A 72089-nucleotide genomic window follows, 5' to 3' on the forward strand; every position below is an offset into this window, starting at 1 on the left:
AGTGAGAGCGATTGAAAAATAAACTTACTGTCCAGGGAGAACAAGGGAATCCGTGGCTGTTATGCAAAATTAAATTAAAATATAAAATAAAATTTAAAAAATGAAAAAGAAATATAAACCTACTGTCTAACTCTGGACTAAATCAGCATGCTTGCTTACAGGCATGTACATCGACACACACAAATACAAATGCACATACACTACACTCAGAAACACACACTCATATTCACACATGCACACACATACATACACATACAACACACACGGGTACTTCTATTCTTTGTTAATAAGCTGAAAATGTTTATTATTTGTGGACATGACATTTTGCACATCAGGCCCCCAAACCTCTTTTGCATTCATCCGGCTCCCATTTTAAACTGTGCCCTCACAGCTTCTCATGACACTGTTTGAAATGATGTTTCTTGATACAGGAAATAGAATAACAGGTCATGCTGAGAACCTACCCACTGCCCTTTGTTTCCACTAAGGAAATACTCACTGAGGTACAGTGTTATAGCCTTGCCTCTTTCTTTCTCCTTCTCCTTCACTTGGTTAAAATAGGAACTGTAAGTTCATTGTATTTAGTATTGAAAAGCATTTCTAAACTCTATTTTGGCTGTAACAAATAATTACATATTTTATGAATTATAGTAGTATAAGTTCTCACAGTTTGAGAAGGGAAAAAAACTGATATGTCTTCTCATGACTGCATGTCAAATGAAATTTCTAGGGGGAAAACTATTTCCTGTCTTTTTCTAGCCAATGAAGTCGAACTTTCTCTCTGCCAAGGCAATAGCTTCCCACCATGTCCATCACCACTACACTGTCTGCCTCTGTTTAATCAGATCCTTGCAAAAGCTTTAGGCTCTACTGTTCTACCATTCTGCTACAGTAATGTAGCAATATAATGACTCTTAGAGCTATTCTGCTACACTCATAGATCAGTGCCTTGCTCAACCATTAATAGAGAAGATTCCTCCTGCTGCAGATGGCAACAAATACAGAGACCACAAACAAGCAATGTGCAGAGAGTGAGGGATCTTAGAATACTCAGTCCTAAATGATATGTTCCCATCAAATACCTCCCCTCAGGGGTCAGGAAACTCCACAGAAGAGGAGACAGGAAGATCATAAGAGCCAGAGAGGATGAAGGACACCAAGAAAACATAGCCTTCTAACCAGAGCAGGACTGTCCCATGTATGAACTCATAATGACTGTGGCAGCATGTTCAAGGCCTGAACAGGTCAGTGCCAGATGGAGTCCCAGCATTGAGAGAAATAGACACAAGTACTGACCCCTAACCTAGAAGTTACCTCCAACTGATAGCCACTCACAAATGAAAAATTAGTTTTCTTCAACAGAGTCTCACTGTAGATACAAACCACTCTTAAGGGCAGGCCCCCATGACCAGCAACAGATGGCCAACACAAAACAATCTCAGTAGCATTCTTTGTCTCATGATTGTCTTCCCATGGATAGTGATTGTTTACACAAGTCTAATACTGCCAGAACTTCAGCGCTGATCCTAATAGAGCTCAGCATGCCTCTAGACTTAACAATTTCATCCACAATACTTTTATTTTTCCAACTGCAGAGAGTTATATGTCCTCCCCCACCCACAAAAAAAGAAAGAGCATCTGTTGATGGTAAAAGAATACGTACTGCAGTTAATAGCCAAGAGAGTTCCCATCTTGAAAGTCATGGACTCTATCCCTCTGGAACAGAAAGAATCAAATAAAAACTTACTTTTATAATAGACTTTGATTATGATATCTTAACAGAGTAATATAAATGTAGCTAAAACTTTTTTGATAACCCACTAAGAATAATTAGTGATACCCACGTACACATGCATGAGAGAGCACCCACTGGAGAATGGAAAATCGACCAATAGCCACATTAAGAACAATTCTCCTTCCATCAACATGTAGCAGTTACCAATGGTTCTTTGGTCAATGTGGGGCCAGAAAAACATCTCCTCATCTGTGAAGGAGTCTTGGATAGCTTGATCTTTTGTAGGTTTTGTGTGGGTAATCACAGCTAATATTAGCTCTTGAGTGCAAAAGACATATTTTGGCTAGGAGACAGCATTTCACAACACATTTCCACATCCCTTAGCTCTTGCCTTCTTTCCACATCCATGTCTATAAAGAAACCTAAGCTTTGCAATGGTGAGTTTGATAAAGATTGTTGAGTACTCAGTTTTATATTTATAGCACTTTGATCATCTCTCCATTAACTACCTACATTGCAAAAGAAATGTCCTTTAATAAAGATTGAAAATAGAGCAGTTGTGTGGGTATAAACATCAATAATTAGGAGGAAAATTGACAACAATAACCATTTAGCAAAATAATAATAGCAGGTTCTACCCTAGGGTCTATTATCTTTTGAAGGAATGGGCTTTTGAATAAGACCGCAATACCAAACATAAAATCCTCTTCCAGGTGGCAGGCCTTAGTCCAATCAAAAAGTAGTTAGTTATCCACAGCAGTCACACTGCTATTGCAAAAACCTAACCAAGAAAACAAAAGATTTCTACAAGGAAAGTGTTAAAAAAAAAAAAGAAAAGACTGAAGAAATTTAGGAAACTACTGGAAGACAGAAAGACATCTTATGCTCATGGATTTTGAAGAATCAGTTTGTGAAAAATGACCCTAGCAGAAGAATCTACAGATTCAATGAAATCCAATCAAAATTCCAAGGCCATTTTTCACTGATGAGAAAACAATCCAAAATTTATATGGATGCACAAAAGTTCAAGGATAAGCAAAGCAATGTTAAACAAAGGAACACTGAAAAATGCCAGCATACTTACTTTCAAATCATACCTACGAGCTATAATAATAATAAAAACAGCATGAGACTGCCACAAAATAAATACATAGGTCAATGGAATAAAGTAATAGGCTGAGATAAAAGTCCATGGAACTACAGTTATATGAATATTAACAAAGATGCCACAAAGACACATTTGATAAGAGACACTATCTTACATAAATGGTTTTGGGAAAACCGGATTTCAACATGCAGGGAAAAATGAACCTAGATCTCTATCTAGGTTCACTTATTTTCAGTCTGCACAAAATTCAGCTCCAAATGTATTAAGGATCTCAACATAAGACATCTAGCCTGAAACTGCTAGAGGAACATTTAGAGTGTCTCAAGATTACACAGGGTACCTTGGAGGAGGGAAACATGAGTTCTTTTAAATAGACATAATAAAAATATTTCATCCATATTAAGATAAGCCTTGTCTAGAAAACAAAGACAAGATTTAGTTTTTCTTACATAATATTGGAATCATCTGTACACATATTCATGATCCTTTGAAAGAAATAAATGCTTGGTATTCTCAAAATCATATTTTGTAATAATTGAATTAGCATGTCTTCAGCTATTTTTTCTTTTACACTAAACTGGATGAGTAAAAGTGAAAAGAGCTGTATGAAGGTGACAGTTTGGGCTCTCTTCTGAAAGCTCTTTTTATTGAAAATAGAGTAGTTTTTTTTTCAGACAATATATTCTGATTATGGCTTCCCCTCCTCCAACTTCCCCCACATCCTTGAAATTTTCCCACCCACGGAAATCCACACCTTTTCTTTCTATCTCTCATTGGAATACAAATAGGCATATAAAAATTAACATAAAATAAAAACAAATATATCAGAATAAGACAAAATAAGCAAACAAGAAAAGGAGCTAAAGAAAAGCACAATAGACACATTTAAATTCAGAGACACATATATTTTGCACACAGAGAAGTCCAAAATATAAGAACACAAAAACAGAACCATAATATATATGCAAATGACCTGGGATGTTAGAAAGAAGAAAAAAAGAAATCCTTGAAAAAGCACTATGAGACAAAGACCCTCCAAAATTGCCATTGAGTTTGCTTTGTGTTGGCCTTCTACTACTGGGCATGGGTCCTGTTCTTAAGAGCAATTTGTATACCCAGTGAGATTCCATTGGAGAATACTAATTTCTTCCTTATGAGTAGTTATCAACTAGACATAGCTCCTGGCTTATTGATAAAGACATTCTTGCCACTTTCCTCTTAGGACTAGAACCCCATCTGTCCCATTCCTGTTCAGACCCTTTGCAAGCTGCCACCATCTTTGTGAGTTCACATGTGCTATGGCCCAGATGTCTTTAGAAGGCCTTGTTTTCTTGGTGTCCTCCTTCCCTCTGTCTGTTACAATCTTTCTACATCTTTTTCTGCAGAGTTCCATGAGCTCTGACAGGAGGAATTCGATGGAGACATGTCATGTAGGACTGAGTGTTCCATGACCTTTCATCTCTGCACATCGTCCAGATGTGGGTCTCTATATTTGCTCCTATATGCTGCAGGAGGAAGCTTGTCCGCTGATGGCCAAGTGAGATATTGATCTATGGGTATGGCAAAAATGTCTTTAGGGGTGATTTTATTGCTATGTTCCTTAAGCACAACAGTAGTATTTAGTTTTCCCCTAATTCTTTGTCCCACCTTGTGTCATGTTCTTGGCCACCCAAGCCATGTCAGGGATGGGTTCCATCTCATGGGCCTTAATTCCAATCAGATATTGGTTGATTACTCCCACAAACTCTGTGCTGCTACTGCACTAACACCTGTTGCAGGTAGGTCTCCATTGTAGATGGAAGGGTTTGTAGCTGGGTTAGTGTTTACTTTAGTATTACGCAGAGTACCTTCTAGCACCATGAGTACTAGTCGGTAGGGGTCAAGGCTCTAGGGAGGCATGAGCTTAATTTCTCCATGTTCAATGAGTCATAGGTATTTTCTGCAGCAATGGTGCCCTGCCATCAGTTTGTGGAGAGGATCCAAAAGCCTTAGCAGAGCATGGCTTGTTTGGAGGTTTCCATGGGACCCTCTGGCCAACAAGTTGATTAGATCTAACTCATTCTAGAAACTACAGTCTTAATTTGGAGACAAGAGTGGACCAGCTGGGGGTTCCATGTCTTCCATTATTTGCTGTTTTCATTTACATCACCTTCATATATTTATATATTTAGGAAGCTTCTCTGTATTAGGTTTCCACATAACCTGTCAAGTAGCCCTTCTCCCCATTTGATCCTCCAGTTCCAGTCTTTCCCCAACCCCATCCATCCATAACTATCTAGTCTATAAGTTCTACTTCTTAAGGAGATCCGAGCCCAGCCCTTTACTCTATTCCTAACCTCTGTGGTTGATTGGATTGTAGTCCAATTATCTCTTACTCCTATAACTGCAAAATGTGACATTTGACTTATTGTCAAGTTTCCTTCATTCTCTTGGCCAATCAAGTTTTCGTTTTACCTTAGGTGAGGAATGGACAGCATATCTGCTTTATATACCTGTCATACCTGTCAGAAATATAGCAAGACACAATACAACTAATTTTGTATTAGAAAAACTGAAGGCATCAGACTGTTTAGGAAAAACAGGAGCAAAACAAAAGGAGAGTCAAGTTCAAGGCTTAAGTTGGGGCATTAGGACAGAAATCACAATTTTAGCTAAAAGAGCTCTACAACCAGATGTTGAAAATCTGTCTTCTCTTAGTCATAAACCAGAGCGGTAGATGACACTGACCCCAAGGAATAGGCTCTCAGTCCATACAACATACACACAAGGAGCTGTCTTTTACAGAGCACTTTTGCATGAAGTACCCTTCAGCTATGTTGCTTAGGTATCATTAATGGTACTAAACATGGTGAATTCTTTCTTTTAAACTTTTTATTGATTCTTTGTGAATTTCACATCATGCATCCCAATCCCATTCATCTCCATTTCCCTTTGTATTGTATTCTCCCTCTCCCCTTGCAAACTCCCCCTCCATATTAAATAAAATTAAATTAAGAGAAAAAAGTCTTGCCATGGAAGCTGTAGTGTGGCCCAGTGAGTCACACAGTATGCCCTTTGGTCTAGACATCTTTACTTGCAAGTGTTCAATGCAATGAGCCAGAGGTTCAAGGCCTCTGGGCTTCTATTACCCTATTGACACTGGGCCTTCACTGAGACTCCTCTTGGATATCCTGTTGTTGCCCTGTGTCATGGAGATCCTGCAGCCTTGGATCTGCAGGACTGGCCCCTGTACATGCTCCAGCAGTTCATGGATGGGGTGGATGTTGGGGTCGGTCAACTCATAGCCCTGGTTCTGGGCCTAGGTGGTCAGCCTGCCAACTCTCCCTCATCCTCACCCCCAGGGAAAACTCTCCAGCAGTGACCCGGCTAGCTCACCCAATGAGGGGCCAACAAGAGGCAGGGCCAGTTCTCCTGTTCTCATGCCCTTGGGGGCTCACCCACATCCACACTACTGAGGCCAGTTCCACTGTGCTGCCCAGGTGAGGTGCAGAGTCCATTGTCTTGAGTGTTGCAGCTAGTGAGAGGAAGGACCAGTTCTGCTCTCAGGTCCCTGAGGCCAGCTCTCCTGCCCACAACAGGTGGTGAGGGATCGGGAGAGCATCTTGCCCTTGCCCTTGCCTACACTGCCTGACAGATAGGGGGCAGGTTAGGTCTCCTGCCCTCAAGTCCTTGTGGCAGACTCACCTGCACCACTGCAAACAGGGTTGTCTCTACTGTGCGGCACAGTTAAGGTGCAGGGCTAGCTCTCCTGCTCTCATTACCTCAGGGCCAACTGTACCACCTGCCACAGGTGGCAAGAAGGGAAGAGGAAGGACATTTCTCCCTCCCTCACCCATGCCACCACAAAGTAGATGAGGGGTAGGACCAGCTCGCCCTCACTCAAGTTCTTGGGACAAGCTCACAACCCCCATCCCACCCACCTCACTCCCGTCAACAGGGTAAGCACTACTATTCTGGCCAGGCGAGTTGTAGGGCCCGTTGTCTCAAAAGCCAGATCTCCTGCCTTTGGCAGGTGCCAAGGGGTGAGGAGTGGAGGCCATCTTTCCTTTGCCTAAGTCACCACATGGTAGACAGGGCGAGTGGGGCAGGGCCAATACTCCCACTCTCACACCCTCAGTGCCAGCTCAGAGCCCCTGCCAATAGGGTCAGCTCTACTGTGCTGCCCAGAGGAGGTTCAGGTCCTGCTCTCCAGAGTGCTGCAGCTGGTGAGGGGCAGAGCCAGCACTCCTTAGGGCTTCAGCCATTGAGGGGTGGGGCCCTCTGGTGGTAAAAGAAGCCACAGACATCCAAACAGATGGAGGCTGCCATAGGACCAAGGACCCAGAAATGGCTCTGGGCAGCCAGCTGTCATGTTGGCCCCTGGTGGCAAGCAGGCCACCCACCTCAGTCTGCTCATCACCACCTTTGCCTATTCAGATCTACCTGCCTCTGAATGACTTGAACGATTCTGCCTCTCTCTCTCCCATACCCCACTATATATTTGTTCACCATAATGGTGTCTTCTGATTGCCTGGTGTTGCAAGGCATGGGGGTTGGGGTGAAGGGGAATGGTTTCTGGTACCTGCCCAGGTCAGGCTGTCCGAGGCAAGCATGTGGGTCTCCTTCACCTGTCTGGTCCTAATCTGAATTCTCAATGCCTTGTAGTATCCAATCATAAAAAAATACGTTTTGTGTAGGATAATTTTATTGGATTAAATATTATTTATAATGCATTGAAAATTGGTTATCATATTACATATGATATTTAAATCATTATTAAGATTTGAAAAACATAAATTGTCATTTTTTTAGAAAATATAGAGATATTTTTTCCATATAGTATAAAGGCAATTCTTCAAATCAACAAGAAGGTAAATTTAAACCTTGAAATAAAATATAATATCAAGTATGTTAACTTGGGTTAAGAACTATATAGTGACAACTAATCAATATAACTAAATGAATACTTATATTTTAAGACTTTTAAAATACTTTATTTATTGCTCCCTTGAAGGAAGCTAGACATTTCATTTAAAGGATCAATATACTGTTATGGGAATTGTAAGGTTTATGCTTTATACTTTAAAATCTTACTGTAATAAATAGCCATCATGTATTTATTGCTTGATGATTTACTCCTTTATTACTTTGCAAACCTCTTCCACTTTAAAAAAAATGGGCGATCTTAAATTATTGATTCCTTTGTGTTAGGGTACACAGACATTTTTTCAATGTAGAAAAGGAAATCTAGGATCATCTAGGAAAAGACTAGTGAAGCCAAGTACATCATACATTCTGAGCCAATGTGACAAAGAAACAGATCAGAACACGGCAGGCATGTAGTTCAAGGTTCTTTTACTTGACATTTAGTCTAATCTATTGTGTCCTTTGGTGCCATAACTTATTTGTAAATAACAGCTGTCATTCTTTCAGCCTTTAGAAGAATGTTATCTTTTATTACATTCTGCTCAGCATTGTAATACAGATTATTTATGTTCTTTACAGTTCTTAAGTATGTTGACAGTGATTGAAAGGAACCATTGTGTGGTGGATGTTTTCATATTATGCATAGAAGTAAAGTCAAGAACATCTAAGTCATTGGAATGAACGAGATGTTAATTTTCTCAATTAAATGAAGGGAAGGGGGTGGAAAGGAACAGCTGAGGGTGTTAAGAAACACTGGAATTCATAATGAGAATCTGAGGGAGACAGGGCTTGCCAGTGAGTAATCCTTTCCATTCACTTCTTGGGTGTTATGTAAACAGCCTGGGATGGTTTACATACAATCTTAACTCTCAGTTTGCAAAAGAATCATGATTTGGACAAATAAGAATGTTTTTATACTTATTACTCATGTTATTGTAGTTTATCTTTCATTGGAAAAGAAAATAAATTTTAAAAAACATCTTTAAAATGATAACAGACAAATGAATCTTTACCCTATTAATTTATTCCTGGTTTTCTTTTTTGGTTATTTATACATAAACCATTTTTTTCTAAAGTTTTATCTATAAAACATCCATTTTATCTTCTCAATTTTTTATTAATTAAAAGAAAAAAGATTAGACCCTATTCCATTGAGGTATATGCTTCAGTTTCTGCCTTTGAGTGCCCTGGCTTCACCTAATGATGGATTGTAAAATGTAAGAGTAAATAAACCTTTCTTCCCTGATTGCTTTTCTTCCTTCCTTCCTTCCTTCCTTCCTTCCTTCCTTCCTTCCTTCCTTCCTTCCTTCCTTCCTTCCTTCCTCCCTCCCTCCCTCCCTCCCTCCCTCCCTCCCTCCCTCCCTCCCTCCCTCTCTCTCTCTTTCTTTCTTTCTTTTTTTTACAATACAATTGAGTTCTACATATCAGCCACGGATTCCCTTGTTCTCCCCCCTCCCGCCGCCCTCCCCTTCCCCCCAGCCCACCCCTCATTCCCATCTCCTCCAAGCAAGGCAAAGCCTCCCTGAGGAGGACTGAGATCAACCTGGTAGACTCAGTCCAGGCAGGTCCAGTCCCCTCCTCTCAGGCCGAGCCTAGCCACCCTGCAAAAGCGCCAGGTTTCAAACAGCCAACTCATGCAATGAGCACAGGACCCAGTCCCACTGCCTGGATGCCTCCCAAACAGATCAAGCCAATCAACTGTCTCACCCATTCAGAGGGCTAGATCCAGTTGGGGGCCCCTCAGCCATTGGTTCATAGTTCATATGTTTCCATTTGTTTGGCTATTTGTCCCTGTGCTTTTTCCAACCTTGGTCTCAACAATTCTCACTCATATAAACCCTCCTCTTTCTCGCTAATTGGACTCCCTGAGCTCCACCCGGGGCCTAGTGGTGGATCTCTGCATCCAGATCCCTCAGTCATTGGATGGGGTTTCTAGCAGACAATTAGCGTGTTTGGCCATCCCCTCACCAGAGTAGGTCAGTTCAGTTCGGGCTGTCTCTCGACCATTGCCAGCAGTCTATTGTGGGGGTATCTTTGTGGATTTCTGTGGGCCTCTCTAGCACTTCGCTTCTTCCCCTGATTGCTTTTCATTGCCATGTTTATTACAGCGACAGAAAGAAAAATAGAACAGAGACAGGTGTCAGAGAACTGGCTGTAGCTGTGACAGACCTGAACATTTTGGGGGGAGGGTTGTAGAAATATTCGGTACTTGGTGCTGCAACCGCTATTAGTATTCAGGGTTGTTCTGTGGGGTCTGGGAAAGTTGAGAGACATTCGAAGGACTGAGGACTGCTAGTGAAGTATTATTAGGAAATGAGTGAGACTAAAGCCATTCACAGGACATTTTGAATTGAGAATCTGTGGTTTCTGGTCAAGGGGAGCTGAAAAGTCAGTTGAGATTCCATAAGAGACCATAAACCACAAAATGGATCCCCTACTTCATATCCAATCATTTACTGGGACAATCAACTCTAGTTAGCTCTGAAAAATTGGCTGTGATTGACATCAGAAAACATCACTGAGGTAAATTCTCCAGGGACATGTTTCTTCAAGGTTCACCACACACCAGTGGTCTATACACAAGTCCATACTGGGTCTCATGCTACCAGGCCTACTTGGTGGTGTTTAAGAAGTAGCCTACCCTGTCATCTCTGAATGATGAGTATAATCTGAAGTAAAAAGTGAAAAGTATAATCTGAAGTAAACAGTAAAAAAAAGCTTTCTTCCTCCAAGCTTTTTTTTTTTTTTCAGTGTTTTGTCATACCAACACAAATCTAACATATCTAATTCTGGTAGGCTCCAGGAAGAATGGCAATAGCCTGTGCTATTTGGCAGGACCCTAACCAACAGTTCCTACTAATGTGTTTTAAATGTATCACTGAGGCTTGTATTTAGTGTCCCATTGGATCTAGGGCTGAAATTATATAGCTATATAGAGTATGTCCCTTCAAACCTGTCTTATTGTTTTTTAACTGGATTATAAGAAAGTAGGTTCCCTTGTGGATTTATTAATTTCCCTTCATTTTGGCTCATATTTTCTCCCAACATTGTCTCCCATTTCAATATTCTAATCTTATGATTATTAAATGTTTGGATATATAATTCTGTAAAGAAATTCATGTGCTAACCACATGTACTGAGTTCAGAATCCACAGGCAAAATAAATAATACCTTCATAGCACTGCCTATGTTCAGGTGCTCGCTGATGGTTTGGAGTGGGTGTCTCCAGGAGCTTTATCTACTGCCTAAATTCTGTGGTCCGCTGAGGTGTGGTAATTCACCAAAAACACACAAAAGTCAGAAACTCACATACTTACTAAAATTTTTGTTATAAAATGTATAGATCATGTGTGCATGAAATGAAAAGATAGCTGATGATATTCTGAGAGTTAAAAATGAAAACCCCTGTGCCCTCTTCTCATAGAGGAATGATAGATTTTCAATATTCACAGATGGTTCAAACCTTTGATCCCTTTTCTTCCCTATTAGCCTACATAATACCCTAGTTTATAGGCATATAACTGATTCTGTGAAAAATTTGTATTAAAGTAGCTATTTCTTATGGATTGGGAATTTCTTACAACAGTCATTTAAAAATGAAACAGAAGACCCCTTTGTAATTTATATATGATATTATTTGTTGCTATAATTATCTTAATGGATATTTATTTCTTCACAGAGATGTAATATTTCATAAGGCCCTTTAGAAATGAAGATTGATGGAAGCTTTAACTTTCTCAACATTCAGCTTCTAGTATCTATTTGCATTGATACCCATCTGGTATATAAATTTAAGAGAAAGAGTAAAAGATTAAGAGTTATGGCTTTGTGTATGACACATTAAGTTTTCACCATCAAAATAAAGGAATAACAGTGGTTAAGGTCAAAGATCAGATATTTAGGAATGCAGTATAAGTAGTGTATAGGAGCAGACAAGGTAGATTTCTTGAACAACAAGATAATCCTGCTGATTAGTTTTCTATTGCATTAGGAAAATTTATTTCTACATTCAATAATTTAAAAATATAAAAATGGGTTATGTGTTCGAACAGCCTGAGACTATGTTCCCAAATTTGGCCGGTGGTATTTAACAAATAGACAGCCAGGAAGATACCATCAGGTGACAACAAGAAAAAGATGGTAGCTGGCCTGCCAATGATTGCATCTGACGCATAAGTAAACGTCTATCTATGTAGAGGTAGGAAACATAAATAAAAGTAATAACTCACCTGGTTCATTCATGTAAAATAAAACAAAATACAAAGAATAGAAGAAAGCAGGATTAAAAAAAACATATGGCTCTCATATCCCACAAAACACACCAACAAAACACACAAAAATGAGAAAATAGACTAATAGACTAGTACGACAGCTCTGGGTCTTCATAATTCTCCTGAAAGCAAAGATAATGAGGAAGTAGAATGAAGGAGAAGGATTTCAGTGTTACCCTGCTGGGAAGGATAGGCAACCACACACACCATCAGAGACGGTTGGAGTACGGGAATCCATTTAGGTCTGAGTGAGAAAGTTAGCAAAATGGGTGGTATGGCAGCCCAGTTGAAGGACAAAGACAAGAAAATGGAAGAAAAATTCATCAAGAAAATTGAAACTGAAAAGGAACAAAACAAAATTCTTCCACTGTAAAAGTCAATTTGTCAAGTAAAAAAAAAAAGTAGAAATTCAGGTAAGATGGCTTAAAGCTATAATTCAAGCATTCACAAGGCTGAGGTACAAGGATTACTTTGACTTTGAGGTCATCATAGATAAGAAAGTGAGGCCAAGGTCAGTCTGGGCTATAGAATGAGAGACTGTCAAAAATCAACAATAAAATCAGCAACAAAACTAAAATGCAACAGTGGTAAACACCCTCAACTGACCATAATATCAGATGAATTCAGTAAACAGCAGGCTGAGAATACATCCAGACAGACATACAGAAAAAATAGACATAAGAATGACAAATTTCTACTAAATTTAGAACAGTTGTAAGTCACTAAGAGTAAAGCTCCATGGCATAGAAGATGAGACAGGGCTAAATAAAAGCAGAGATAAGCATTTAAGAAAATTATAGAAGAAAGTTTCAAAATTTAAGAATATAGTAGAATTCTAGTACAGAAGCATCTCAGGATCCTAGAGGCATTTAGACATGACTAAAGCAAACCTATCTACAACATATCATAAAAGAAGGAAACACTATTAAAAAAAACTATTATGAAAAGTCCACAGCTGACTCACAAATAGAAATAGAAACATGAACAAGAAAGAGTAAAGCTTGGTTGTTATCTCATACCCTATATAAAACTCAATAACCTAATAATCTGAATATTATAGACAAGAGTAGGAAATGCACTTTAACTTAGAGCACAGGAAATGAATATCTGAACAGGTCCCTGGTAGCACATACACTACTAACAGCAGCTAGTAATTTGGGAATTCAATGACCAGAAATCTCTGTAAAGTAAAGAACACTGTGATTTCAGTGAAGAGAAAGCCTAAATAATGGAAAACATTCTTATCACCTATAAAGCTGACAGAATTTTAGTATCTAGAATATATAAGTAACTAAAAATAATATATGTCAAGACAAGGAACTGGAGAGATTGCTTAGCAGTTAAAAAGTACTCACTGTTTTCCCATAGGACCTGGGTACAATTCTTAGAACCCTCATAGTGCTGTAACTATAGTTCCAGGGGATCCAACACTATCCTCTGACCTCTTTGGGCACAAGCATGCATATGGTATATACTGATGCAGGCAAAACACCCATACACATGCACTAAAAGAAAAGTAAAGAAGCAAATAACTCGATTAAGAAATGGGACATGTAACTGGAAGGAGAGATCTCAAAAGATAAGATAAAGTACACACTGGTGAGAAACATTTAAATTATTTTTCATCATCAACCATAAGGAAAATGTAAATTAGAAGTTATTTGAGATTGCATTTTATCCAAGTCATAAGGACTAAAATCCTAACAACAAAGCAGAACAAATGTTGGTGTAGATGGGGGGCGAGGCAAGTGGGGCTTCAAATTGCTATTACCACAATGAAAATCAATATAGAGGTTCCCCAAACAATTAGAAATAAATATATCATGTGATCTAGTTACATTACTCTTAAAACTTGTTGCTCTATTCACAACATCAATGAAATGGAAAAGGTCTAGCCTGTCGGTGGTTTCACACACCTTTAATCTCAGCACTCGGGAGGCAGAGCCAGGCGGATCTCTATGAGTTCGAGGCCAGCCTGGGCTACAGAGTGAGTTCCAGGAAAGGCACAAAGCTACACAGAGAAACTCTTTCTCAGAAAACCAAAAAAAAAAAAAAAAAAAAAAAAGAAGGAAATGGAAAAGTTCTGGATGGCCACCAACTAATGAGTGCATATTAAATATGTAATATGCTTACATAGTAGGATATTATTCAGCTGTTAAGAAAAATGTTATTATAAAATTCAAATAGATGAATCTGTCAACAGTCATTCTAAGTGATTCAACTATTGTGACAAAGTGGATGGTGGAAAGACCATGGGACATCAACCCAACACGAAGAACTATAGGAAGCCAAGAAATACAGAGTGAGAGAACTAGTCTTCCCCAGGGAAGAACACACCAATTGGTTATCCAGTATCAAATGGTCAAACATGAAAATATGTATACAAGTAACATTATACAGATTGACCAGGTTATATTTGGGGATTAAATATATATATATATATATATATATATATATATATATATATATATATATATATATATATATTCCTATGAGTACATATATGCAACCTACATTCAGACAAGGAAGGCCCACAATTTCACAATTTTGTTATGTTTTTTCATTTGCCTTTAATAGCTTTGAATCTTCATTATGTATATCTTACCTGGAATACACATAGCAGTCAGAAATTAGTAAGTGTAACATGAATTTCTGAACTGTCTTATTAATAGAAAACCCAGAGCCAGATATTGGGGTGAAAGCCACTCCCTTTTGGTTGGCATGCACAGAGACAGTGTGCACCCACAAACGTGCAATAAATAAATAAGCAACTTTTAAAAAACTGCACTGAAAATAAAGTTTAATTATGTAGAGGTCTTAACTATACTTACCCTATTTACAAGTGAAGCAAAAGAAGGCATTATTTTATTTTCCAATATTAACCACAACATCTATCATTTATTTAACTGATCTTGTTAAGGTATTTGTGTCACTATTTATTTCAAGCTCAGCTGACAAATAATGAAATCTTGTAGGAAACACTGTCATTTCCTTGCTAAACATTGTAAAATGGAATAGTATGCTGAGTTGTAGAGTTGGCAAATCCCTGCAGTGGACAGATGGTTTTTCATTATCTGCTATACTGAAATACAAGGCTGGCAACTTGTTTGTTATGGATGCTTACTCATCTGTAAGACAGTAATGTCTCAGCAGCTTGGCCAGAGCACACCATAAATCTTCCCACCCATCTGGGCTAGCATCCACCTAAAGCAATGCGTGAATAGATTTTTTTTTTCTGGGAAAGTATGTTCCATCTTATGTCTTCCCAAAGGCAAATCACAGAAGAAAACAGTGGGATATTTATTATTATATTAAGGGTTACTCTCTAATCATGTTTATTTTTAAAACAAACAAAATTTTGTTTTGCTGACATATGCTTGCCTTGAAATAACAATTTTTCTTCGAAGCAGCCTCTAAATGGTAGAAATCAAAACATCCCCAAGTTATCTGAATATGTTGTGGATAGAAAAATCCTAAGTAACTAATAACATTACATAATACATATGTATAAAAAGATATCTGTGCTTACTGCTTATTTATGCACTTAATAAATATATATTGATAGACATCAATTAATAACAACATTACATTTAAATAAATTAATATCATTCAAATAAATAATATATTTAGAATTTTTTATGTGATGGACATTCATCACAGTTGAATATTTTATCCGTATATTCAATTTTTTTGTTTTTCTTCTGAAGTTATATTCCTTATTTTGATAACTAGTAATTATCAAAATGGCATGTTTATATAAAAATATTGAAGTATTTTTAATGATTTAACCATAATTTCCTCTGTTCTTTCTAAATCTAGATTGATTTATTTCTTTAGTTGTGTATTAGTTACACTGTTTTTTTAAAGATGATAATATTCTTTGCTTGAAGTCAGGAGTAGAACAGAGATTATTCCCCATGTTTATAGTCATATCCATTTTCTTGCCAAATAAAAATGTACCAAATCACTCAGAAAAATGCTGTGGATTGGTTATTCAGTGTTGTCAAGAGTTTATGCATTAAAAAAAAAAAAAACGGTATTGCGCTGGGTGGTCGTGGTGCATACCTTTAATCCCAGCACTCGGGAGGCAGAACCAGGCAGATCTCTGTTAGTTCGAGGCCAGCCTGGTCTACAGAGTGAGATCCATGACAGGCACCAAGAAACACAGAGAAACCCTGTCTCAAAAAAACAGAACAAAACAAAAAATAACATTGCTTATTTCTTGTTTGAAGTCACCAGTTAGACATTTAGCAAATAACAGAAGAAGGCAGCTTGAACGGCAATACTGTGTCACATTTCAATGCAGAAATCACCAGTCTGGTTATCAATTGCTTTTCCTCTTTCAATTACTTTCGATCATTATCAAATAACAAGTGCATAATATAAGATAGTGGCTAAGAGTGCCTCATCAGCAGAGGATGACAACTTACAAATGCATTCAATAGACTCATGCCTACTGGGATTCAGCAGTAAATGTCAAGAGCCATTAAATCTCTTTCCAAGAGTACATATAATTATGGTGATGCTGATATTAATAAAGAATTGATAGCTCAAAAAAGGTGGAAGTTCTCATTTTAAAAGTTTGCACAGTTTTTTCAACCTCCTAGCTTGCCTGACTTTGCCATTTGAAATAAACTATTCATATCCAAATTGTGTAATTGCTGGGGCATCAAAGATACAGATGCAAGCTAGGTCAGTGATGTTTTAATTAACTCTTATCAGGAAACAGTCAAGAGCCCTTCAACGGTGGGGTCTTTAGGTTATCATTTAATTCCCCTCATAAATCCATTCCTGTGGAAATCATGGTAGCAGGTGAATTTATACTTGTCCACATCTGGAGAAAGCTACTTGATGATTTTCAAATTAAAGAGTCATCAAAGTTTACTCAGGCATAATATTTCAAATGATTAAGAAGGGTGACCCTGCTCATGTAAGGTTTTTGGTTTCATTGAAATCAAGTCCACTAGGAAGTTTGTTCAGACAACCAGCACAGGATGTCCCTCCTTATAAGAGTTCTATCCATTATATTATGTCATAATGAAATTAATTTAATTGCACAAAAGACTGGATGGAAACCTATCATAAGCATGATGGGGTGTGTGTGAAGGAATACAAATCTAAAGGAAGAGAGAGCAGTGTTGTTTTCATTCATGGAGAATCAAATTACATCGTCAGACATTTTGCCACACTGTGCAGAACATAACAACTAATATTTCTCTTAGTTCTAAAATGTAAGTTGGAATGGATAGAGTGGCTTGCGGCAAACTTTAATTTTAAATTCTTTTTAAAAACTAGTTTTATGAGAGTACCTTCTAACATTACTAGGAAAGCAGGAGACACAGTCTTCCCCAGGGAAAAGTAGAAAAATTGGTCATCCATTACCAAATTGTCAGTCCTGAAAATGTACATGCAAGCAACATTATACAGACTGAACAGGTTATTTTGGGGAACATATATGTTTATACATTTATGTATATGTGTGCAATAACCATGGATTTGAAAGAGAGCAGGGAAAGAGTATATGGGAGGGTTTGGAAGGAGAAAAGAGAAAGGACAGATGGAATTATAATATCAAAAATTAAATAGAAATGAAAATAGTAACTGCTTTAAAGTATTTCACTTATTATGTGTATGTGTCTGTGTGTATGATCATGGTGTCTGCATGTAGAAGTCAGATGATAGATTCAGATGTCATGTGAATCCTTTTATAACAAGATCCAGGGACAGAACTCAGGGCATTAGACTTGTATGATATAGCTTCAGTGTCTTGCTGTGGTAAAATATATGATGAAAAGCAATACAGAGGAGAGAGGTTTTGTGTTAGGTTACTATTTGTGTTACAGCCCATTATTGAAGCAGTAGATTCTGAGAGAGCTGGTTACATAATATCCACAATGAAAAGAGAGAGACACAGAGAGGGAGACATAGAGAGAGACAGAAAAAGACAGAAAGAGGAACAGATGCATGCTTGCTTGTGCTTAAGCATGGTTTTGTCACTATTATAAAGTTTAGACCGTCCCTGCCTAAATCCTAGTGTTATCCACAGTGGGCTGTGCCTTCTCATAGCAATTAACTTAGTTAAGAAATCCAGGGACTCTCTCTGACTCTGTTACTTGTTTTTCAAACCCTTTCCTCCTATTGGGTTATCCAACCTTAAATGGAGAGGAGGTGCCCAGCTTCATGTACCTTGATATGCCATGCCTAACTGATATACTTGGGAGGCCTGCCCTTTTCAGAAGAGAAAGGAGGAGGAATGAATGGGTAGTGGAGGTTGGGACTAGGGACTTGGAGGAGAGGAAGGAGGGAGGGAAGAGAAAATGTGATCAGGCTGGTTAAAAAAATTAATTAATTAAAAAATTAAGAAAGAAAAAACTGCCCCATGGATTTGCCTGATAGCCAACTGAATATGAATAATCCTGCATTGAGATGCTCTTCCCAGGTGATTTTAGATTAGGTAATTTTGATAATGAAGGCTAACTGGAACATGTGGCAAGTGCTTCAGCCTGCTGAGCCATCTCACTAGCCTCTACTTATGAATTCTAATAGGCATCCACTCATGCTTTGCTAGTTCCTCAAATCACTTTCTTATTTTTAAGTTTTTTGTAGCTGACATGTAGTTACTGTATAGATTGGCTCAGATTTACATGACGTTTTTTGCAGATATATGCTATGTACTCTGATTAAATGAGGACAGATGCCTTAATCATTGCCTAGACCATTTGGCATTTTCTTAGTCTGGAACATTCAATATCCTCTGGTCTACCTGTTTAAAATGGACATTATTTTTAACTATAGCCTCTTCACAGGCAATAGGACACCAGACCCCATTCTTGCTATGTAATTGTAAGTCACCACCTTAATCAGCAGGTGTCCCTATAAAATGCCAGACACTAGCAAAAGGAAATCTAGTCCTAGGAGTGGGTTACTTCTTTTGATATTGTTGGACAATGAGGTCCCAAAGAACCCCAAATATGACAGGTTATTCCCCATTATCCTGTCTATTTACCAGAACTTGATGGTAAGATCCTATTGCTAAACACACCACATACTTCAGTGTAGACAAATTACTAAATGGTCTTATTAAATGAAAAACATAGAGCCAAATATAGGGGTGAAAGCCTTAGAGATCAGGGAAATAGTGAGAGACACCAAGATAGCCTTAACTCATCATGCCACCTTAGCTTCCCAAGAGAGAGCTTCTTCCTGTCTAACCTGCTCCTTTATTGCTTTGCAGTTCTGCCTTCTCGCTGGCTCTTGGCCCAGCCACCTCACTTTCTTGTCACTGCCTATCTGTACAGACCTCCAGGTTTCTATGGTTGGTACTGGGATTAAAGGCATGTGTCATCACACTTGGCTGTTCGCTATTGTGTCCTTGACCACACAGAGACTCTGCTTGCCATGTCATTGGATTAATGGCATTTGCTACCACTGCCTGACTTTTGTGTATGGCTGCCTATGTCCTCTGATCTCTAGGCAAACTTTATTTATTAACATACAAATAAAATATCACCACACTTTAGTCATAGAAAATGGAGAAACGAAACTGGTACAGACATGGAAACTTGACCCCTTTAATCTAGCTTTCACAGTGGTGGAAGATGCTACACACACTCCTGGATGAGCAAAAACAATCATCAGTCCTGCAAGGAAGTGAGGTAGCTGGGCTAAGAGCCAATGAGAGGGCAGAACAGTAAGGCAATAAAGGTAGACAGGAAGTAGATCAACTTGGAAGCTGCGGTGTGGTGAGGTAAGGTTAGCTGGTGGCTGTTCCTATTTCCCTGATCTCTAAGGCTTTTACCCCTATATTTGGCTCCATGTTAATTTATTAAGACTGCTTAGAAATTTTGATTTTTTAATTAACATACTGGTTGCTTTTGTTTCCTGATTAAAATCAAGTTCTTGCATTAAAGAGTAAAGGCTCAGAACTAGCTAATGCACTCTAATGTCTGTGGTCAACACACACACACACACACACACACACACACACACACAGAGAGAGAGAGAGAGAGACAGACAGACAGACAAAGAGATAGAGAGACAGAGAAAGAGACAGAGACAGAGAGACACAGACAGAAACAGTGACTTAGTGTGCTCAAAACTTGGCACCACAATGGAAGGTAGGTCTAAAATAGTCTTTTCCTGTAAAATACTAATGAAAATATGCTTGGAACACCTCAAATAAGGATTGCTAATATAACCATGACTCTTTACATTAAAATATTACATTTCTTGCCTGGTAAAATTTGACAAGGAAAATTTTCAAAATGTGAATAAAATGAAGTTAATTTCATTTTTAGTCAGTGTTCCCAACGATAGCCAAAAATTTCCATGAGTCAGTTCTTAAAAAGACACATATATTGTACATAATGAATATCAGGGTAAGGTTGTCTTTTTTACTGGGTCTATAAAAACATGTATGCTTAACAATATCTTATTTAATTAGAGCCTTATAGAAGTGATTAGTTATCCCATATACTGATGGTTCTGAAGTTTCTGAGTGAATAGATGGCATGACTCTGACAGAATTTAAATACAAATTACAGATATTATGTCACATTTATGAAGAATTTTCACAAGGAGAGAAAATTTGATATTAGAACTATGGCACACATGTGTTATTTTGGTGAATACCATTTTCTTTCATAAACTGATTCAGTACTAGAGACATTCACTTTTGCTCTTGAATTCTTCCAACATGCCTATGTTTGCTACCAAAAGTGTCAACCATGTAGAACAGTTCCCTCCCAGCCTGATGGACAATACCCTGCAGAGCAAATCAGTAGGAATGACAGGAGCAAACAACATGAGGGAGGAGAACAAAGGCTCAGCAAGTGAAGGTGCTTGTCCCCAAACTGGAGGACTGGGAGAACCAAAACTCAGAGATTATTTTTTCTCTGCTTTCATGTTCACATACAGATCTCTCTCTCTCTCTCTCTCTCTCTCTCTCTCTCTCTCTCTCTCTCTCTCTCTCTCTCTCTCTCTCTCACACACACACACACACACACATATACACACACATGCACACATACAGACACACACGAACACACACACACTGAAAAACTAAAGTCTCTCTCACACATACATGTTCACACACACACGTACATACACACACACACATGCTCACGCACGTGCATGGACACACACACACATGCACACACATACTAAAAAAAACTAAAATAATAACTAAAGTTATTGTGTAGTTGGAAATTTTTGTGTCCCAGCCGGCTGGAAGTCAGAACAAATCTCTCCCACTCACATTCCCCAAGTAAACACACAAAGGCTTATATTAATTATAACTGCTTGACCACTAGCTCAGGCTTATTACTGACTAACTCTTACACTTAAATTAAGCCATAATTCTATTTTATGTTTAATCACGTGTCTTGGTACCTTTTCTCGGTTCTGCCTTGTTGTCTTGCTTCCTCTGTGTCTGGCTGGTAACTCCTGACTCAGAACCTCTTCCCAAAATTCTCTTTGTCTGCCCATACTTCCTGCCTGGCTACTGGCCAATCAGCATTTTATTAAACCAGTGTACAAGGGCATTATCCCATAGCATTTTCCCCTTTCTGTCTAATCAAGAATGGTGAATTAATATTTAAATCACCCAAATTCATGATCTCTTAAAAAAAATTGTCATCCTCTTCAGCAGTCAATTCAGATATCATGTATCAAATTGTCAGAACCGGAATGTCAGGTGGATGGCTCTAATCACATGCTATAATTCAAACAGCATATCAAACTTGTCATTCAGTAATTATTAATATGACACTAAGACCTCAAGTATTAAATTTGTATTAAAAAGGAAGAAATAGGAAAAAATACAGAAAGAACAGTTTAAATTTCTTCTGGAGATTAATATTAACAATGTTACACATGTTTATTTAGATGTATATAATATTTTCAAATATTGCATGTATATAATATGTTCATATATATATATGTGTGTGTATATATATATATGTGTGTATATATATATATATATATATATATATATATATATATACACATATTGCTCTTTGCACTCTGGCAGTACAGATGCTTTTCATTGTTCTATGGCTGTTCATTCATATGAAATTTCACTGGAGAAAACAAGAGCAGGTCCCATATGTAGATTGGTGTAGCAAGTCAGCTACCTCTACTTCTTAAATTAGAAATGGAAAATGGGACTCTGATACACAGAGTAATCCATTATGTTGCAGTGAATATACAGGCATCACAAAATGTTGGGTTTTTCAGTGAAAAAAGCTTGAGCTTTAAAGCAACGGTTGTAACTTCTTGATACTATCATTCACTGTCTACAAATGTGTTGCTGTTACATTGAAATACTAAAGAAAATACAGAGAAAAATGTTACTAATTAATAATATCAAAGCCCATGAATAGTTACTTATCCATTTATTACCCAGATAATCTAAGCAAAGATTACTGGAGTTTACTTTTGTAATACAATGTCTACAGCATAATACTTGACTTCCTTTCTGTTTTAAAACCCAAGACTGGTGATAAGTTTTTCAGCAGAATGCATATCTCTTACAAATATTTCGAGCACCCAGAATATGATACATTGGACTGTGAAGAAGGGAACTATGAAGGCAGGGAAATGTTTCAGTGAGTAAAAGTTTTTGTCCTGAGCTTGGTGACCTGAATTAAATATGGGCAGAGGCAGATTCCTGAGGAACATATAGTAGAGAAAACCAACTCTGGTGGTCCTCTGACCTACACAAACTGACAAATTCACAGAAACACACACACACACACACACACACACACACACACACACACACACACACACACACTTCCCACAAGAGCCAAGGTTATCTAACACAAAACCCAGTACAAGACAAAAGAATCCACCTTTTGAATTGTTTCATCAGGATTTTCAGAGACTCCCCAAACTATAAAGGCTATTGCTCTTGCTCTAGGATGGCTCCCTGAAGTCACAGGCATGTCCAAATTGATGGAGTCAACCTACACTTAGGGCTTGGGTCTCAGTGGAATTGAGATAGGACTGACTGGAAATCCTTCCTGAGGACTCAATTTCCTAGTACCAGACAATTATATACAAACTGTTAAGTGAGAGAAATAAAGGAGACCTATGAGATATATATTGAACTGCATGGTAAGATATCCCTACAGATGCAATAGCAGCACTTATGTCTTGAAAAAAATAGCTGTCTGATTAGACTCAAATCCTATATAATGAAGGATCATGCTAAGTACTATAAAACTAGCCAATTTCATGTGGCTGTTGAGATGAGCCATGTTCCCTCCCTTGAAGGCACCTAATAAGGCCTCTCCTATCAAACAGCTTACTTCCTAACTGTACTCTAAATATTTATTCTCATATCTACATTAGAGTGCAGATTGTATTCAAAGTTTAAAATTGAAATAAAATTTTTGAAAGGATAGTGGGAACAATTAATCAGTCTGCAGTGACTTGGGGGAAGTATGTAATTCCAATGAGAAATGCATGTCTAAGAAAATGATTTTCTAACTACTCTTCCACCCCTCAGTTTATGAATAATTGCCATGAAATAATTTCTATGCCTGTGTATTGGAAACACCATGGCTTACTCTTCCTTCATCTTAATTAGTACTTCTTTTGTTTTATATATAGGCAAAGCCATAGTTGTATACACACATCTCTTCCAGTAGCATTGTCTAAAATTTCAACTTTATTTTACTTCTCTCATTCTCTCTTCCATCATTCCATTTCTACCCACACTTTTTCCTACCTCTCCTCCTCCTCCCTTTGCCACATCAGTCAGTGTAGTACAATGTGATTTTTGGTTTAATGTCCCTATACCGTGTTCCAGCTCCGGACGTCCTCTGTGAGTACCTCCAGTACAGTACTTATCCCATGGTACTTCTCCTTTGATTGATTAATGGAGCTGGTCAAAATCTGTAAGAACACAAAGATGTGAAATGAATTTTTAATTGTTTATTTTATATTAACTGAATTTGTGAAGCTTTACAATTTTAAAGGCAAATGAACAGGTAAAGCAATGATATTGTTTCAGGACAAATTGAAAAAAAAAGCTTTTGGAAAAATAGGTATGTTCCAGAAACAGTGAGGTGTCCTGAGTTGTGACATTTAGGAAGCAGATACTGTTATCAAAACATTCCTGTTTGAATTAGAGGAACTGACACCTTACAGGATTCAAGAGAAAGAGCAGTAATTGCTTTGAGTGTACATATAACAGTAACCTGTGTTGATAGTAATTTAATGTTGTCACCTCGAATACTGTTTGTTACATCATGGAGGGAAGTATAAGAATGGCAGCCACAACTTTCTTAAAAAATGGTGATATGAGAAATTAACAGACAGAGAACATCTAAGCAAGAAGATTATTGGTGACAGTCTAACAAGCGCTATTGAGAACAGGAGATAGACTTTGGTGTTGGGTTTCAGCAACCCTCATTCTTTCACTACAAATTAAAGGGTTAAAACAGGTGCAAGCACAAAATGCCTTTGAAGAAAAGAACACTACTCTCCTTTTTGGATGAACTGAAATATAAGAAGTAAGAAAAATTAAATTATTGAGCATGTGTGTGGGTCTGAAGAGTACCTTTCTTGACCAAAGTAGAGGAAGCCTATGGTCTGTGGTTAGTGATGTGGGTATAAGTGTAAGTAGTGTCCCACTCTTACCTTAGTTTCCGATAGAACTGTTCTTTGGCAGGAGACATTCATGTGACGTGACAGTATTCAGACTGTAGTGTGGAACTTTGTCGACAGCCACTGTGTGTTCCAATCATCTGATCTCTGCCAGGTGAGGCGACTGCTTTAAGCTTCCTTTTCACAAGAGCTAGAGGCATGGTTCAGCCTCACAGTGCCCTTGCCAGTTGAGGGGCCTTTCAGACACAAACTAAGATTTGCATTAAAAAATACTAGAGAAATTTAAAATTGGACACTGGGGGCAGTTATGAACCATGTGAGTAGACAGTTATGCCCAGACTTGTGTGTGCTTCTGTGTTGTCATTTTAAATGGGTCTACACCTAGGATTGGAGCTGCTGAGTCACATAGAATTTCTATTAAACTTGCTCTGGAACCACTAAATTAACATTTCTTGTTTATACTGCTAATTGCTCTCCTACTTCCCACCTGTACCTAACATATAAAGAAGATATCCATATTTCAACCACTCGTGATAACAAAAGATCCCAGGAAATTTCAGCAAACATTTCAAAAATCTCCAACTTAAATGTCTTCTTCAGATGTCTGAACTTGATAAAGAGCAAATATAAAAATTTATAAAGAGTGCAAAAGACTGGATATTAAGAAAACAAATAACTTAATTTAAAAAGATATAGATTCGAACAGAGAATTCTCAAAAGAGGAAACTCAAATGACTGAGAAAACACTTAAAGAAATATTCAGCATCCTTAGTCAGCAGGGAAATTCAAATCAAAACTACTCTGCAATTTCATTATACATCAGGCAGAATCACTAAGAATAATAAAATAAATAACAGCTCCTGATGGCAAGGATATGGAATGAGGGGGGTACTCATTCATTTCTGGTGGAAATACAGACTTGTTCCTCCAATCATGTTCTTTGCTGTTCTATTGATCATAGCCAGAAATTGGAAATAAAGTACATGTCTTTCAACAGACAAATGGATAAAGAAAATGTAATACATTTACACAATGGACTCAGCAGTTACAAAATTATGAAATCATGAAATTCACAGGTAAGTGGATGGAATAAAAAAAATCATCTTGAGTGAGGTATCTGTCTCAGACCCAGAAAGAAAAATATGATGTATATTCACTTTAATGTGAATATTATTTATTAAGTCAATGATACCCCAGCTACAATCCATAGTACCATAGAGGCTAGGTTTAGAATAGGGGTCTGGGGATAGGACAGATACATCTCCTAGGGAAGGGAAATAGTTATGAATGAATGAGGCAGGACAAACTGAAGAATCAAGGGGGTAGAGGGAGGGAAAAGGAGGACAAGGGAGGAAAGAAGAGGATAGACAGCAAAAATTAAAGATCATTTGAAGGGTATTATGAAATCCTATTACAGTTGAAGCTTTATAATATATGCATATAAATACATATAAATAAATGCATATATACACACGCATATCTATCTATCTATCTATCTATCTATCTATCTATCTATCTATCTATATCTATCTATCTATCTATCTATCTATCTATAACTATCTATCTATATACATATAAATTACACACACACACACACACACACACACACACACATATATAAAGATGACCTAAATTAAATCGCTAAATAATGGGGGAGATTGAAAACCAAATGGACATCTCTTGTCACCAAAAGAATTTTCAGTACTGGGATTGGGTTACATTTAATTGAATTGTTAGCTAAAGGGTTCCCATGGGAACCAGTAAGAATATCCAAAATTTTGCCAAGATTATAGGTTGCTCTCAATATACTGACAAGGCCCCCTTGCTGAAGAAAATACCTACACAACTCATTGAACATGGAGAAATTGAACTGCTGCTTGCATGCAACCTTTACACCATGTGCTTCCATCTTTGGTACTGGCAGGTACTCTGTTTGCTACATGCTACCAAAAAAGAAACATAAACACCAACACAGCAACAAACCCTTTCATCTTGTGTCCTGTTTGCAAGATGTGCTAGTGCAATGGTAGCATAAAGCATGTGGGAGTAACCAACCAATATCTGATTGATTTAAGGCCCAACCACGGGATGGGACCCATACCTGACACTGCTTCGGTGACTGAGAACCTGAGACTAGATAACCCAAGGACCTTGGGTAAAACCAAATATTACTGTTCCATGAACTACAGCAACAATAACAAAAAATGCAGCAATAAAATGACTGATAATGACATTCTGGGATAGTCATAGATAATGTGCCTTGCCCAGACTGCATCAGAGAAGCTTCTTCCTGCAGCAGATGAGAAAAAAATAATACAGAGACCCACAGCCACACATAATTCAGAGAATGAGAGACCTTGAAACTTCAGCACTAAATTGGATGCTTTCATCAAATACCTGTCAACTTCAACCAAGCTAAGAGAACCCCGAGGAAGAGGATGCAGAAAGAGTATAAGAACCAGAGGGGATGGAGGACACCAAAGAAACAAGATCTTCTAAATCAACAGGATCAGAACACACATGGACTTACACAGACAGGCATTATGCACAAGAGTTTGTATGTGTCTGCACCAGATGTGCCTCTAGAGCAAAAAAGGAGAAATGGACACATGTCCCCATCACTAATCCAGTAACAATCCCCCCCTCTCTGTCTCTCTGTTTCTATGCCTCTTTCTCTGTCTCTCTTTCTACCCTTCCTCCCTCCCTTCAGAAACAGGACTCAAGAGATTCAGACTGTCTAACCTTGAAAGACTCCTTCCTATGGATAGCTTTAATATTATCGGAAAGTACTATGTAATCTGCCAATGGAGGGAGCAATCAATATTTGATACTCTATCTAGCTGTAAAACCTACCCAGGCATGTTACGATATCCCCTAAAGGTGAAATAGTGGCTCTATTAATATTTTAGGTAACCAACAGCTGTCTAATTGAACTTAAAGCCTACTTAATATGAAAAAAATCATGCCTTGACCTAGCAACCTAGCCAACTTCCAGGGGCTGATGAGTATACAGATATTAGAAGAGAACTTACTTCATTCACTTTATTAGACCAATGCTATCCCTAACTATACCCTAAAACTTATCCTTCTACCTATGGATATATGCATTTCTTACCCTTATTCAAAGCAGCTTGTTTTTACAGTGAATTTAGAGGACTATAGAAAACCATAATGAGACATAATGAAGAGATCAATGGATCTTACAAAGTCTGGTTGTGACAGATACAAGTACAATGTCACTCCTGCACCCAAAGAAGTCTGTTGGGAGATAATGTCCCCTAGGAATGACAGGAAAGCTTCACCCATAATACCCCAAAATTACACCTAGCTAAACAAATGACTTGAATAATACTAATAGCAATGGGTGTCTTAACAAAAAAGGGGAAATCTAGACAAAGTACTACAGGTAACTAACCAATGAATACTTGCAGAGAACACATTATCTGTTTACAAATATGAGGCTCCAACTGCTTATCTAATATAAATTGGCCAGTCCTGAGATCCTATACATGCAAGCCATTCTAAGTGGCCTCAAAAGGTTTTATTTATATGTTTATTATTCAGATTGTGCAGGTTTTGTTTAGAAATATATGTATATGTATATACAGATATGCATGTAATAACAATTAATGAAAAAAGAATCCACTAATTTTAAAATCATCAAGGAAAGGTATATTTGACAGTTTGGAGGGAAGAAACAGAAGGGAGAAATTATTTAATTATATTCTAATTTCCAAAAGAAAAGAAAAAAATTCAATTTGACTTCATGTTACATAAAATTTCAAGTAAATCAGGATATTTGGAAAGTCATTAGTATCTTAGCTTAAAGTAATGTACACATTTTTGGAAATAGGAGCTAATAGTAATAAATGTTGGAAACAATAGAAAGTTACTGAAAATCAGCAAGTTTTTAAATGTTTGGCTGGGTTGACATGTGAGCACTAACCCATGAGTGATTATGCTCATAACAGGTAAAACCACTGAAGCACAACACAGCAAAACCCTCTGTCTTTAGTTGTACAGACACACATAGATTTACAGGCTCTTTTTTCTCACATCTAGTCTGGAGTCTTCTGTTTTGAGGGATCAGCACTAAACATTATCAATAAGAGTTGCTTCTCATGAAGCCAATGCTGAGTTGAGAATAAGTTTATGTGATCTGGGAGAAACAAGACAACATACTTCCTGAGACCACCAGTCCATTAAGACGTCAATAATAGGTATCAAAAGAATGCCTTTACAGCGAATCCTTGAATGTAGAGCCTTTCAGTATATTTAAACTTCTTTTTTTTTCTTCCTTGGCACTAAAAACCAAAGATGTCTACAGCAGTTGGCAAACCTACTACTGACGTGTGAGGATTCTGCAGTAGTCACAGTGACTGGCCACTGTGAGGTCAAGGTTATAAGGCTCATGCTAGAACTGTCAAAGTGACAAACATATTTAGCTTCTATTGATAGGCTATCTTTTAAACATTTTTGGATAATTTTTGGTTTACAAAAGTCATAATGATGAACAAAATTTTTCCTGATATTTCTAATAATCCATATCACTAGTATCCTGCATACCCAGACTCTGTTAGAGTATTATAACCATATTTCCTTGTTTATTTACTGTTGCTTATTAGTTGTCTGGAGGCTGGAGATGCAGAAGTCAGTAGTCTCATTCAGTTTGGCCTCCCAATCAGGCTAATATCACATCGTAGTAAAGGACATCATAGCAGAGGCATGTTTGAGAAGGACACGATGAGCCAGGAAGCCATGCAGAGTGAACAGAGGTTAGTCTTGGTCTCTGAAAACAGTTCTCTTTTGAGGCTTGACTAGGTTCTGGCTAAAACAACCTAATATTTTTAGAAGGCAGCACTCCCTGTTTCAGAGTGACTGCCTGATGAGCCCCGTCTCTTTAAAGTGCCACCAATATCTCAAAGTTGCCATCATGGCAAATAAGCTGCCAACATGATAGCCACTGGGGAATAATCACACCCACCAACAGTACAATGATGTTAATAAACAATTGCAATAGTAAAGATTGGGGAATTTTTACTGCTACAATTATAGCCACAATTACTGTCCCATGATGACTATGTTTTTAATTCTAGAAATTAACTATCCATTCTCCATGTCTAAGTTATTGTCTATTGATGAATACTATAAAATCATATGGGATTCTTGGACTTTTAAAAATTGCTTTATTTTTAATTTTTGAGAATATAATATCATTTCATCATTATTCTCATTTCCTTTACTTCATCTAAACATACTCACATACCCTTCTTTGCTCTCTTTAAAATGTATTCGTTTTTATATTTCATTACACTCCAGACTAATGAGAGCTTTATTCAAATTATATATGGACACATAGTCCATGTATTTTATCATGAAGTAATATTTTGTATGTTTGTTTATCCCTTTGTCTATTAAAGGACTTCTGAGTTTCCTCCCAGTCAGAGTTAATTTAAATTTGTTGCTATAAACATTTTGTGCAGGATATCTTAAAGATAATATGTTCAAATATTTTAAAACAGTACCATACTGTTCACAGAGACTCCTAAACACAGGGTAATATATTTTTCTCTTGAACATTTGCATGTTAATATGCTTATACATTGAAATGCTTATAAAACCATGGAATGTAGTATTTATATGCAAATGGGTATTAATAACTGTGCTGTTCTTACCTACTTATTTTAAATTCATACACCAGTCACCAGCAGTATGCTAATTCGGTGGGGAAAATAAATGTCTCTTTGAAATAGTTAGCATAAACTTATACTTCCTTGTCCTTTCGTCTTGGATTTTACAATTTCAGACATTCATTCCTGACCAAAATACAACCATACAAGATGATCAAGAATGCTTATTTATCCAATATAGACTCCATCAAAAAATAAAATAGTAATTACTCTTTCCAAAGTCCTGTAAAAGAGAGTATTGATAAATATATGGATTTGTTCCTTTTGTTGTCTTTTAATCAGCAACAGGCACTTTTAGAGAGGAAGGCACCTGTTACAGTCAAATGGTTCCACTGAGAAAAAGTGTGCATGACACTGAAATAATTGTCAGTTTTCTAAAGTATAAGATTATGAAAAAAATCTAAAATCATTATAATCTAACAGTAAAATAGCACCCATGTGAATTGACATTGAGTGAACAAATGCTGTTTGTTGAGTGATTATATCAACCATCTTCTCCTCTGACTTTCTGCACACTGGCCCTTCTCTTTAACTGTAGCTTGCCATGACCTCAGCAGTCATATTTCATTCTGTGTTACTACTGTGAAAAAGCACTGTTTCATAAAAGCAGAAGTCACTTTCAGTCAGACACCGTTTGTCAGTCTGTAAAGGCAAGAGTCTCATTAGTTAGTGCAGAAACAATGCTTCCCTGAGCTGGAGGTGTGTCAGAGCAGGATCTCTTGTGCTTCTGACAGAAAGCTGCTTTCAACACTTGGTGTTTGACAGTCATTCTTATTCTATTATAATAACAAAACAATGTCTCTAAACTAATTGTCAAGTTAAATCCTGGTCTTGGACATTTTAACAGTAATTGCTTTGTACAGACAGTATCATTTATTATTTCTATCAGTTTGAAATAGGTCTTTTTTTCTAGAAACATTTAGATTAATCCGCATAAATTTTACTCACATGTACTAAAATTTACAGACATATCTTTTGGTGGTATTCTAATTGTACTGAAATGTGATTTTAATTGTATGTTAATAAATAAAGTTTCCCAGGGGTCAGAGCTATTAGAGCCACAGCAAGAGTGTGGAGGTGGTGGCACACGCCTTTAATCCCAGCACTTGGTAGAAGAGCTAGGAGATCTCTGTGTGTTCAGGGATACAGCCAGCATTGGAGACATATGCCTTTAAGACCTGGGGGGCTGTACATACAGACAGTGACGAGGGAGTCATGTGTTTGGGTTTACAACCAATAAGAAGGCAGAACAAAAAGACTATGAAAAGACTTACACACAGGAAGTAGCTCTTTTTCGGAGAGCTAGGACCACTGCAGGAGGAAGGGTGAGATTTTAGCTCTGACCTCTGACTTCTTGGCTTTCTCTCTCTCTCTTTTTTTTTTGGGGGGGGGGTTTCGAGACAGGGTTTCTCTGTATAGCTTTGTGCCTTTCCTGGAACTCACTTTGGAGACCAGGCTGGCCTTGAACTCATGGAGATCCACCTGCCTCTGCCTCCTGAGTGCTGGGATTAAAGGCATGCGCCACCACCGCCCGGCTCGGCTTTCTCTTTTACATTGGTTCTGTGTTTCTTCTTTAATAAGATGGTTGGTTGCAGATACAATATCTGAATTTTTTTATTAAATGAATACACAAATCATGGTGGATTCTCCATGAGGTAATAGAGTAGACTCATTTAAGACCAAAATAAGAAACATATACTTAAAGAAAATATTTACTTTACTTTAGACCTAGATCTGATGCAAAGTCCATGTATGTACCTTTCCCAGAAAGCATCCCTATAACCAGCTCATGATATCTCACTCAACTCCTATTGTCCTTATTCAGAAGACTATCTGCTTCATGGTCCAGCCTGAGGCAAGCTACTCACACATTTGAAGTACATATTAAAGAAAGATATTCACAGGCCCAGATTTTATGCAAAAATGAGAGCACTATGAACAGCAAAGATATTTTACTGTCTTCCCAACTCCACAATCCTAGAGAAAAATAAGTTAGTGAGAATTCTCTAGATTCCCAGGACATGCAATGTCAGACTAAATATAAACTTCATCAATGAGATCAAAGAATGTAAAGAAAACATGAATAGAAATATCAATGAACTCAAAGCAAATAACAATAAGAGTTTGATTTACCTTCAAGTAAACACAAGCTGATGAAGATGATTCAGGTTTTGTATGCTGATACTAATGGAAAAAATATAGAAATACTATAGAAATAATAAAATGAAGATGGAGTTGATAAATACAATAATCCACCTAGAATAGTTAGGGGAAATTTTTTCTGCACAATAGATAAAGTACAAGATAGATTATCAAAGTTTGATTACAAAGCAGAGGACTATGACCACTTAAGCAAATACTAATATGTCAAGCTAGAATCAACAATATTGGACACAGTACCTAAGAGAAAAAGAATCACACATCCAATGTCCATCAACTTAGAAAGACTTTATAAAGTTATTTTCTGAAGCAGTTCTTTCTTAATGCAATTAAACATTTTTTTATATTGCCATTGTTTTCATATCAATTTTAGATGAAATTCTGAATGGTTTTTACTAAATAAGAAACACAGAGCCAAATGCAGAGTTAAAAGCCCAAGAGGTCAGAGAGCAGTAGCTAAGAGCTGAGACCAAGACCGCCTTCTTACCACCAGCTGCCGCTGCTGTCCTTCCCCTGAGAGAGAGACCTACTTGCTGTGGGTTTGTCTTTTTATTGACTTTCTGTTCTGCCGTCTCATTGGTTGTAAAACCAACCACATGACCTCCTCATCACTGCCTGTCTATATAGACCTCCAGGTCTCTAGGGTTGGTATTGAGATTAAAGGTGTGTGTCTCCATGCAGGCTGTATCCTTGAATGCACAGAGATCTGCCTGTCATGTAATCAGGATTAAGGGCATGTGCTACCACTGCCAGACTTCTGCTATGGCTTTCTATTAGTTCTGACACCCAGGCACTCTTATTTATTAATATACAAATAAAATCACATTTCAGCACAAATAAATTATCACCATGATCAATTGACTAGATATTTGTGTGTTTTTATAAATGACATTTTGAAACCTTGAAATATTCTATCTTTATAAGAAAATAATTACAAATATACTTAAAAGAATAAAACAATACAAATAAATACTTGTTCTTTCTACAGTATTTACCAATTTGATAACATTTCACCATTTTTATTTGCCATTTTCTGTGACATAGTATCTTTCTATGTGCATGTACATACCTTCTGAAGATTATCTGTTGCTTTTATCAAGGATCTCTATCCTTAGACACTCAAGTATGTCCTAAGAATAAGGAGACCATCTCATAGAACTTCTGTTTAGTTATAAACATTTTATGTTCTAATGTTGCTTTATGAGTGTTTATATGTATTTGCACTATAGGCATGCTACTGAGGATAATACCCAGGGCTTTCTATGTTCTAGTAAATTGAATTCTGAGGCAAACCCTGATCATGTATAAAATTTTGATTACTATTTGAATTCCAATGTTATTGAAAACTGGAACAGTGTTCCACCTCTAGAAAAAGACTAACATCTGTGTCAGGCCTTGCTTTATCTGTCATGACAGATTCAGCTTCAGAAAGCTTTTTATTCTGTAAGAACATCACGATGTATTCAAGTTAGGAGAAATCCCTCTTTAGGATTAGCATGTGCCTGTTTTTCACAAATGCTATTGGGAAAAATAAATGATTTACCATGGATACTATATAGTGTTTAATTCTAAAATCATAGTAATGTAAGCAATATGTGGGTGATTACCAAGATATTTTAAACATTCTCATGGCACTTCGTTCAGCATGGTACCTCTAGAATTCAACAAACGGTAATGAAGGAGATAAAGAACAATATAAAAATCTAAGACCTGGTCAATAGCAAATGCATGAGAATGTTCTCACTTCTATTTCTTTACTTGATATGAAGTTAGTTAATACAAGAGCCAAACATCATGTAGGGACATGCTCTCTTGATTTAAGACATAACCCTGGATCTTGGAAAGTCAACTTGACTTAGATTCAATTTTCTTATTTCCCTCTACACCTGGAACTCCATGTTACTCTGTATGGCCTCTGTGTTTCTTCCTGGCAGGTTTTTTTTCATCTTTCTTGCAATTTCTTTTGTGAAAATGTGATTATCTCTCCTTCATAAAGATGTTTTCTCTGAACACAGGACATTTTCTTAGTTCTTTGTTCAGTACTGAAAGATAACCCATTGTTTCTTCATGTTTTCTTGTGATTTGACATCAATGATCCTTCACATGATATTTAAGCTTGATGGCCATTGAGGGGAAGAAAATCACATTTCTTTGTTCTAGAGTGTGGGGACCAGTTTAGTTAACTAACATTCACTATGCTTTCCTGCTTTCCATGATTGTGAGGGATCATAAGATTGGATAGATTAAAGTGGGAAGACCTATTCTAAATGTGGGAGGTGCCATTTAAAGGATTAGGGTTTCATATTAACTAAAAGGAGAAAGTTAGCTAAACAAAATATTCATTTCTCTACCCCTTACCTTGTAAGGGTCCTAGAATTGCTGAAGGAAGATCCCAGACTCAAATAGTATGCAAAAGACAAAGAGAGTTTATTCTGTAGAAACTTCCAGCATGAGGGATTGACCACTTGTACAAAATGGCAACCTGGGACAGAGGTGTGCAGGTCTTATTAAGCCTAGTGAGGGGAAGTCTAGGAACAGCTATGACATTTCTAACATGATTGGTCAAACAGGCAGCAGTTACACTGACACATTTTTAATTTCTGTTTTTCCATATTTGGGCATACTTGAACAAGTCCTGGCCTTTTCAGGGGGTCACTGCCTTATAAGACTGTGGGGGCTGACTCAGACTTTGTCCATGCCTTCTCTCTCTGGTCCTTGCTGTCAGGGGTGTTGTTAATTAATGGCCCTTTGTTTAAGAAACTGAAACTTATACCCAGCTTGTAAGATGGAGGAAGTTTGGACTTCTCAAACTGCCTGTGCAATATAGCCAGCCAATGCTGCCATGACTTTCCTACTACAATGGACGTTAACTTTGAACTATGAGCCCTTCCTTCCTAAGTTGCTTTTGTGAGGTATTTTATCACAAGAAGTGCAATACATACAGCAAGCACACTGATAATAAGAAATTCTTTTTTTTATTAAGAATTTTTTCATTCGTTTTACATACCAATCAAAGATCCCCCTCTTCCCTCCTCTTACCCTGCCAGACTCCCCCCCCAACCCACCTCCCACAAGAAGACAAGGATTCCCATGGGGAGGCACATTCAGTAGAGGCAAGTCCAAGCACCTCCCCCTGCCTCAAGGCTGCATGATGTGTCCCATCATAGGTAGTGGGCTCCACAAAGCCTGTTCATGCACCAGAGATGGATTCTGATCTTACCGCCGGGGCCTCCCAAGCAGATCAAGCTACACAACTGTTTCACCATGCAAAGGGCCTAGTCCAGTCCCATGTAGGCTCCACAGCCATTGATCCAAATTTCATGAGTTCCCTCTAGTTTGGTTTGGACATCCCTGCATGTTTCCCCATCATGATCCTGATGCACTTGTTCATAGAATCCCTCTTCTTATTACTATAGATTTTCTATAGGAATTTAATATCCTAGTTTTACACTTGGGGAATCTTTCTAGGTAGACAATGAAATAAAACTGACATTCTCTATGTTGATAAAAAGGACTAATTTCCTAAACAGAGAAATAAATATGTTGTGTCCTTATGTATGGTGTGTGTAAGCCCCTTGAGCCATATTAAGTGGTCAGGCCCCTCCCCCGAGGACCTTTAACTGACAGGTTCCACCCACAGAATACTCTAACTGCCCTAACTGCTGGACACTGTCCCCCTCCTACAGAGTAAAAAGCCCCAGCTCTGGACTTGAAATCCTGCCAATCTCCATCCTGGAAAGCTTCACCCTGAAAAGTTCCACCCCCTCCCCAAGAAACTGTATCTAAGCCTTGTATCCTGTTCAGTTTGCTGGTGTTTTTCACAGGAGCAGAGAGAGAGCCACCCTCCTGGTTGTTTCCCTTCAGTAAATCTCTTGTGTGAGGTTTGTTGTGCAGGATAACTTTAGGGTATTCCCTGGCTCCCAGCTGCCAAGATACCTTTCCATCTGAGCTGTAATGCTTACATCTGGTGTCATGACTCAGATGGACTCTCCTAGTACTTGCATTTGCCCTCCTGGTCTAAGCTGCACTGGGATCCTATCTGTCATCTCCAGACCACCTACAACAGACTCTCCTGGTTCACCAATCACTCAGCATCCCGTCCACCAGCAGCGATTAGGTAAGTTTCCCCTTTGGGTGGTATAAACTTTTCATTTTCCTAAGTCTGAGGAAGTGACCGTGGAGTGTCCAGCATCCTTCTGGTACTCTTGGAGGTGGAGGTACCTCCAGCAATTGTCTTTAAAAATACAACTGGCCCTCTTCACCTGTTCCCATGCCACCCTACTGGGAGCTGCAATCCTGTAGTTTCCTTAGCCAAACCAAGCAATTGTGCCTCTTCCTCCAGCCTCTCCACCTGACACCTGACCTGAAGGGCCCTAAATTTATTCACTCAAATTTGGCTGCAATACTCCTTAGATACTCAATCCAAAGGGCCACCTAAGGGTACTTTAGATTCTAATATTATTTGGGACTTTTATGAATACTGTGAGTGATGGAGAAAAGGAAAGAGAGTCCCCATTCTCTATTTCTCGGCTCCAAGTCCAGTTTATTTTGTCTAGAATCCCCTCCCCCCCACACACACATGCCCACACTGTGTAAATGTTTTGTCTTTTAAGTTACATAGATGGATCTGTAAGTTTGTTGCTGAGTGGGAGCTGGGAGAGAGACCTAGCAGGAGGGGGAGAAAGCAAAGGAGTAGGCCAGCAGCAACATGCACACACCCTGCACAACTCTTTGCTGGCTGGTGCTTCTCTCAGCTCCCTCCTGCAGCATCTTCTTGTCTATAGCCAGCACTCAAAAATTTCCTATCTCTAAGCCTTCTTTGGTCTCAGCTTACTAGATTCAGTTTTACAGGGATTCAGGTGTCCTTTAGGTAGAACTGGCATTAGACTTATTGTTTCATGCTGTCTGACTTGAATTACAATTTGGCTCTACAGTTAGGGTATGGCTCCCCCTCCCCTAGACCCAAGCATACTTGTTTAAAGGTTTCTGTTGTGTGACAGAGAAAGGAGAGCAAAACAAAATAAAGGTCCTGCTTATTCCCAATAAGGACTACCACTACTCATCTCATACTCTTTTGGTTTCGGCTTAACTTTCTAAAACTTTTGCTAAGGATTAAATCTTATCTCAAGATTTGTAAAACTATTTTGTAAACTTCCTACACCTCAAGATTTGTAAACACATTGGGTGTGATTAAAAACTTGCAAAATATGTAACAAGAGAGCTAATTTAAAACTCATAATTCCCTGGGTTAATAATTAAAAATCTATACATAGGTAAACTTAACCACCAAGCCATCTCTCCAGTCCCAAACATTTCTTCATAGTCCATGACCCAACTCTAGAATTTATTTAAGACATATTTTTGAATTCTTTTTATCTAAAAAAGGTATTGTTCTTGCTTACATCTGGCAGTGTTTCCCAGCACTGGCATGGCCCCTTTAAAACAACTGTAACTTGAGTGCTATGGGATCCGATGGTCTCTTCTGACCTCTGTAGGTACCAAGCTCACATGTGCTGTATAAAAAAACAAGCAGGCTAAATGCTTATAAACATAATATAGCAAAATAGGTAGATCTTTAAATTAAAAAACAAATATAGCACAAATTGTTGCCTAATATACTGTCTGCAAATCATATGCTTCATGAGAAGTGGGAATATTTTTAATACATAATTTTATAAAAATATATTTAACAGTAGGTCTCTCAGTTATTATGTTTTGAAATTATAATTCTATCATCTTTTGAGATTATATTTCTACCATTTTTCCTTCCTTTTCCTCCATCCAAATCTTCTCATATACCCTTTTTGCTTTCTTTCAAATCCATGTCTCTTTTTTAATTGGTCTTACATACATATATGCATATACATAAACATATTTATATGTTTATAAATATATAAATAAAACCTGCTCAAACTATGTAACACTAAATGTGTGTGTGTTTTCAGGAATAGATGACATTATACAGTGGATCTACCACACCCAGGTCAAGAAAATGGAAGCCTTGGCTGCTGTCAAATGGACACTCTCTGGACTATGGACCCATTGAAATTAAGGTTTCATTGGATACCTGGGCCTTTCTACCTTCTGACCCTCTACCCCCTCCTGATTTTTGTGTTTGATAAGAATACAGGGTTATGATCTAACTCCCACCATCCTCAGGCCTGGACTGGAAACCACCGAGGAAGACAGAAACAGAGAAGATATTAGCTAATTTAGAAAGCAGATTCACTGAGTGACAACACAGGGTGTCCAGTGTCTCTGCAGGTCCATTCAGCTTGAGAGAATCATAAAGAGGCTCACTATAATTGGAGCAGGCAGATTGCCATCCTCACACACAACCATGTGAGAATTTCCAAAGAGGTATCCTGTGTTTGTGATTGGTTAAATCTTGCACACATTGTCCTGGCAGATGCCCCGAAATCATTCATATATGCAAATATAAGCAACACTCAATGTTCTCAGCATTTTGTACTTATAGGCATATAAATAAAATGATAAAAATAAATAAAAAGAGAGGCCTCTATTTGAGAGGCAATGAGACAGGTAGAGGAGAGGTTGGAAAGAAGAACATGTGCTGGGGTAATTTCATATCAACTTGACACAAGCTGAAGTCATCTGAGAGAAGGGAACTTCATACCTCTATAAAACTTGCCTGCAGACAAGACTGTAGGGCGTTACCTTAAATAGTGATTGACAGGGGAGGGTCCAAGTTGGGCCCAGTCCATTGTGATTGGTGCCATCCTTGCACCTGGTGATGCACTATAGGAAGCAGGATGAGCAAGCCATAAGGGACAAGTCAGTAAACAGCACTCCTCAGTGGCTTTTGCATCAACTCCTGTCTCTAGGAGTTCCTATCCTAAAGTCTTTTGCCTTAGGGAATTTTGAACAAGTGACAGAATGATTGTTGGTTCCAGAAGACTAGGAGATCTGCTGAGTTGTGTCTTCTAGAAATTACAGGAAGATACAGTCATGGAATTCAGTGTGGCTGCCTAAATAAGACTTCAACAAGGACATCACTAATAGACATGCTAATGTGGTACTGATGGGATCTTTCAGTGATTAAGAGTGCTTCCTTCAGGACATTGAGGACCTGAGATTGCTTCAGAGCATTGTGTAGAGTGAAGATAGAGGGGAAAAAATAGTTACTGGCTGTGTGCATTAACATGGTGTATGTCTGCAGAGGGTGGGAACATGCTCATTACTGAGGGATCAAACTTGCCTCGCAGAAATAAAGTGGAAAGTGATAAAGAAAATCACACTGGCAGCAAGATATTCTCACCAGACATGCACATCTGATAACACACTCACATGTGTCAAACCCTCCTCCTTATACTAACATCATTTTGGAATATTTGCCACCATGAGAATGATAGAGAGGAAGTGAAATGAAGAATGCTTCTTTCTATAACTGATCCAAATGACAGGTTTATACTTCAAATTATATTTTATTATCCACTGTTACTAGTGTAGGTATTATTTCACCTGCAATGCCCAATAATGGCATTAAAATGATGGCCTGTATTGCAAAGAAAGATATATTTAACGTGTAAGTCTCTTCACCTCAAAAGCAGATTGCTTAACATATAAACTCATGAACTTTCAGCTTGTCAGATTCTATCCTTCATGTCTATTATCAATCAAGATTAAGCATGAAGAATCCTGAGTGTGGATGGTGCCAGGAGAGTCCTTGCTTTAAGACAGATGCCACAATGAGAACACATTTGCTGTTCAAGTGCACTTCTTCCCCAGAATCCAGCATTTCTATTATAGATCATCATGATGTTACATTGCTGACATTCTGAAGATTCCGTCAGTGATTGGACCCATTTCATTGATAAAGGAGAGCATGTCTTAAGTGGAAGAAATGGAAACTTGTCACTCAATGTCCACAGCACAGAGAGCTATTACATATTCATGAGTACTAGAACCATAGTGTGCAAGGGTGCACTGTGGGAGCTGGGTGGTGTGAAGGAGATTTTGAAATGGTTTTAGTTCCTCTGAATCTCACTTGTTCTATCCATCTCACTGTAACTTTTAGCTGGGAACATTAGGAAAATTTTACCAGATTTTCCTCTCCTTTGCATTAATGACTTTTTTTTTGTTGGTTTTTTGAGACAGGGTTTCTCTGTGTAGCTTTGTGCCTTTCCTGGAACTCACTTGGTAGCCCAGGCTGACCTCAAACTCACAAAGATCTGCCTGTCTCTGCCTCCCGAGTGCTGGGATTAAAGGCGTGCACCACTACCGCCCGGCACATTAATGATTTTTAAAACAAATTTTCTCCTGTGAAATTTCTTTTCTGAAGCTAATGATTTGAGGTATAATGTCTTACATGATTACTGGTAGAAATGAAGGAAAACATACAAGCACCATAAATTTTGTCCTTAGGACAGCCAGAGGAAAGCCATGTGAGGCACATCAGAACTGCTGTGGGCAGATCATAATCCTCACACACAGCAGAAAGATCTTTTCCAAAAAGTTTTCCTGTCTGAAATTGGTTGGTCATCATGTGTGGCATATCAGAACTGCTGTGGCAGATCATAATCCTCACACACAGCAGAAAGATCATTTCCAAAAAGTTTTCCTGTCTGAAATTGGTTGGTCACCATGTGTGGCATATCAGAACTGCTGTGGGCAGATCATAATCCTCACACACAGCAGAAAGATCATTTCCAAAAAGTTTTCCTGTGTGAAATTGGTTGGTCATCCTATAGAATGAATGTTTTTCTTCCCCAAACACTACAATATAGTTAATCCTAGAGGCATGATCTGAGTGTTGTTCCAGCAGGAACATGGTCGAGGGATGGAGTCATGTGAAAAGAGTTCTGAGTGCTTTTGTAAACACTCCAGGGAAACAAGAGTCTTGGGACCCCAGTTTCTTCAAAACGGGGAATTGTTCTTGGAGTGTGTTTACCTGCTTCCCTCAAGTGTAGAGGATAGGAATGAGTTTAATTCATTTAGTAATTTAGATTATTTAGTATTGCTTGCTGCTTTTATTCAATTAAATTTTTATGCCTGTATAGAAAAATGTGGCTTTGCCCTGTATGTCTTATCCTTGTGATTGCATACAGATTGAACTCATGAGAACTTTATGTATGTAAAGTAATCTTGCTTTCTTCATGCTCAGAGTATAATTATCTGAGTTTCTAAATAAGGTTGGCTATTACATGAGACTCAACTCCACTTCATTTATTGGCTCCAGTCACCCAGGTCCCACTGCCTGTAGAATGGTGACAAACCATCCTGTAAACATTTTAATCATATGGCTTTTTTACCTTTTATAGCATGACCCTGGTAAGACTGTCATCATGACATTTATCTAAAAGTTAAAATGTTTGTTGCATTCAAAATGTCACAGGTAAGAGCTTACATAAGAAAGCGGGAGACTGAGAAGTCATGTGAGCTAAAGTTTAGCTCTATGGGTTAGCTTTAATAACAGAGAGCTAAGTTAAGAAGAGAGAGTTCTGAGACTTTTTCTTCTCCCCCGATGTGCTTTCATCACAGTGTGGATTTATTTAGTCACACACTGCACATGCATCTCTAGAAAAAAAGTCAAGATACTTAAGACTGACTCCAAATACTTTAATTGTAAAAAACATTATGGAAAGGGGATTTTCTACGTATCAGGTTTTACTAATATTCAAATTTCACTGTGTAAATCCATTGAGATGGTATTTTGTGGAATCTGGAATCAATTTTAGGAATTGAAATTCTACCTCTGACTCTGCCAAGAATGAACACAGTATCTATAGGCTTAGCCTACTAACATATCTTCTATTTAGGTACTGCCTTACCAAACTAAAAAAAAAAAATGTGCAGAAAACAGCCTGAAAGGCATTGATAAAATTCTGAGTTGATACCATCGAGTTACTCTTGCCATAGAAACATAGATGTATATGCAAGAATATTTACTATGTACCTGATTTCTGAATCAGATGTATCTGTGAAAAAAGGATGGAGTCTATAGAAGACATTACTTAAAGGGAAAATAAAGAGCAGCAGAAGTCCCCCCTCCCTATCCTTGTCATTATTGAAACAAATTTAGAGGAACGGACTTCATAAAGCATTTCGTTTCACTGCTTACATGACACATCACCTTAAAATTGATTCCCTCTTTCTGAAGGGACACAGAACACATCCAGGCACCAAATTCTCAGCACAAATGAGATTTTATTTACCCTGGAGGGGATAAGTGGGGAATGCCTGTGGATTGGTCAAAGACAGCAGCATATATCTCTGTAGGAGTACATTTTAAGAAGAAAAAGAGGAAATCTGTGATGGGATGAGTTGGTAAGTCCTGAATGAACATGTTATTAAGTGTAGTTAAATAATGAATTTTGATTGCTGACCTTGGTGATCAGTCTCAGGAATGAGTTAGGCTTAAGGAAGTGGTCAAGAAAGGAATGGACTTGGTGGTTAGGGTTAGGAATGTAATCCAGTGGCTTAGCAAGGGAGAGGGAAGTGGGGAGGGCAAGACCTTCTGATGACACATTTTTAATGCTTGGGCCTGTTAGAAATACCTTCATTTCTACCTTTCTATTTTATTATTGAGTCATTGGGTGTTGGGAAAGTGGGCATCAATTTTTCTGGCTGCTTCTTGTTGACCAAGGGCAATGATGAAGGGAAGGGAGTTATTAGTCTAAGGGGATTGATGGTAGGGTCAGTGAGGGGGGAGGTAAGAAGATGAAGAGGTTCAAGAGTGAAGTACAAAATTCAACAAGCACTGAGGCAAGGGACTAGAGGAGTGGGAGGGTGCGGCATTTCGTCTGGCTGTTGCCTGCTGACACTGGAACATCATTGTTAGTGACCAATGGAAGCTGAAATATTGGTCAAGTCCTGGAGGTACAGATTGTGTCACTCACTGTCTGGGCTCTGGGGCCATCTGGGTCTAGGGAAGTAAAGGCAGTGTTAGAGCAGTTGGTGAGGCTATACCATCTGGGACTAGACACTTTGGAGCTGTCTGGAATGCAGATTCTGAGGGAACACCCAGGGCTGCTTAGTTGCTGGAGCAGTCTGTAGTTGATTTGAAATCTGCTGGGACAGATAGACTAAGAAAAGTGGTAGTTTAGAGGAAAAAAAATTATGTTGGATGAACATTTGAAACTTTCTGGCCCATTGTCTTAGTAGTTGGGGAGGGAAATCCCAAGACCAGGGAAACAGAGAGAGATCCCAGCCTCAGGAATAGGGAGATGAGAAATTTAAGCTGGTGATTAAAATGGGTACTTACTTGCTGTCCATTTGATATCTGAGAGATGTATCTAAGGGCTAGATTAATAGCTTCTCAGAACTCTACTGGTTAACATTAAAACTGAATTGTTAGTTTTAATAGTACATAGAGAGGGAAAGCAATATGAAACATTTTTTATATATCCTGAGTCACTCTTTTAGACTTTTATAACTTGTAATTATATACCTTAAATCACTTTCTCAGACCCTCTCAACTTAAGCTTTCATATCTACATACTTTAGAACTCTCTTAGACTGCTATAACCTGCACTTACATTATTTTAAAACACCTTTTTAGATCCTCACTACTTGTGTTTTATATCTTCAGGCCTTTACAACTTTTAATTACAGTCTTTCACAAATTATTAAGTTTCATATCTCCAGACCTTTACAAATTGCAATTACATACATATATTTTCTTAGACTCTCACAATTTTATACCTTTATAGCTTGGTGAGAGGGAAAGACATAGGGTCTTATAGTGGAGGTGGAGTTAGTCCACTAACATACATCATAGTTTTGGGTTAGGTTAAGTAAAAAGGTCTTATCTGCTTGGATAAGAGTCAAGTAGATTTGTAGAAGAAATACAAGAGATTTGGCATTAGAGTAAAATATGGAATGTAGTGAATGATATATGTGTTTATGATGGTATTGTAGTGTGAAGAAGTGAAGCATAAAAGTCACTTGGATGAAAGAGATTGAATGATGAGTTTGAGGCCTCCAAAGCTGGCTAAGGGTATGGGGTATTGGGATTTGGATATGTAGGCAGAAGGATCTTTAAATGTAATAGAAAGGGGTTTCTGATGTGCAGCAAGGAGAGGAGAGGTGGTATCCCACACAGTGTGACTGACTAAAGAAGAGGGCAGAGGGTACCAGGGGTTAGGGAATTTGGAGAGTGAGAACATGTACAAATGGAGGCTAAAGAAACAGGAGGAGGGATGCAGAGGTGTCTTTGGAGCTGTTATTGGAATAGAAGGTAAAATTCATACCAATTTTGATATGGGTTTAGTATAGTTCGTCAATATCATCAGAGATCTGAGAAGAATAAATTACAGTAGGAGGTATTACCTGAACTGCCTATGTATCTATTCAAATGACAGAAACATTCCCATTAACCAGATGGTTGCCTTAGGGTCCCCAGGTCTTGATGGATGGTTGCAGGGCTTCAGTTGTTACATAGGACAACGTTTAATCTCTTAGTTGCCACACAGAGAAGCTTTGTCCTTTGGCTGTCAGACCCCCCCCCCAGGAACTATGAAACTGACTTTCCTTTGACCAGATAGAGTGGGGGCAATCAACTCAAAAGTGAACATGGATTTTATCAGTGCCCTGACAGCAAGAGAGGCACGAGGCAGTTTTGTCCAGTGGTTAGCATTACCACAATTGAGGTGAAGTTGTTGTGCCCCATGTCTCTTCCTTGGGGAACATAAGGTTCCTGCCAGAAGTGAGAATTTGTCTCTCTAATGGGAATCTTAAACTCTTTAAATGCCATATCCATAGATATCTGAAATGTTTGAGGATGATCTATCTAGTAAGCATACCTGATTTTAGGCTTAACCTTAAAAACACATACAGAAGGCTAAATAAAATTTGTCACTAAAAGGATTGCATAACAAATTTATAAATGTTTATAAATTAGTAGTTAGAAAATTTTTGAGTTGAAAGTGGAGATAAGAGGCTGTTGGAAATATAGAACAAGAGCATAAGAGATTTGGGTATCATTAATTTGTGTAGTGACATTTGTTGATGGATGCTGTGAGCCAAACCTGGACACCAAATTCTCCCTGCCAGGCTGGGCCATGCAGAGTGACAGGCTCTGGGTGATTGGATATAAAATCAGAGGGAGAGGAGGGGGAGAACATGGTTAGAGGCAGAGACATCTGGAAGAATACAGAGTGAACATGAACCTGATCTGGGCCATGGGAGGTGGGGGCAGGGGAAAGAGAATGGACTGGAGGAAAGCTGGCTAATGAGGAGGAGAGGATGGCCACATGGGGGAGTGTTCATCCATGGGATCCAAAGTGGAAAGTAAAGTTTAGCTTTAGGTTGGGAGAGAGTGGATGCAGCTGCAGCAAGAATGAGCTTTGCAAGCTCTAGCAGCAAACTCCTGTGGCTGCACAGCTGGAACAGCCATGGTGGGACCGCATGGCTACAGCAGTGGTAATGGACATGAGACAGAAAACCAAGTGTAAGGAGAAGGCTTACAGCTGATGTACAAGAAGGCAGAGACATAAGAATCTCTGAAGAGGGAAGGCAGGGAGGAAAGGAGTATCTCCTCCCATTTTCTATGCTCACAAATTATAAAGGTTGCCACTGTTTGATTATCTAGGGGTAATAAGGGCTGTTCTTGAGTTCTGAGGCACACCAGTAACGTCAAGTGTGAGTTGTAGACTCTAGGAGACTTCTCAGAGGCCTTTCAGTTGAGATGGAGGGAGAGGATCCTCTTGCTGATGGTGGCTGGGAGTCAAGGTCTTGATGGATAAATAGGGAGACCTCTGGGAGTAGGGGGTCATTATCCAAGCCCCATCACCAAGTAGGGGACATAATAGTCCCAGAATAAATCCAGGGGCCTGTTGATAGAATTTTTGAACACTTAGGAACAGACACTGGATTACAACTGAACATTGTCCAAAAGCAAAAGGAAAACCACCAACCAAGCCAAACTGAATAAATGGGCCTGCAAGCTATCTAAGGGAGTCTGCTATGTCTGATGAAGCTTGTGATGAAGTGTATTCTCCCCATTCCCACAAGGCAGAGTGGGGAAGCCAGGCACTCAGCTATAATCATCCAATATTGTGGGGGAAAGTTTAGGATAGCTAGTAAGGGAAAACTCACCAATTAGCTTCTGTTTGATGAAGGGAACAGGCACTGGACTGTCCAAAAAATGTGAAAATTAGGTCAGGGGTCATGTAGACCAATCCCTGTCAGGATCTGAGATATAACACCAGATACAGGGGTCCCAGAGCTGTCACAGAACACAGAGAGACACCAAATTCTTATCACAAAGGATATTTTATTTACCCTGGAGGGGACAAGTGCGGATGTTTCCTCTGGATTAGAAAAAGACAGTACCAGATATCTTTGTTGGATTTTTTTTTAAGGAGAAAGGGGGGAAAAATCTAGGTTCTGTAGGCTGATCTCTCTCCTCTCTCTCTCTCTCTCTCTCTCTCTCTCTCTCTCTCTCTCTCTGTGTGTGTGTGTGTGTGTGTGTACATATATATGTAACTATGTGTAGTGCTAAGGATTGTTCCTAGAAACACACCACATTCCAAGCAAATGCTCCTTAGTATGTCCTAAAACTATGTCTATTGTCCTCTTGTATGCACATAGACACCTTGGCATGGCATGTGTACAGAAAGAGAGAGGAGAAGACAGAAGGAAAACAGGAAGGTAGTAAGCAGGTTCATTTGGGAGTATTTAGGGGAAGTAAGATAGGGAGTTTGGGGGTGAATATGATCAAAATGTATAAGTGTATTGAATTATCAAAAAAATAATAATTATGATTTTTAAAAATCATTACCATCCATGGACAGGAAAAAATTAATAGCATCAGTGACCTATGAAGAATACTCAAAAATTTATTAAGAACAAGTAAGAAAATCAAGAAGAAAAGCACTGTGATCAAAAAGCTAAAAATGGATCCTGCCCTGGACCTCCCATCTGGAAAAGAGGTGAGTGCCTGGGCTCAGCCTAGATCCCATCCCTGGGCACCAGCCATTCCAGGGAAGACCTGCCCAACTTGGCCCCAGGTTCTGGCCATTGGGCAGGATCCCCTACACCCCCACCGGGAAGGATCCCCTTCTCCAAGACCCCAGCAGACCCTACAATCTCCATGCCCTGCCCCCACACCCATCAGCCCAAGACCCCAGCCACTTCCTGAGACTTAGAGACCAGCCCCCAGCTCCCATCCTGCCCCAGAGCTCCCATCTGGACAAGAGAAGAGGCTTCCTGAATCTGCCAGCTCTGTCTGGACCAAGAGCGCTGATAAGACCAAGAACAAATCCACAAGGAGATGGACAGACGTCAAGACAGAAGTACATACAACAAAATGAAGAGCAATATAGCATCACCAGAACCTAGCCCTCCTCCAACATCTAGACCTGAACATCAAAAAATGGAAGAAGCAGAAGAAACCAGCCTTATGAATAACATCATAAAGAAGGTAGAGGCTTTTATAGAAGGAATCATAAATGAAATTGAGGAAAAGACAAACAAAAAATGGGAAGAACGCTATAAAAAACTAGAGGAAAGGACAAATAAAGCAGAAGAAAACAATAAAGCCCTGGAAGAAAACAAAGCCCCGAAAGAAAATCATGAAAAAGCAATGAAACAGATGAAAGAAACAGTCCAAAACCTCAAAAGGGAAACAGAAAAAATGAAGAAGACACAGAGGGAATGCTGGAAATAGAAAATCTGAGTAAACGAACAGGAACTTCAGATGCAAGTATAACCAAAAGAATGCAAGAGATGGAAGAGAGGATCTCTGGCATCGAAGATACAGTAGAAGAAATAGATTTATCAGTCCAAGAAAACACTAAAGCCAACAAAGTCATGACCCAAAACGTCCAAGAAATTTGGGACACTATGAAAAGACCAAACCTACAAATAATAGGGATAGAAGAAGGTGAAGAAGATCAACTCAAAGGCACAGAAAATATATTCAACAAAATCATAGAAGAAAACTTTCCTAACTTAAAGAAGGAAATGCCTATGAAGATACAAGAAACCTATAGAACACCAAACAGACTAGACCGCCCAAAAAAGTCCCCTCACCACATAATAATTAAATAACTAAACATACAGAATAAAGAAAGAATATTAACAGCAGCTAAGGAAAAAGGTCAAGTGATTTATAAAGGCAAACCCATCAGAATAACACCTGATTTCTCAATGGAGACTTTGAAACCAGAAGGACCTGGACAGATGTAATGCAGACAATAAGATACCATGGATGCCAGCCTAGACTAATATTAATATACCCAGCAAAACTTTCAATCATCATAGATGGAGTGAACAAGACATTCAAAGACAAAGCCAGATTTTTTTTTTTTTTTTTTTTTTTTTTGGTTTTTCAAGACAGGGTTTCCCTGTGTAGCTTTGTGCCTTTCCTGGATCTCAGTGTGTAGACCAGGCTGGCCTCAAACTCACAAAGATCCACCTGGCTCTGCCTCCTGAGTACTGGGATTAAAGGTGTGCTCCACCACTGCCACTGCCTGGCCAAAGCCAGATTTAAACAATACTTATCCACAAACCCAGCCCTACAGAAAGCACTAGAAGGAAAATTCCAACCTAAGGAAGTCAGATACACCCTCCAAAACACAGGCAATAGATAATGTCACAGCAGTAAACCCCAAAGAAGAGAAGTACACACACACTACCACCAAAAAATAACAGGAATGAACAATCACTGGTCATTAATATCCCTTAATATCAATGGAATTAATTCACCTATAAAAAGACACAAGCTTACAGAATGGATATGAAAGCAGGACCCATCTTTCTGCTGCATACAAGTAACACACCTCAAATTCAAAGATAGACACTACCTAAGAATAAAAGGCTGGGAAAAGACTTTCTAATCAAACGGTCTAAAGAAACAAGCAGGTGTAGCTATCCTAATATCCAGCAAAACAGACTTCAAACGAAAAACAATCAAAAGAGATCAAGAAGGGCATTATGTACTCATCACAAGAAAGATCCACCAAGATGAAGTTTCAATTCTGAATATTTATGCCCCAAACACAAGGGCACCCACATATGTGAAAGAAACATTATTAAGATTAAACCACATATAAAACCCCACACATTAATAGTGGGAGACTTCAACACCGCACTTTCAACACTGAACAGACCTCCCAAATCAAAACTTAACAGAGAAATAAAGGTCTTGACTTATATTATGACTCAAATGGACTTAATCGACAGCTACAGAACATTCCATCCTAACAAAAAAGAATATACCTTCTTCTCAGCACCCCATGGAACCTTCTCTAAAATCGACCACATACTTAGCCAAAAAGCAAATCTCAACAGATACAAAACAATTGGAATAACCTCCTGTGTTCTATCAGACCACCATAGTTTAAAGTTAGATTTCAACAACAACAAAAACTACAGAAAACCTACAATCTCATGGAAACTGAATACTGCTCAACTGAATCACCAATGGGTTAAGGAAGAAATAAAGAAATTAAAGACTTCCTAGAGATCAAGGAAAATGAAGACACCACATGCCCAAACTTATGGGACACTATGAAAGCAGTGCTAAGAGGGAAATTCATAGCACTAAATGCCCACATAAAGAAGTTGGAGAAATCTCACACTAGTGACTTAACAGCACACCTGAAAGCTCTACAACAAGAAGAAGCAAAGTCTCCCAGAAAGAATAGATGCCAGGAAGTTATCAAAGTGAGAGCTAAAATCAATAAAATAGAAACAAAGAGAACAATAAAAAAATTAATGAAACAAAGAGTTGGTTCTTTGAGAAAATCAACAAGATAGACAAGCCCTTATCCAAACTAACCAAAAGACACAGAGAGAGCAACCAAACCAACAAAATCAGAAATGAAAACGAGGACATAACAGACATTGAGGAAATCCAGAGAATCATCAGGTCATACTTCAAAAACCTCTACTCCACAAAACTGGAAAACCTAAAATAATGGATAATTTTCTGGATAGGTACCACATACCTAAGTTAAATCAAGACCAGATAAAATAAATAGTCCAATAACCCCTAAGAAAATAGAAACAGTCAAAGTCTCCCAACCAAAAAAAGCCCAGAACCAAATGGTTTCAGCGCAGAATTCTACCAGATCTTCAAAGAACAGTTAATACCAATACTCTCTAAATTGTTCTACATAATAGAAACAGAAGGAACATTACCAAACTCCTTCTATGAGGCTACAATTTCCCTGATTCCTAAACCAAACAAGGATACGACAAAGAAAGAGAACTACAGACCAATCTCCCTCATGAACATTGATGCAAAAATACTCAATAAAATACTGGCAAACAGAATCCAAGAACACATCAAAACAATTATCCACCATGATCAAGTAGGCTTCATCCCAGGGATGCAAGGGTGGATCAACATACGAAAGTCCGTCAATGTAATACACCATATAAACAAGCTCAAAGAAAAAAAAAAAACCAACATGATCATCTCACTAGATGCAGAAAAGGCATTTGACAAAATCCGACACCCCTTCATGATAAAGGTCTTGGAGCGATCAGGAATACAGGGAACATACCTAAACATAATAAAGGCAATTTACAGCAAGCCAACAGCCAACATCAAATTAAATGGAGAGAAACTCAAAGCAATTCCACTAAAATCAGGAATGAGGAAAGGCTGTCCACTCTCCCCATACTTATTCAGTATAGTACTTGAAGTTCTAGCCAGAGCAATAAGACAACAGAAGGAGATTAAAGGGATACAAATTGGAAAGGGAAAAGTCAAGCTTTCCCTATTTGCAGATGATATGATAGTATACTTGAGTGACCCCAAAGATTCAACCAAGGAACTGATACAGCTTATAAACACCTTCAGCAACATAGCAGGATACAAGAACAACTCAAAAAAAATTCAGTAGCCCTCTTATATACAATTGACAAACAGGCTGAGAAGGAAATCAGAGATACATCACCCTTTACAATAGCCCCCACAATAGACTCCTGGCAATGGTCAATAGACAGCCCGAACTGACTTTTCTGGTGATAGGATGGCCAAACACCCCAATTGTCATGCTAGAAACCCCATCCAATGACTGAGGGAACTGTATGCAGAGATCCACGGCCAGGCCCAAGGTGGAGCTCCAGGAGTCCAATTGGCGAGAAAGAGGAGGGTTTGTATGAGCAAAAACTGTTGAGACCAAGGTTGGATAAAGCACAGGGACAAATAGCCAAACTTATGGAAACACATGAACTATGAACCAATAGCTGAGAAGACCCCAACTGGATCAGGCCCTCTGAATAGGTGAGACAGTTGATTAGCTTGATCTGTTTGGGAGGCATCCAGGCAGTGGGACTGGGTCCTGTACTCAGTGCATGAGTTGGCTGTTTGAAACCTGAGGCTTATACAGGGACACTTGTCTCAGCCTGGGAGGAGGGGACTGGAACTGCCTGGACTGAATCTACCAGGTTTAACTCAATCCTCAGGGGAATCTTTGCCCTGGAGGAGATGGGAATGGGGGGATGGGGGGTGGGCTGGGGGAAAGGCGGGGGGGGGGGGGGGGGGAGAAGAGGGTGGCTGGAGGGGGGAGAACAAGGGAATCTATGGCTGATATGTAAAATTAAATTAAATTATAAAATAAAATTTAAAAAAAGCAAAAAATGTCCTAAATTTGTACAAAGACAAAACATTACAGGGTTGTGTTAAGTGCTTTGAAATACAGAAACAGTTCAAAGACTTGTTAAAACTGTGTTAGCAAAAATACAAAGAGAAAATAATTGAGAATGAGCAAAGAAAGTACAAATTATTGATTAAGAATTTTAGTTGCCTATTCATTGGAAAGCAGAGAAACACAATGGGACATGTATCCTAAAAATAAATGAAAAACTTAGAACAATGTTCTATGCCCATTGAAAATACCTCAGTATCTCAGGAACAATGGGGAAATAAACTCTTTTCCACATGATAACAACACTGATGAATTATCTACTACCAATCACCTGCAGTACACAAAATTGTATGGAAAATGATTTTTGGGAAAAATATAAAAGGAGTAGATTCTAGGATAAAAAATCATTAGAAATATTTCTTTTAAGAAAATTTCATATAAATTAAATCTTCTTTTGAAGGGCTCAAGTTGATTTTGCTTGAACAATGCTATATAAAAATATTTGACACAGATGAAATCAAGCAGTCAGTGTCTACTTGCAGAATGGTCTGCATTTGTTCCCACTAGAAAAAAATCTGATACAGAAAAACAGAGGGAGAGCATTTCATGGTTTATGTTATGTGCCAGAAAATATGTTATGTACTATACTATTGATGTCTTACTTCAGTACTCTTTTGTGCAGCCTCAAGTGGTTGTACAAGACAAAATGACGAGATAAATCTAAAATACCATATCAACATTTCTATGAAATTACACAATATTATAAAGTAAGCATTGCACCATATTGACACTAATTATGTTATATACCCGATAGTATTTTAAAAGATGAGAAACACCTGGATTTAAGCAGAAATTTTCCCTGCTGGATTTGATCCTGTATTCTGCTAGAAAGAAAAAGGCTTTCAATATTTTGAATTCTACATAATAGCTAAATGCAATGGCTGACTGCCAGTGAAGTTGCTAGTGGAGAGAGACCAACATTAGACAAGATGAGAGTAGAAGAATAGATGTGTTACTTTAATGGAACAACTGTCTAGCATGTGTGAAGTTCTGGGTTTTATCCTGAACACCACGCACTCACAAACACACACACACACCAATGTAAAATTTATAAAATTGATTACTAAACAGTAGTTATGTAAAAAGATATTTTATACCAAGGAAGTTCACAAGGAGATGAAGACAAAGAGCCAATGTCATGCAGCTGATCTTCAAGAGCAGGTGTAGGAGTGCCCGGAGTCAAAGAGCAAAAGAGAGCAGAGGGCAAAGTAAGAAGTGAATATAACAACAAGTAGGCAAGTGTGTGAAGACAGTATGTGGTATTCTCCCCCACTGTCTTGTACTTCCCTGTATACTTCTACCTCTTTCTGTCTGTCCCACTATTGAGCCATTTATACATAGTAAGATACAGAAACCTGTGTACAGGGGAAACAAGTGTCAACAGGTGATAGGAAAACAAGTCAACAGCTATGTACAGTCACATTAAAATGGATTCCCCTTTTTTAAAAATTCTAAGAAAACTTTCTTTTCCTTGTGTGCTAAGTAGTATGAAGTTGACCCTGGATTTCCACAGTCTGTATCTTGTCAATACAGGTCCACCCTGGAGGTCTTACCCAAAGGTGGCCACAAAATTTTTCATGGGCCTGAACAGAAGGGTAGACTTGCAGACAGCACTGTTGTCTGTCTTCACTAAGTTCACATAATCACCCATTCACAGGTAACTTAGTGGAATGGCACATTTTATCGTAAACTTCTTATGCCTAGGAAGGGAATCAAGCAACTCTGCTAGTTTGCTTTTCAACATGGTTGGAATTGCTCATGATGAAACCATGTCCTTCCTTCCACAGAGCAAGGAGGTCACATCCATCTCTATCATCCAGGCACAGCTCATCCCATGACAGAAGGGTCTCAAAGCTTGTGCAGAGGGAAGCCTGGATCAGGCCCAAACTAGATATACCTTTTCCACTACCCCAAAAGTCAAAGCTTGTCTGGTGTTTTATGACTTTAAAGAGCTTAATACTACTGTACTATGTATTTTTAAAATGCAAAAATTTTAGACTCAACCTGTATGAGTGTAGAAAATCCATTTCACAAATTCCCCCCATTATTTGGCAAAGGTCTAAGAGTTCCTCCTTTTAAACCATACCAGGAAAGTTACATAAAAGCAAGGAGCAGATGTTCCATCTCATAATACTTCTGAGCAGCAGCCATATACTAAGAAGCAACTCAAATATTATAAGTCCATTCTTTTTAGTATTCCTCTAATAATTGCATCCACTAATATGTCCTAGACCTACATTGTAATTGACCAACTCTAAGAATGGTTAATAGGCCAAAGCAATAGAATCTGGATCATTACCCGGGCAGACCAACAGCAAACCACAGCTCAGAATAGCTGGGTCCTACAGCTCTCACCCCTCTCGCATAATATCTACTGGCAAGAACTCTGCGAAGCAATTCTCTCATCTTTCTGTGTTGTTCTTTCCTTCCCAGAGCTGCCATGTTTTCTATTGGGTTTGTTCTTTATTTTGAGAGCCAGATGACAAATTTCATGACTTTATTACCAGTAAAACAGCATGCTATGTTTATGTCCATGCAGGGTATATTTATATTCAGACATATACATAAAAAGGATCCCTGGAAGTCATATTTAAAAATGTTTAATTTTGAGAAAAAATTTCTCTATGTAGGTAATGAGTTCCTGAAACTTATAGTCTTCCTCAATCAGCTAGAAATATTCTAGAATTACTGGCATGTGCGGCCAGACCTGAGTCTCTTTCTTTATCCTTCAGGAGTGAGCAGCAGAACAAAACTTTTCCTGATTCTTTTTTAACACGTGGGGAGGAATTACTTACCAAAACAAAAGAGTAAGAAACCTTTACATTTTTGGAGAGTAAGGACTGTTGAACAGGCAGTCTTCCCTAATGAGAAAATGATTGCCTAAGTACACACATCTTGTTAGACATGACCAAAACATCACTGACCAAGAAGAGATGGCGCTTCTTCTTTCTCCAGCCTTTTCTGAGCTCCACAGAACCTTGGAATGGCAGGGCTTGATGTTCACATGATATGGAGGAAACAAATAAAATACCTTCTGAAACCACCAGTTTCTCTTGAGGTTGAAAACTGAGTAGTAAAAGAATACCTTCACACCTGCTCCTGGAATGGATAGCCTTTCAATTGACTTGAAACTCTTTTTCTTCCCTGGACCTAAACACTAAAGATGGCTACCGCAGTTGGCATATCAGGTGTGAGATTCTGCAGCAGTCGGGGTGACAGACCAAAGTGACATCATGGTTCTAAGTCTCGTGTTGTAACTGACAAAGTGTCACATCGATTTCATTTTTGTTCAAATTCTTAGCTTGAGAAAAATTATATTTGAGAAAATTTGGGATTCTCAATAGTTGTAAGGACTAACAGAGAATTTCCCAATATTTATAGTGATTAAAATGAATAATAAACCTCATCTTCAAACTCTAGCTCACTCTCATAATCAGATATACTAGAATACCTTTTGTTGATTCCTGCTGTAATGCTGGAAGGACAAGGGATGTTGGTCTAAATAATTTGACATCTAAAAAGGGCAGTTTTGATAATGTCACATCACAGTAAAATGTAATTGTGGAAGGAAAGTTTGTGAGAGATTAGATGTTAAGACAGGAAGACAGGCAGAGTGAGGAAGGACTAGTCTTGATCTCTGAAAAAGTAACCTTCATGCAAAGCTTGACATGAGACTGAGAAAAACAACCTTAATCCATTCAGAGGGCTGTGCTTCCAAAGTGCCACCAGCCTTCAACATTGTGCCAACCATCCCTCAACATGGCACACTGGGGACTAATGGGCTCATGAGCCCACTGGATCAAATCACATCTGATGATAGGCACAGGATGTTATTACTGATACAAATAAGATTAGGATTTTCCCACTACCACAAAGATCTCACTGTAAATGTAACAGTCTTATTTAGTGAGAAACACAGAGCCAAATGCAGAGCTAAAAGCCCAAGAGGTCAGAGCAGTAGCTAAGAGCTGGTACTAAAAACCCTTTCTTATCCTTTGCTGCTGCTGCCGTCCTTCCCCTGTGAAAGAGACCTACTTCCTGTGTAACTGTCTTTTTATTGACTTTCTGTTCTGCCTTCTCATTGGTTGTAAACCCAACCACATGACCTCCTCGTCACTGCCTGTCTATATAGACCTCTAGGTCTCTATGGTTGGTATTGAGATTAAAGATGTGTGTCTCCATGCTGGTGGCATCCTTGAACACACAGAAATCTGTTTGTTATGTGATTTGGATTAAGGGTGTGTGCTACCACTGCCAGACTTCTGCTATGGCTCTAACTCTTAGGCACTTTTATTTATTAACATACAAATGAAATCACATTTCAACACAAATAAAATATCACCATATCTTACTATTCTTGTATAGTCATAGCAATTATCCTTTAATGTTGGCCACCCTTTTAGTAGCCATCACATATTTATACATTCTTCATTTATCTAGTATTGTCTTTTCAAGACACTATATCAGTAACATATGGCATGCTCAACTTTTTTGTAACTGATACCCCTTAAACAGACTCTCGTGGATTTCGCTAACAAGGCCTAAAACAGCCAGTGAGTCAATAATACTATAAAAAGACCAACCATATAAATAATAGGAATAGTGGAAGGAAGAGAAACCCAGGTCAAAGGCACATATTTTGTTTTAGTCCAAATCATACAAGAAAAGCTCCCCAATGTAAAGAGAGAGATGCCTATAAAACACAAGAAGCATACAAAATACCACATAAACAGGACTGGAAAAGAAATTCCCTCACACATAATACCAAACATCAAATGTACAATACAAAGAAAGAATATTGAATGTGTAAAGGAAAAAAGACCAAGCAACATATAAATGCAGGAGTATTAGAATAATACTTGGTTTCTCAATGGAGTCTTTGAAGCCAGTAGGTTCTGGAGTGATGTTTTAAAATCCTGAGAGACCACAGAGACCATGCCAGACAATTATACTCAGCAAAACTAGCAATCTCATGCAACAGAGAATCACATTCTACAAAAATACAAATTTAAGTCATTTCAAGCTATCAATCCAGCTTTTCTGAAGGCATTTGAAAAAAAATTTCAGTCTGAGGAGGATAGTTACACCCAAGAATACACCTGTAATTAATAATACCAGAACAGTAAATCAAAAGTGAAAACACACCACAACAATGCTGCTTATTAATAACTCAATATTGATGGTCTCAATTCCTAAAGAAAAAGACTAAAAGACTGGATTAAAAAATATGATCTATCTTTCTCCTGAGCCAAAGAAACACACCTTAACATCAACAGTAGAAATTAGTCAGAAGAAATGAGGAAGGACACTAAATACTCATTAAAGAAAAAAAAATCCACCAAGAAGAGATTGCAATATTAAATATTTTTGCATCCAAAACAAGAGCACCCAAGTTCATAAAGGAAATGCCTCTAAAGCTTGAATCACAAGTTCACCATCACACAGTGATTGTTGGTGACTTTAATATCCTAGTATTCCCAATAAAAATATCCTATAGACAAAACTGAATCAAAAATGCTGAAGTTGGCCGGGCGGTGGTGGCGCACGCCTTTAATCCCAGCACTTGGGAGGCAGAGCCAGGCGGATCTCTGTGAGTTTGAGGCCAGCCTGGGCTACAGAGTGAGTTCCAGGAAAGGAGCAAAGCTACACAGAGAAACCCTGTGTCTCAAAAAACCAAAAAAAAAAAAATGCTGAAGTTGAATAAATTTCATAAATTAAATGGACCAAAGAGACAGATAAAGAACACTCCACACAAACAGTCAAGAGTGTATGTTCCTTTTAGTAGATCATGGAATTTTTTCCAAAAATGCTCACATCTTAGGACAACAGGCAAGTCTCAATGTGTATGGGAAAACTGAAATAACACCCTGAATCCTACCTGACTACCATGAATTAAAACTGGATATAAATAATAGAAACATCAGAAACTCACAGAAGCTGAACAGCTTATTATCGAATGAAAATTGGGTGAAGACAGAAATCAAAAGGAACTAAACAATTTAATTCAATACTTTTAAAAACACAGCATACCCAAACCTATAGAACACAAGGAAGGCGATTATAAATGAAAAGCTTATAGCACTCAGTCCCTACCTCAAAAAACCGTAGACATCTAATATTAGAAATTTCATGAAACTCCTGGAAGCTTTACAACAAGAAGAATTAATATCCAACAAGAGTTAATGGGAAGAAACAAACTCAGGGCTAGTTGACTGGACTCCAGTTATGTCAATGGTCCTGGAGATCCTCAGTTTTTGTAGGACATTTTTGCTATCTACTACCTTCTGTAGTAGGACAGTCCACAGGGTCAAGGAAATTGACTCAGACCAGTTGCTAAGGCATGAACATAATGTACTCCTTAGGAGACAACCGGGAGTCTGCCTGAAGGCCTAGCAACAGGTGCTGTCAGAGTTCCTGATCATGCCTAGCCAATGAGGGATGACCATGCAATGCTACCAGATTGTGACACAGACTGGGTGCTGGGAGGAGGGTCTATAAGGCCTTCCCCATGATTAAAAAAAAGGAGTTTGTTGTTTGCCTTCAATTGACTCCAGGTGTCTGTGCCATTGACGCCGAGCCTTCTCACCCCCTCCCCCAGAGAGCCAGCAACCATCTTCCATAAAGGTCAATAAATTAGACTGAGCACAACTATAGCTTAAACCAACAAAATCAAAAAAATAATAAGTGTGTCCAATTTATAAACCCCACTGTATTATAAAGTATTTTCAAGTTAATATTAATCAGTTAGAACAAATATTGAATCAAACCATGAATTGATTGGTAGATATATTGATTAATGCAAAAGAGAGGTTAGGAGCAGACATGAACGAAGAAAATGGCTTGTTTTGAAATTCGCCATAGTAAGGAGCAAAAGTGAAAATCAGAGGGTGATAGGTTTAATTATAACTACCACCTTTTAGGAAAAAAAACATAAATATAGTTATTAAAGGTAAAGTCACCATCTTTTTACAATTAAATAGAAAATTGTTTAAAAATCAAACAGCCTATTTAGCTCATGATGCTTCCTTTCATGCAACTGGTAAACTGTATTTCAGGAGCATTATGAACATTGTAAAACAATATTTACAAACAAGGCACAGACTTAAAAATCACACAGTGAAATGAAAGATAAGCCAACATAAGGAAGCCATATATATTCTGCCTCATTGTGCTGAGAAAAAGCAGACTGTCAGAGTCAGCTAGGAATCTAACCCAAAGTAAGAACTCAGTGAGAGGTTGCTTTTATACATTTTGTTCTGCTACGGACTGGGATTCTCCAGAATTCTAGTAAAGTGAAGCAAATCGTGGTAGATATGTGAGGATTCCTTGTTGGAGACTGACCGAGAAAAGGAATGTAGATAAAAAGGTGATGCATCTTTGGCTCCAGTCACTCAAAGGATTTTACATATTCATTTTATAGGTGTGTGTATAAAAAGAGAGGATACCCGTTGTTAGGGCGCCATCTGCTGGAAGATGCATAACATCACAAGACAGTTCACAGTAATCACAAGTGCTGTGACGATTATTTTCCGTTTTATCTAAGCTTCAGGCTACTGAAAATATAATTAAATATTTAACAGTCCTATGCAGAAATAATAGTAACATGAAAGTTAATTGTGTGATTAGGCATAATAAAAACTATTACATAATTAGATTAAACATCTTGTTAATTGCAAATTTGCACTTTGTATTCATGAAGAATATTTTCTACATACAAAATAAAGACACATTAAAAACACTGATCATATCTTATCTATTTGCACCTCTTTAGATAGATTTGATACTTTACACAAACTTTGATGTTAAAATTTCTATTTTGATAATTGAAATTATCTAGAACAAATTTTACAATGTGAATATATAGCTATTAATTTCTTGAGTTAACTTATAGACATTTATAATATCTATTCTCAGGTACATTGGCACACATATAACTAAACATTGTGACGTCTTTTTATTTGCAAATTAACTACTTAAGATTTTTTTAAACATTTGCTTTTTAAAGTCAGGTATTGCTCTACTATGTAGCACAAATTGTTAGAAGGTCTTATTAATAAAAACAAACCTGAAGCCAGGTATTGGGGTGAATGCTGGAAGATCAGAGAAGCAGAACAAGCCACAGCTTCCTCACCTTGCCAATTCCTCAGATGACCCTGTTCCCTTAGACTGGAAGCCTCTGAGTCCTCATCCAAATGGATCTCAGCTGAACTGCTGCTCAAAAGCCTAAAAGCTTAACCAGGCTCTAGTTCCTGGTCCTGACACCTTGCCTTAAATACCTTTCTGCTTCCTGCCATCACTCCCTGTGATTAAAGGCCTGTATCACCATGCCTGGCTGTTTCCAGTGTGGCCTTGAACTCACAGAGATCCAGACAGATCTCTGCCTCTGGAATGTTAGGATTAAAGGTGTGTGTGCCACCATTTTCTACCCTCTATATCTAGTGGCTGTTCTGTTCTCTGACCCCAGATAAGTTTATTAGGGTGCACAATATTTGGGGGATCACAGTATCACCACAGTACTATTTTATTTTAAATCTTGATTACAGATGTTGTTCCTCGGTCTAGACCCCTGTTCACCACACACTCCCTTCTGTGTCTCTCTGTAACCTTCTCTTCTTTCTACCATTTTTCCTTCATATTCTTACAATATGGGTTAGTATTATTCTCTTTGGATGAACTTATTCTGTATTAAAAAATACTCAAGTGTGTATTTCAGAAGAGAAATCCCAAAATATGTAGAGTAAAATGTGGTAGGACCATGCTATAAGGCAAATAGATGCTACAGCTTATAGTATGATTGACAGTAGATTCCCTAATGTGATTTTTTGAATATACATTCTAACATAAACCAGGGCAGAGTTATTCTTTAAGGTGTTGATGAGGGGAGCCTGTTCTGAAAACCACAATGCAATGTTACTAATGGCACATATCAAGAATGAATCTTGAGTTCCTTCCATATAGAAGAGTGGCTTATGTAATGGTTTACTGTCTCTGATAACAGTGCCAGCTATGCATTGCATCTTACAGAGCAGGACTTAAGTCCAGGCAGGAATCTGTTACTTAATCCAGTGACATCTGTGCCACGTTTGCAACTGTGAGCATATTTTGCTGGGACAGTCACGGTTGTATGTTCAGGGTTCACAGCCAGAAGATTTGGTGATTTCTTTAACTGGACTGTTTTAAGGCACAGAGAGAGCAAACACAACCATTCACAGTCCTTATTTATTAAAGGGTAAGACATTGTGCAATAAGTAAAATGGGAGTTTAAAGAGACATTCCACGTCCTCGTTCAAAGTAATTTCACTCAATCTACTTTTTACATATATTCTTTCAAATTTAATACATTCAATTTATCTTACAAAAGTTAAAAAAAATGTTATAAGCACATAAGGAAGTAAAATTTTATCAACCCTATATCAATACTCATTTTGTAACTAGTTTTTAAAATTTGTTATTTTACTTTTCAGAGACTTTTAATCCCAGAAAAAATTGTATGTGCCTCACTCAGATACCCTTGAATCATTCATTTGCACAAATAAGCTTAGTCAGTTCAGTAGGTACAGCAGTAGCTACTGATTATACTGGTATGAGAATCCAATCAAATTGATTCTAATTTAAGATAATTATAAATATAATCCTTAAACAGATAAAGTATATTAAATAAGCAAAATTAGCATATAATCAATGATAGTGGGGGACATGACATAGTCTTTGAAAGTTCAAAAACATACAAAGCTTGTACACGAAGTGAATAATTTTATGAAATGATTTCTCAAGGACAAGGAAATAAAATGAGATTAAGATTTGATGTGGCAGATAATTTTCAAAAAATATTGAAACAATTTCTCTGTGTAAGGCCTATTATTAAAGCATGTGATTAATTTCCACTTTTTATGTGTGTTAGGTTCCTATTTTGTTTGCATATGCCCAGGGGAAAAATAACATTTTACTTGAGAATAGCATGAATGATCACACACAAAGAATTGAAAACTGTGTGGGAGCCTTTGGGATGGATGGTGTCCACTATATGGAAAAGCCTAATAATCCCAGGAGGGATAAAAGACCTTCAGGTTAGAAGACAACAGTCACAGATATGCCAGCTGTGCTGACTGAGAACAGGGAAGAGTGTAGTGGGTGGATAGCTGTATCAGCTTTGACCTGGAAGTACTACCCCCATTGAGGCTTCTGGTAACTGCCACACCTATGAGGTGGAGCAGAGACAGGAGCCCTTAAGACCCAAGATCCGCATGTGCCAGCTCTCTTGGTCCTGGGTCCTGGGTGCTGGATGTAGACCAAGCAGAGTTCTCCAGAGAACACCGCTGGACTGTGCTTCACCTCTCCCGGGCCCTGTAACTCATCCCTTTACTTGTAAGTTACCCCACAAGTTAACCTCCCTTTTAACTGCATGGAATTGCCTCAATATTTCCACTATGTGTGAATCCATGGGAGAAAACGGAGCTTCTCTGGAGATGTCACAGACTAAACGGACCTCTCCGTGAGGCTACAGCTTTGTAACAAACAGTAGGTGGCGGTAGTTTCACAGGCATCATTAACTTTTAGGCTAATTATTGAATGGGAAACAAGTAACTAAAACACTGTGCAAAACCCGTCATTGTGCTATTGATTGAAAACCATCTTTCCCTAAAACTTCGTGCTTTGAGTGCCTTGCCCTATACTAGCGGCTCTGCTTTGGGAGGTCATCGAACCTGTTTTAGGAAATGGGACCTAACGGAAAGACCTTGGTTCCTGGGCTTGCATCATTCAGGGAATAGTCTCCCGGCCCTTCCCTCTGCTTGCTTCCCTGTGAACCAAGAAATGAACGGCTGGCTCTCTTCTCTCATATACTTCTGCCAGCCTGATGTTCTACCCAAGGGCACTGGGTCACGATACCATGGTGTAAACCCTCTAAAATCATGAGCCTTTTTTTATTTTTTATTTTTTTTACATAGCTAAGAAATCTAATACATAATACTACAACAATGGTGTAAATAAAAATCCTGACAGGTCTGGGCCTAGAATTAGATGTCCTAAACACTATGAAAAATATTCCATGCAAATTAGTACCAAGGGACAATGAAATTTGAAAATAAGAAAAATCTAAGCTATACTCTAATTCCTACATGTCACTTTTGCACTTTGGAGCTCTGTATAATGTCGGATGAGACATGATGCAGTCTTAAGTGATCTGTGACAAGACTGGCATCTTTTGAGAAGCAGTTGCGAGGGAGGAGTGACAGACGAAGAGACAAGAGGAGCAGTGTAGCTTAGCTGTGGCGATGAAGGGCTTTGGCAGTCATCTAGGAATGGATGCATCTCAGTGGACTTTTTAGTATTCATGCTAAATATAGGAACACTTTTGAGAATACTCAAGGACCAATCTGTTGTCCCTGGAATGCTGTAGCATTTAACATTAAAGCAACGATGTCAGCTCTTCAGAATAATAGTCTAACATATTCCAGAATTGCATATTTACTCATAAATACTTATTTCAATTTAATATATCTTTGTCACATCTCCTCTATAGCAGTTACTTTATCAGAGTACTTTTGCACATTGTGAGAAATTGATCAATATCCCTTAAAATCTAAAAAAAATTAGGAAGCTAGTCATGAAAGCATATCTCTAAAGCATAACGCAGTGTGTGTCTTTAGTAGGATATATGAAAGTAAAAGATAGAAAAAAGTATATTTAGTGTACTGAAAATAACAAATATTATCTTCAGCTTTATGACTAATAGTACTTAAAAGCAAGGTAAAGTTGCCATATTGTAAAAAAAAAACCTAAATTTTATCAATTCATTTTAATTATACCAAGGTGCATAAAACTATTGCTTAATAAATTGCAATTAATAAATAAAAACCAAAGTATATATTGAGGTCTTTTACAGACATATTTCCAAAATTAATCAAAATTGTAATAGGTGATAATGAAAAGAGAAATTATAAAAATAATACAACAATTTATTTCATGTGTAATTTATTAAACATTATAAATGTATATGAATTAATTATATTAATTATAAAAACTTGATGAAAGGTGCATAAATGTAAGATCTCATGTGCATAAATGAGTAAAGGTAAACTTGAAATTAATAACATGAAATTTCAAAAGAGAGGTGATCATCCAAGATTTCATCCTATTGTTAAAGTTCTATACCAAGGAAAACTGTATCCTGTGAAACACATTTGGGAATCTGATTTGTATTTAAACATCTGAAAAATTGGAATCCATTGCTACTGACTTCCAATGAAAACAAACAAACGAACCAGTGTTTCCTACAATCACCAGGTAGTTGAGGTCACAGGAGAAATCCTCCATCCCGACAATTGAAAGATGAGCAAATGTGGCATCACCGCTGAGATCAGGCCAGAGGCAATGAAGTGCAGGGCCATAGCTGGCAGGGACGCTTCCATTAAAGCAGGAGTGGACAGTTGCTGGAGGCTGAGTGCCTGCTATCACCACATCCTGGGGCCACTCTTCTATAACTTCTTTAAACTGCCTGGGTTTTACTAGAACTTCACAAGATTCTTACGGATCAGATGGGAGAGAAAATCACATGTACTCCAGCAGAAGAATCAGGAAAGAAGCAATTTGGGAATGGCACAAGGTGTTCTCAGTGACAAGGGCTTGCCATCAAAGGAAGCTACTTCCAGGAGGTTTATCTGACAAAGAAATGTGTTGTTAGTCAGCTCTGTCCTCTTCTTAGCAAAGCTTAGTAGAGAAATGAGCTAAGAAATACCTATGTACCATAGGGAACACATGCCAGATAACGAAACCAAGATTTAATCTTGGGCATATACAAAGTTTATCCTTCCCTGAACTTTAAGAGAATTCTGATCAGCGGCTACAACAGAGATGTGCAGCAAATGGGAGTCATTTGAGAAGTTCTCGGGAAACCCACAAAATAAAACAAAAAGGAAGCAACACAAAACTGTACCATTTAACAGCTAAGCTGTAGAAAATATTAACCGTACAAATCTTAGACAAAGTAGCCTAAAACTTCACTGTGAATCTCTGATACTTCAGCCCTTTTACAGATACATCATGCTTAACTTTCAACAATAAATAATTTCGATGCGTAATAGAAAATAAAAATTAAAAAAAAAACCTGAAGTCTGAAGAAACAAAGCATGAATCAGTTCAGGCTCAGACATGGCATAGATATTCCAAAATTTAAGATACAACACCACCACTAAAACAAACAAACAACAAACCCCCCAAATATTATAGTAGAAAAATATGCAACCTCTTTTTCTCATCATAAGGGTCACCACTGATACTTCTGTAACCGAAGGTAGGTTGACAGTAGAAAAGTAAAATAGATTTATTGAATCAAAATTTGTGTAACAGAGGCACCAGTATAAATCACGAGCCAAAGACACTGGGGAGGACTGCCTACATGTGTGCTAGGGTTTGAAGCAGCTGGACAACGTGTAGAATGAAGACTGGACAATGAAGGGCATGCCTTAAGCTCCAGGGAAACAGCGAGGGTTGCCTGCTCTGTTTGTTCCTGGTATGTCTCTGCAGCATTTCCTCTTGAGTATGGCCTGCTTCTGGAAAGAGACCTTTGTTAAACTAGCTGACAAGATAGCTTAGGCAATTTCCCTGTTCCCTGCCGCTACACAGAGAAATAGGAAAGATAAGTTAGTGTGATATGTTCACGTTTCATGGCAGGCTTTGGGAGAGAGAGGCTCTGATTTCTCTGGTGGACTTTAAAGAAATCTTAAGTTTTATTAGCTGTGGTAATGGAAAGAGGGAGACAGTGGAAAACAGAAAAAGAGTTTTGGTTTGTGGGACATCTGAATTTCCTTCCACTCAAAGAACTTAGCATGCCTAGGCGACACAGCTGGTGACCTCAGTTTAGGGGACTAGGGCTCTAATTGAAATGTAGATAAAATATAATACAGGGAGTATAATACGAATATTTAGGTGAAAATTTTGAGAATGAATCAAAACTCAAACACTGGAAGTCAAGACTGCTGAAATAGAAATGGAGAATATTTTTTGTGAGCCTGTTCCTCAAGTGACTGCATGAAGCTCAGGGAAGAACTGACTTGGCCAGATGCTGAGTGAAGTTGCCCGAGGAAAAAAGACCTTTAACTGTGAAGTGTAACGCAAGAATTGGTAAAATTTTAAATATAAGAAATGAAAAGAAGTACTGGTCACTATGCACCCTAAACATATTTGAAGTACTATTATGCAGAAGAAAATATCAATATCTTGAGAAAGGAAATACTTTCTGCTTTTCAGAGACAGGGTCTTATTTCTCCCAGACTGCGTTTGAAATAGTTATGTCACTAAGGGTGACCCAGAACTGCTGAACCTCCTCCCTTGACTTCCCAAGTGATGAGATTTCAAGCATAAGTCATCATGCCTGATTGTACAAAAAAAAAAAAAAAGTGACAAATCCAATACCTATTGATGATTAAAGCTGTCACTTTTCAGGAGATTTTCATTTAGCGAGAAGGTGAGCAAGTCTATGGGGACAGTAATCAGATCTGTGCAGATATGGTCTCTAAGAGTTCAGAGGGAGAAATGAAGGTGAAACCGCCTTGGGATACAGCAGTGGTGTAAACGGCATCCTGCACTGCCCCAGCACAAGTCTGAAAGACACCAAGACTTAACCTCCATTTAATAGTGGGATTGTCTTAAAACTTTGTCAATGTGGGTTTGTTAGGAGTAAATGCATTATAACAATAGCTCAATACATTAACTTTGTGACAATTCTCTAAGAGGCAAGAAGAGTGTAGAAATACTTTCAACAACACTACAGGCTTTATTTCCTCTATCATTCAGAAACTGGTCTAGAAGATATTTTTAATTTAAAAATAATATTAACAGCCATTCCACTTTCATTTGTACTGAGCTAATAAATTTATTTTCATTAACCTAGATAGCATGAGTCATTTTTAAATTTATATTATCAGATATACAGTTTAAATCTGAGATAGCATTACATATTAAGTGTATATATGGTCTCTTGCTCCTTCTTTCTCTATCATACACACACACACACACACACACACACACACACACACACACACCCCACAAACCAGTGAACACATAACATGAATGTTAACTGACTATAAGTTTTGTATAAATACAGATTCCTATTAATACTGTTTGTAACTATTTTATATGCTTTCTGTGGATGAAAGATGATCTTAGTGGTTGTATTTGATGCTCGCAAAATATATTAGGGGCAATTCAATGGAGTATGCTCATTGGAGACATAAACAAATGTATTTGTTCACCCAATCTAGGGCACTGATGACAGCAGAGAAACAAGTCATCGAAATCTCATTTAGTGAGCCAGGGACTACACTGGCATTCCTTACACTAACATAAGTGAACTGTGACTCACAAGGCTCCTCACAGAATGGTCTATATTTGTTTTCGTGATGACTCATGAAAATGGCATCCTTGGAACTCCCTGTTCCTTTGGAGGCAGCTAGGCCATCTAGCCTTCTCTTTCCAGTAATGTTGCCCCTTCTCTAACCTCTTCTCCTGTGACACTTGCAACTTTCAGAGACAAGGAAGGTTCTTAAGCTTTCTGACAGAAAAGCCCCCCTCCTCTCTGCAGGAGGGAATACTTCATCTTAGAGAAAACAGCTATGTTGCGGCCATCTGAATGGACAGACACTCAGTCACACAATAGAACCTTAAGATTTAACTGGCTAGCTGAGAAATTACTACAAAACAGTAGTATCTTCATAAGCTGCAAATGTTAGTATTTGGAAAGGCAGAAAATACTCTGAGAAGGCCTTCTTCAAAATAATCAGATTTTTTAAAAAAATGATACAAAAACCAATTCCTGTTCTCCTTAACAAATAGACTCTTCAATTAATTGTAATTAATAGGGCTGGTTGTGTGGCTTAGGAAATACATGTTTTCTAATACAATCTAAGATGAATCTTATAGTCTACAAAGAGATACAGATAGGGTTATATTCTGTTTTAACCTTTATTTAATTTTAATTTTTCAAAAGAAAATCTAGTTTAATGTTTGAAAATGATTTTTATATCACTTGATAAATTTGTTTTCATATAAATGAATAGCCACAGATAAAGGATTACATATGTAAATAAATATTTTTAGCTAAAAATATTTTGTTTCCAAATGTTTCTACTTAAGTAATACTGAAGGATTCACAACACGCCCCCATGGTTGGGCATGTTTGCATATGCCCACTGGACCTGGACACTTCTGTCTAGCCAGTTCCAGGTCAAGATAGCCATTTCTGGGTCAAGGCGTCTCATGTGACCAGGATCCATGACTTTGCATGGTTACATAAGCACGCAGCGTAGCCATGTGATCTACGCACATGTGTGGAGTAGTTACATCGACCTGTGCATGCCCAGCCTTTATAAGCCAGCGCCATATTTCCGGCTCCTTCTTCTTCTCTACACATGTGTTTCCCACAGGCCTGAGCATTCTCTGTCCCTTTTATCTTAATAAAACTCTTATTAGCGGATTCTGTCGTGTTTCGTGGCATTTCCTTGCAGGGTAAGAGCACAGCGCCACAAAATAACTAACAAATACCATGATTAAATCTTTCTATTGCACTAATGCTAATAATTACTTAAGCTTTTTGTTTAGGGCTTTCTGTCTGTATATTGCTATATATACTCTCAATATATATATATATATATATATATATATATATATATATATATGAAATATTTTCAGTGTTCAGAGAACTTATTGTTTATCATTATCATCTCTTTATGAGATATATCTTAACATATTGATAACATGTCTACTGATACTATTTTATGCTGAGGCCACAATACATTCATGAACACATAAGGAACAAGGGTGATTTTCTTTCAAAATAGAATTTTCTCTAACCTTCAACAGGTGGATTTAGCAGATCACATTCAACAATGACCCCTTCTGGATCTGATTATCATATGCAGTTGAGCTCATACTCTGTTCAGTTATTTGTAGGGTAAATAATGTCTTACTATTTGACTCCAAGGATCTTAATTGGGATGGTTGAAATATTGTCAGCAATGCATCATAGCTGGAAGTGGTGGCTCATTATTGGGAAATAAAAGCAGGAGGATCAGCTATTCATACCATCCTTGCCACTTAGAGTGGTCAAAGCCATCATGGGTAACATAAAATCCTGTTTCCAAAACATGAAAAAGAGAAATGGGGGGGGGGCAGGTAGAAAGAAACTGCATTGTGTATTTGTTGGAGTTTAGCTCCCTGTGAGTTCCCTTCATTGTGTCCAGCCTTAGTTTTCTTTTATGGTCCCTATTTACTGTATAAAGAGGCTTCTTTGATGAGGGATAGAAATTGCACTTACCTGTGGGTATAATGGTGAAACGTATAATATGGTAAAGAATTGTGCTGGTCTAATAAAGAGGCAATATAGATATTTTCCTATGTTCATGACCTCACTGGCTTCAGAAAACTGTCTAGATTTTCAAGCAAGCATAATTGCCCACCATTTTAGAGGACTTCAACTCCATATAGACAGCTCCTGCATTTATGGCTTAAGAAATATTGCTGAAGAAGAGAGCAAAATGGTGGTAAGAATGGGGCTTCCAGGAAGTCTGCTGGGAAACAGTCTCCATTAGGAATGGCTGCATAACCGAGACCAGGAAAAGGCAAGATAAATGGACATGTTAACATGAAAGGGGGGGATTCCCTGGGGTCCACCTAGAGACAAAGAACTACAAATAAGTAATGACTTGTTGAGAGAAGGAGAATTAATATCTCCTAGAGAAGAGCCTCTTATTGTTTGTCCAATGAAGAGTGGTCAGCCCTGAAAAAATTTACACAGAAACAATCAGAAACAGTAAGAACAGACTCAGCAGGATACACACACACACACACACACACACACACACACACACACACACATACATATATATATATATAAAACTTGAGAATGGGTGAACGTGGGAGGGGGTCAAGGGAGTGTAGTAGGGATGTGCTTGAGGCAGGAAAGATAAATTAGTATATTAAAATATAGTGGATTAAAAATAACTTGCATTTCAACATGAGTTGTCTCTGTTCACCCTTGCTTTCCCAGCCGTTCCTTTCACACTTGCCTCCCAGTTATGTTTTTGCCTGCTTTATCTTGCTTCCACATGTTTTTCTTTCACACCATTATCACTCCAGCAAAACTCTAGCTTTCAAACTGTATATTTGCATCTGCATTCAATTAAGTCATGAACAATGGAGCATGACTTGTTTAATCAGGTGGCAACTGGGTTTAGGGATTGATTTAGATCCATATCAGGCAGGAGGTGAGACATCAAGAGTCTCAGAAAAAATATGTCTCTATTGTTAGAACATTCACTCATTGATTTTGAAGAATTTTTCAGGGGAGGGGCCATTCTGTACTTTTCAGCAAGGAAAGCTTTCAAAACTTGCACAGTACATACAAGGACAATTGAACTGTCTGGTTATTATTAAGCTGCATCGGTGCCCTCAGTGGGATAATGAAAAACTGAAGGCAATTAAGAAACAATGAAAATTAAGTATGAAGGACAGAGGAACATTTTGATTGATAACAAACAGTGCTTGAGCAAGATAATTGGATGCTGAACTCAAGAATTAATTGAGTTATAAAGCTTCAAAGAAGATATCAGCTGAGGAGATTTGTCATGCCCCTGGACAAAACTGTATGTAGGTTTTGAGTATCTGAGCTCACCTGCGTCCAGGAGCCTGGTCTCCAGGGATAGGAGCCTGCTCTAGTGGGATTGCATTGTGCTCTAGAGAGATGAATAGAGCATTCTTATTGAGAGGGACACCAAGTTTTAAGCTTTTGTGTGTTCCACATGCAGTGTTCTCCCATGAGAGGACTTAGCAAATTCCACCTAGACTGTACTAAAATTTGTTTTCTCATATCCCTTGAAAATATTGTTATTTGTGGCTATTCCTGTAGACTTTTCACAGAAGCTCATTATTCAATCATTACCAATTTAGCACTGACTTCTCAAACAGACTCAAATGAGTAGTGTTGGTAACATCTGTCAACTAATTTATCAGGAGCCAAGGAAAACCATTTGGAAGATTCCTTGTTTTTTTTTAGAAGTTTGCAATAGAAGTTCATCCTGTTGTTTCCAGAGTTTAAAACCACTGTATTAAAGCTAATAGCTTTAAAACTTCATTTTCTTTGCATACATTTTTTTTTCTAATTCTGCAAACATTGTTGAATTTGGTAAATCGCCTTCATAATTTGGCTAACAAAACTACCATTTGGAAACTGACTTTTGTTATATCCTCAGCTCAGTGAAAAAAATGTAAAGAATTGTACTGTGATTACATTTTTGTTTTCAACTTTATATTCTTTAAAAAATCTGCAAGTTTCAAATGCTGAATCAAAATTTACTGACAAATCCATTTTGTATGTTTATATAATTATTAAATGCTTTACTATATAATCAGTTAAGAGATAATGCATATTCAGTTGGCTCAAAGAACACATAAAATTAAAGTCCACATTGTCTTTATTTTGACATGAGAGAATTTATTAGTAATAAACACACACATTGTTTTATAACAGAATGTAACACACTTGGAAGGTTATACTATAGTTGCAGCTACACCTTGATAGTTTTCCTATGTCCAGTAGCAGCAAGAAACACAAAGAGACCAAATATGATCTCAGAAACAGCAATTCAGGCACTGTGACAGAAATAGCAGGTCAAAATCCAACACCGACAAGTATTGTGGTTGACTGGTTTCTAATTAAAAGTAATTCTAGTAATTGTTTATAGACATTGAAATTTAAATTCAATACAGTTTGCATTGTATTAAAATTATCTTATGCTCACTAAACATGCATAAAAATGTGTAACTTGTGCTTAATACATAAACACAAACCATCCATCTCTATTTAATAAACAAGCAAGAAAGAAAGACCAACTTTCCAAGCACTTATAATGAGAAACAAATAACTAAACAACTGTGAAGCCAGTTTTCAAAGGAAAACTGCAGTTAGGAAAATCTTACAGCAACAAG

At 38.0% G+C, this 72089-nt stretch overlaps 2 long non-coding RNA genes across 3 annotated transcripts; one reads left to right on the forward strand and one right to left on the reverse strand.

Annotated features, from left to right (window-relative positions):
- Nucleotides 1-23664: 23664 nt before the first annotated feature.
- LOC143273776 (uncharacterized) lies at nucleotides 23665-24884 on the reverse strand. The gene is made up of 2 exons (XR_013051952.1): nucleotides 24668-24884; nucleotides 23665-23920 (listed from the first exon to the last, which is right to left on the reverse strand). It is a non-coding gene; the product is annotated as an uncharacterized LOC143273776 (long non-coding RNA).
- Nucleotides 24885-29080: 4196 nt separating this feature from the next.
- LOC121830328 (uncharacterized) lies at nucleotides 29081-38995 on the forward strand. Of its 2 annotated transcripts, XR_013052360.1 has the most exons (3): nucleotides 29081-29409; nucleotides 36309-36601; nucleotides 38430-38995. It is a non-coding gene; the product is annotated as an uncharacterized LOC121830328 (long non-coding RNA). The 2 variants fall into 2 exon arrangements; XR_006073514.2 differs by lacking the exon at nucleotides 29081-29409 and having other exon boundaries at nucleotides 35920-36601.
- Nucleotides 38996-72089: the final 33094 nt, after the last annotated feature.

This window comes from Peromyscus maniculatus, chromosome 6 (genome assembly GCF_049852395.1).
Source record: "Peromyscus maniculatus bairdii isolate BWxNUB_F1_BW_parent chromosome 6, HU_Pman_BW_mat_3.1, whole genome shotgun sequence".
Lineage (NCBI taxonomy): Eukaryota > Metazoa > Chordata > Mammalia > Rodentia > Cricetidae > Peromyscus > Peromyscus maniculatus.